The following is a 53911-nucleotide window of genomic DNA, read 5'->3' as shown; positions in this document are numbered from 1 at the left end:
TGCATGTCTGTACCTGAGGTTTTGCTTCAGCTGCTGCCAGAGCTGCACTTTGCTTGGCCTGCCAGTACCTGATGAGTCCTTCAGTTTGACAGGTCCATTCAAAACACCATTAGAACATTGTGGGAACGTTTCCTGCTAGTTGAGATGCAAAATCAAAATCAAAAACATTCATGGATTTAAATGCTTCAGGTTGACGTGCTGAATGCCTGGAAAAGTGACGGTATGCTGGTACTTAAATAGTCCAAAGAACAAGCTTTGAAATAGGACGCAAGTTAAAACTTAAACCAGGCAAGTCTAACTGCAGTCAGGTTTATTTAAACCAGGTTTATGACAGCAGGGCTGGTTTACTGTGCAGTATGCTCATTAAAACACAGCTGCAGCATTTTCATTTGGTTTTCTTTTATTAAAAACTCAAAATTACAATTTGTGTCTGTAAGCATGTGGTTAAATCAGTATTTCAAAGTCTTATTCAAATGTTTCTTTTTTCCCTTTACAGCACAAAAATCCATCCAAGTGTCCCGAATGTACCCGCGCTAACAACAAGCCCTTAAATAGTGTTCTTCAGGTGTACACGCTGAATCGTATTCCTCTCATTTTTGGCAATAGTAAATCCCACCAAATAAAAAGTACCGCTACTTAGCTACCATTGATGCATGTCTGTACCAAAGGCAACATCAGCAAAAATTCAGATCTGTACAGGAAAACATTATTTGGCAAAAGAAAAAAAAAACTGCAGTCAACCCGCCGCATTTTCCTTTTTCCTTCGATAAACAGCTCAAAAATATTGCCAGGTTTCAACATCTTGACACTCACGTACCACATGATAAAAAAAGATTAAGTGAAAATGAGATGTAAATAAAGATACTTTGATTTTGTACAACTTCCATCATAATAATAATCATCATTGTCACAAATTTCAGTAATAAATTAACAAAAAAAAGGATTCAATCATTGCACTTCATGTCGCAACAGAAACAAAGAGGGGAAATGAAACATCTGACTCACTCACACACACATGAACAAGTGCACTATGAATCCGTTATATCCTTAAAAAAAAAGCATATAGAAAGAAAGAAAAGACGTTTGAGTAAAATCCCACCTCGATGTCTTAAACGTATCCGAGAGGAGTAAAATTACCTGAAAGTGAGAGTGGAAAATGTTTTTGTAAACCCTCTGGTGCTGCCCTTTTGTATTGCTCATATATTTCAGAAGAATATTTCACGATAGATACCGACGTCCTCCGGATCCTCTTTGTGTCGAGTCCCCACAACAAATAACCGAATGGATCTCAGAGTTTATTTGGCTGATGGCGACGTGGGTTTTAATAAAGATTTGTGCCTGGAAAAAAAGTCGGAAAGAGGAAAAAAAAGAGAAAAAAAAACAAGAACAATCGCAGACTCTGAGTGACTGCATTTGAACGCACCAAAGCAACGTTTAAAAGAAAAAAGCGAATTTCGCCTTTAATGTTTCCGTAGAGCGAGGAAAGCTTCTGTGGATTTGTCCAGAGTGGAGCGGAGGGGAAGGCTTCACATGGCGGTTTGTAAACGATCTGAGCGTGGATGTGTGTTAAAGTATAAAGTCGTGTGTAAACCTTTACACGCGTGTGGGAGGAAAAAAACAAAAAAAAGAGAATTCAAGTTGTCAGTGAGCAGGTGAGTGCCGACATGCGGTAAAAGTCTCGGCGCTGGCTGCTGTGTTGGTGGAGGTGGTTGGAGGTGGTGGCACAGTCTTCGTCTCTCTCCGTCTAGCTGCCCTCCAGCAGCTTGGCCAGTGCGTCCCGCAGCTCGTTCAGCTCAAAGATTTTGCTGTCCAGCAGCTCCAGCAGGGAGCGCAGGCTTTTGCGAAAGGCTTCCTGCTCCAGCTGGCTGCTCTCCAGACGCTGCTCCAGATCAGTCAGGTGGGCCTCCAGCGTCTGGTTTCTCACCTCCGTCTCCTGATAGAAACGACACACAACGCTTTTTAAAAACGCACATTTTTAGCTTCATATTTGTAATTTGGGACTCCACTGAAAATCCTTGTTTAGTTTAAACAAGCCCTTTATGAAGCCTTCGTGACCCATTCGCATTTTTTTTTGTCTTTGCTGGTTAGCAGCACTGGTAATATTTTTTAACTCGGGCTTCAACCAATGCAGTATGGACGTTTTATTAATGAACTTCATGTTGGATTTTCTAAAAATGTTGGATGCCCTTCCTGACACAAGCCTCCCCTTTTATCGGGTACTAGGAGTACACTGGCCACAGATACGCAGTCCATTACATTATACAGATTGATCATATTTAACATCAAAGCCTTCTTTGAGCAGTCTTGAAGGAACGGGGTCTACAAACAGAGGAAGTACTTACTGAAGTTACCTCGGATCAATCAGAAAGAAAGAGCTTAAATAAATATCAGTAGTTTTGAAAGTTTCTGTACATAATAATACATCTGTGGGGTGGCTATAAATAATTGTTTTCTCCAATGGTTAAAATTTCATTTGTGAAGACATTCATGAAGTCATTAAGGTTAAAGGAATATATCGCTACAGTGCTGAAGAGAAACCAAAGGTTGTTCTTATTTCCTTCAATCAGTGAGGGATAATAAGACGTTCTAGCTTCACAGAGGGCCGTTTTATAGAGCAACAAACTTTCGAGTTATCTGCTTTTATGTCACATGTTTGTGACATGGACTGGAGTATGTCTGATTAGAGGCTTTCTTCCTCAGAGGAGCTACAGTATCCAGAATCATACACAGTGAGGCTGTAACACTAAACAGGTAATGGCATTATCACTTGTGGCCAGATAATGCCATTAAGCGGCACCAAAAGACAACACCACCACCCACACAGCCAAGGGGCTTGCAGACGTAGAGTTGCAACTGCCTGTATCAAAAAACCTGTCAATCACTGTGGCCACACCCCTAACTCCAACATCTGGATGCACTGCAAATTAATCTCTACCAGGCTATAAGCATTCTTTCTAATGCTGTAAAGTTAGCCATGATACTTTATGAGGACTGACTTAAGTGGCCAATGGAGGAAGTGCAGTTTTTGGCACTTCTGTGCGCCAGTTGGTTAAAAAATACGGTTTTGTAAAAAGATAGCAACCGCCAAAAGACGCTGAAATACTGGTCCACAATCCATGTTTTACATATACGGTGAATTTTTGAAATATTTATACTAAATACAGTCTGAAACAAGCTCCTCCTTCGTTAAAAGTTCACTTCACCCCTCACCTGGTTTCCAAAGACAGAATCACATTTGTAACTGTTTTATTAACATCTGTTACTGTGTGGTCAAGCAGTTTTCACAAAAATTAATATAATGCACAAATTGATTGATTTTATTATATTTGTTGATGTTATTATGAGGAAAAGACAAGTCTGCAACCCATCTGGCACCACTTCCTGGACTTGGGATGGTCATAGATGGAGTCCTTTTTTTGCTCTTTCTTACTCACTATTTACAGACTGCATTAATCTTTATGCAACACATGATCATTGAGCAATACTCACCTGTAGCCTCTGTGTGAGGGAATCTCTTTGGGACCTAAACTCATTGGCACTCTCCACCTCTGCTTTAAGTCTCTCCAACTCCTGCAAGCATGATCAGAAAGAGTGTACAGCTCAGAACAGATGGTAAACGCACCAATCAAAGTCCAGGCATGCAAAATCCACGACTTCAACCCAGTAGGACGAACAAGCACTCCTTGTACCTCCTCTTTAGCCTTCAAAGCCAACTCCAACTCTTCTATTGTTCGGTTGAGTTCAGTCTTTTGAGATTTAATCCCCGTCGTTTGGCCGCTCACGCACTCCAGCTCCGTCACCTGCAATCCAAAAAGGAAAAGAAAAAGCATTCAGACGTGGTAAAATGGGATCACGCAGTGAGTACTTTCCTGTGTGCAGGGACAGAGTGATACCCGTTTGTGTAGCCTCTCAGCTTCTTCCTGATAGGCTGCCAGCTGCTGCTTCCACTGTTTGACATTGGCTGTAGATTCAAGAAGAGCCGCCGTCAGTTTGGCATTGTTCCCCTTCAGCGCCGCAAGCTCTGCCTCCCAGTGCTTATTAATGCTGGATGAACTGAAAATGGACAAAGGAGGAAAGGGAATAACTGGAAAAAGGTGAAAAACGCCCTTCAGAATGTTCTTAAGCCCACAGTGACTTTCAACAGCATTTGGTGTAATTATTACTATACACGAGGTGTGTACATGCGTGCTTATTTTCAGCTTCGTGTTATTCTAAAAGGAAATCTATGAGAGAAAAGATGGTGGCTGTCCCGTCCCAAAGAGCCAATCAAAGGCTGGACCAGGACTGTGCGCTGATGTACAAGTGCAGTATTTCTCAGCTTGCTGTGACCATAATACAAATTAACAAGGCATCTGTGGAGTGCTCCGGTGGGATGAGCAAAGATGCTGATCATGTGGGAATTTCAGGCAAAAACAGCTAAATGTAATAAAATAATAATAATAATTCTTTGACAGCTGATTCTGTTTGGTTACCATGAAAATTCATCTTCTTTCATTTACACAGAGGCTTCAAAAATAAAGAATAAATCTTCCCACTCAAGTGTGCGTGTTGTGAAAAAAGGTGCCCTACAAAACCAACAGAATATTTCTCTCTGTGCACCCTAGAGCTGACCACCATGAATAATTCTTTGTGTTTCAGGCTTCCAGACTGTTTAATATGAATGAAGACCCAGCTGAACTAAAATAAAGTGCTGAAAAGTGATGTTACACGCTACTAAACAAGAAGTGCGACTGTTTCTGCGATCCAGTGAACTTTGGTTTACCTGTGTGAGAAGGGCAGTGCATTCTGGGAAGGCTCTGCTCTGGCTTCGGGGTGCTGAGGTGTATCTGGTGTAACTCTGTCATTGTCTGTACCGTTGATGCTCTCTGAGGTCAAAGGTGACTGCAGATCACCTGGGGCTGACTCCTGATTTGGCACATTTGTGAAAGTGAAAGAAACAAAAGAAAACAAACAAAAAAAATGTCACTTCAACACTTTGAGAAATTGATGCTGAGAGTTAAGACTGAAAGAGTGACACCACACACATCTGTAAGCTAAATAAGAAGCTACGACAAGTTAGCTTAGCTTAGGGGGCGGAAGGTGATGGAAACAGGAAGGGGGATACAAAGACGCCAGTTTGTGTCAACACTCGGGGAAGACTCGGAAAAGGTGCTGTCAGATCTGAGACAACAAAGTAATTTTTCTTCCATTTGTCTTTACCTTCTTTATAACAGGTTTGTTGACTGACAACACATTCCTTTTTACGGTGCCACCCTGAGGACGAATCGTTTGGGAGAGCAAAAGGAGGCAAAACAGGCCACACAAGGTGTTAGCTTAGTGGCTACAGCAGCATAACGTGGACATGATGCCGAGAACAACACAAAAAAGCAAAACACGGCAAACACAGCAGCGATTTCCACAGTTAGGGCTCTCCAAGTAGAATGGTAGCATTTAAATATTAGCAAATACAATGTGTAATATCTCAAGAAAGAAACTTCTCATTCACCTCATAGAGATACCTAAGAATTGATAGCTTTGCATGATTCACAATAATACTTAATCATCTTATCTTATACAGACCCTTTGTGCAGCCCCTAAGTTCACCCTGTGTCAAAAAAAGGTGTTTGTGCACCCTTTTAGTCAACTATCTTCTGATTGGCTGCCCCTTGTAAGCAGGTTTAAACAGTAGATGCTCTGTGCCCACAGCTCACACAGGTGACCATATTAGAGATATATACTTTAAAACAGCAGTCTTTAGCAGATTCAGATCTGAGTCTAAGTCTAAGTCTTCTTCTTATAGTGTTTTGAGTTTGGATGAGGAGGTACGTGTCAAGTTTAACATTTCATTGTAAAGCACGGTGATCAGCCCTATATTGGTTGGACTAAGTTGTAGGAGAGTTTCTAATAGTGTAGGCCCTGGTAGAGGGCTTGAGTCTGAAATCTGGGAACGAATAACGTGCCTGGCTTGCAAGTATCTGAAAAAGTGTGATGGTGGTAGACTGTATTAAAATGTACCATCTTAAGAAAAAACAAGCTCACTTTGACTTCGACGACAACACGTCTCAAAGAAAGTTGTGATGGGCACAAAAAACTACTGCAAAAATTAAGGGTACTCAAAAGAAACAGCTGGAGGAACATGTTGTAACAAATTAATTTACTAGTAACAGTAATGTGACTGAGTACAAAGAGATCCTCTTAGAGAGGCCACTTTCACTTCGTTCTTGAGTTATTGTATTCACAAACTGACAAAGTGAAGTAGGTTTACAGATCTCAAAAAGCAACACTTCACACCACAATCTAAAGAAACTCAGGTTTTCTGGACCCCAACTAACCACGGTGCGAGCCATTATCCACAAATGGAGAAAACTTCGAACAGTAGTGAACCTTTCCAAGGTTCCAGTCTACCAAAGTTTCCTCTGAAAGCGCACTGACAACTCATCCAGGAGAACAACCTCTAAAAATCTGCAGGCCTCACTTGCCTCAGTTTAGGTCAGTATTCATGAGTTAAGTATTCAATTCAATTCAATTCAATTTTATTTATATAGCGCCAAATCACAACAAAAGTCGCCTCAAGGCGCTTCATAGATACAGAGAAAAACCCAACAATCATATGACCCCCTATGAGCAAGCACTTTGGCGACAGTGGGAAGGAAAAACTCCCTTTTAACAGGAAGAAACCTCCAGCAGAACCAGGCTCAGGGAGGGGCGGGGCCATCTGCTGCAACCGGTTGGGGTGAGAGAAGGAAGACAGGATAAAGACATGCTGTGGAAGAGAGACAGAGGTTAATAACAGATATGATTGAATGCAGAGAGGTCTGTTAATACATAGTGAGCGAGAAAGGTGACTGGAAAGGAAAAACTCAATGCATCATGGGAATCCCCCGGCAGCCTACGTCTATTGCAGCATAACTAAGGGAGGATTCAGGGTCACCTGGTCCAGCCCTAACTATATGCTTTAGCAAAAAGGAAAGTTTTAAGCCTAATCTTGAAAGTAGAGATAGTGTCTGTCTCCTGAATCCAAACTGGAAGCTGGTTCCACAGAAGAGGGGCCTGAAAACTGAAGGCTCTCCCTCCCATTCTACTTTTAAATACTCTAGGAACAACAAGTAGGCCTGCAGAGCGAGAGCAAAGTGCTCTAATAGGGTGATATGGTACTACAAGGTCATTAGAGCTCTGGGTAGCTCCCCAACTGGGTCTAGACTGGGTCTAGAGAGTATTTTAAATTCAGGGAATTTAAAATAGAAAGTAGCTCGTCCACAGAAGGACTGGTAGCTCCCCTTACGATAAGGGTTCAGATCGCGCGAACAGGTGTGAAATGTGTGTGTTTAGTTAGTTAGTTTGTTTGCTTGTTTAAATCAATTTTAAATCATGCTTTTTATTTGTTTTTGTTTCTAATGTCTCTGTAAAGCACTTTGAATCACCTTGTTGTTGAATTGTGCTATACAAATAAATTTGCCTTGCCTTGCCTTAAGATAAGATGGGGCCTGATTATTTAAGACCTTGTATGTGAGGAGCAGGATTTTGAATTCAATTCTGGATTTAACAGGAAGCCAATGAAGGGAAGCCAAAACAGGAGAAATATGCTCTCTCTTTCTAGTCCCTGTCAGTACTCTTGCTGCAGCATTTTGGATTAGCTGAAGGCTTTTCAGTGAGTTTTTTGGACATCCTGATAATAATGAATTACAGTAGTCCAGCCTGGAAGTAATAAATGCATGAACTAGTTTTTCAGCGTCACTCTGAGACAGGATATTTCTAATTTTAGAGATGTTGCGCAAATGGAAGAACGCAGTCTTACATATTTGTTTAATATGTGCGTTGAAGGACATATCCTGGTCAAAAATGACTCCAAGGTTCCTCACCGCGTTACTGGAGGCCAAGGTAATGCCATCCAGAGTAAGAATCTGGTTAGATACCATATTTCTAAGATTTTCAGGGCCGAGTACAATAACCTCAGTTTTTTCTGAATTAAGAAGCAGAAAGTTAGCGGCCATCCAGGTCTTTATGTCTTTAAGACATTCCTGCAGTTTAACTAATTGGGGTGTGTTATCTGGCTTCATGGACAGATAGAGCTGCGTGTCATCAGCATAGCAGTGAAAATGTATGCTATGTCTTCTAATGATACTGCCTAAGGGAAGCATATATAATGTAAACAGAATTGGTCCTAGCACTGAACCCTGTGGAACTCCATAATTAACCTCAGTGTGTGAAGAGGACTCTCCATTTACATGAACAAATTGGAGTCTATTAGATAGATGTGATACAAACCACTGCAGTGCAGTACCTGTAATACCTACAGCATGTTCTAATCGCTCTAATAGAATATTATGGTCAACAGTATCAAACGCTGCACTAAGGTCTAGCAGGACAAGCACAGAGATGAGTCCACTGTCAGAGGCCAGAAGAAGATCATTTGTAACCTTCACTAAAGCTGTTTCTGTGCTGTGATGAGCTCTGAAACCTGACTGAAACTCTTCAAATAAACCATTCCTCTGCAGATGATCTGTTAGCTGTTTGACAACTACTCTTTCAAGGATGTTTGATATGAAAGGAAGTAGAGCAGGGCGATATGGCCAAAAATATTTATCACGATATATATTTGAAAATTTGCGATAACGATATAACCGACGATATAATTGATGCGAGACAAAATACAACTCCACAACATTACTAGCGCAAAAAGACAACCTTCCATTTATTTTCACTTAAACAAGAAGCTGGTTTTTATGTACATTAAAGCTTTATAAAAATGTAACAGTGCAAATGCAAATTCCTTGCTGAAAGTTTAACCAAAAGGCATTTCCAGTAGAAATGGGCTGACACATCCTGAGCATAACCATGTATAATATCCACTGAAGTTAAAAAGAGGTGCTTTGCAACATTAAACTGCAGTGTGCAGTACGTATTTTTCGGACCATAAGGTGCACAGGATTATAAGGCACATTAAGCGAAACAAAGCAGTCAGATAAATCAAACTTTATTAAACTCATTCTTCTTGCTTCCTCCACTTCTGTACCATTGATTCATTAATGTTGAATTCTCTGGCAGCTGCTCTATTCCCATGTTGTTGCAGTATATTAATGACTAACCTCGTATTGTGGATGGATTATCTCAGTTGTTCTCCTGACTGAAGTTTGGTCCGTTTACAGCATCCTGCCATGCGATTGCATTTGTCTCTAACCATGAAGAACCTTCACGTTAACTTTTATAAGTGGAAAAGTGTTAGTGTTCGTCCTCCAGCTTCACTGTTTATGTTATGCTAACATAGCTGTGTCGCTAGCGATCACGTAGCACATCATTATATACCAGCTAGCCCAACTTCAGTAACCCTACAAACGTCACTGCTGTTTAGTTTCCTGTCTTCATTTATGTTGGAAGTGATAGCAGAGCTGTACGTTTGATTTTTTTCAGAAATCTCTGTCAGAACATGCAATATCATGCTTAGGTAACTAGCGAAACTAGCGAGCTAACTTCCGCTAGCTTCCTGGTAACTTCTAACTCCGTTAAATGTAATAACTTTTGTTTTCATGGATGCCTGGAAGTTAAACTTTATAGTTACACCTGGTAAAGCAGCAATGCTGATCGTTTTATTAAAGATGAAAGAATTTAGACAGTTTTTAACTCTAAGTGATGCTGCAGTGTTGTTTGACCTGAAGCATACGGAGTTTAGGACCCAGATTACTCCCAGATTTAAGAGCATCTTAGTCCGACAAATACGACAATAACGACGGCCCGCTTGCATGTTCTGCAAAAAAATGTGCTTTGTTGTGTATCTGACGGACAAACACCAAACCAGTTCCACATCACGGAAGTTGCACCATTTTTACAAACCAATTCTGGTTCATCTGTTTCACTCAACAATCGGCCATGTGCGTATGAAAACAAAGGCACTGCGCATGCGCGTTTTACTCCCATTCTATCGCGATATTTCATTTTCCTATCGTTGCCTAACATTATACCGGTATTACCGTGAACGGTATAATATGGCCCAGCCCTAAAAGGAAGGTTGGAGATTGGCCTATAATTAGCTAAGACTGCTGGGTCTAGAGATGGCTTTTTGAGTAAAGGTTTAACTACAGCTAGCTTGAATGCCTGTGGTACATAGCCGATCATTAGAGATAGGTTGATCATATTTAAGATCGAAGAATTAATTAATGGCAGGACTTCTTTGAGCAGTTTTGTAGGAATGGGGTCTAAAAGACACGTTGATGGTTTGGAGGAAGTAATTATTGAAGTTAACTCAGAAAGATCAATTGGAGAAAAAGAGTCTAACTTAACATCAATGGTACTTAGAGTAGCTGTAGATAATATTACATCTGTGGGATGATTACTGGTAATTTTTTCTCTAATGATAAAAATTTTATTTGTGAAGAAGTTCATGAAGTCATTACTCGTTAACGTTAAAGGGATGGTTGGCTCACAAGAGCTCTGACTTTTTGTCAGCCTGGCTACAGTGCTGAAGAGAAACCTGGGGTTGTTCTTATTTTCTTCAATCAGTGATGAATAGTAAGATGTTCTGGCTTTGCGGAGGGCTTTCTTATAAAGCAGCAAACTATTTCTCCAGGCTAAATGATGATCCTCTAAATTTGTGACACGCCATTTCTTCTCCAGATTACGAGTCATCTGCTTTAGGCTACGTGTTTGAGAATTATACCACAGAGTCAGGTACTTCTGATTAGAGACCTTAGTTTTCACAGGAGCTACAGTATCCAGAGTCGTACATAGTGAGGAGGTGAAATTATTAACAAGATAATCGACCTCTGTAGAGTAGCGTTCAGATAGCTGCTCTGCTCTATGTTGGTACAGGGCATTGAAGATGATAACAGTGGGTGGATTATATTCTTAAACTTAGTTACAGCGCTTTCAGAAAGACATCTACTTTGATAAAGTCTACTCTCCACTGCTGTGTAATCAATTATTGTAAATGTAAATGTTATCAGGAAATGATCAGACAGGAGAGGGTTTTCAGAAAACACTGTTAAATGTTCAGTTTCTGTGCCATATGTTAACACAAGATCTAGAGTGTGATTAAAGTGGTGGGTGGGTTCTTTTACATTTTGAGAGAAACCAATTGAGTCTAATAACAGACTAAATGCCATGTTGAGGCTGTCATTCTTAGCATCTACATGGATGTTAAAATCACCCACAATAATTATTTTATCTGAGCTCAGAACTAAATTAGATATAAAGTCTGAGAAATCAGACAGAAGCTCTGTGTAAGGCCCAGGTGGACGATAGATGATAACAAGTAAGACTGATTTCTGAGTTTCACAGCTGGGGTGAAACTCAGAAACCAGTCACATTTTTCCATTACTGTAGTTGTTGATGACAATCTTTTTGGGGTTTTTTTTTTAAACAGTCTCTGTCTGTATAAGACAGAGACTGGCAAAAATGGCATCCACTGAGAAAACCACTGCTGACCAAAAGAACACAAGAGCTCATCTCACATTTGCAACAAACATCTTGGGACTTTTGTAAAAATATTCTGTGGACTGATGAGACAAAAGTTGAACTTGATGGTAGGTTTGAGTCCCGTTACATCTGCTGTAAAACTCACGACATTTCATAAAAAGATCATACCAACTGTCAAACATGGTGGTGGTAGTGTGATAGTCTGGGGCTTCTTTGCTGCTTTAGGACCTGGGACGCCAAAACGTATGGAACAACAATTTCTAATGTCTACTGAGAAAATCATGAAGGAGAATTTTCATTTTCAATTTACAATCTGAAACAAACCAGCAAGTCCACCTCAAATGAAGGTTTTCTTTCAGTATCCAGCTCAAAATCCAAATTTAAATCTGATTAAAATGCTTTGGCATGACCTTGAACAGGCTAAGAAGAAAAACAAAAACCAATGGAGCTACATTAATACAATGTTTCAAAGAAGAGTGGGCTAAAATTCCTCCACAGTCACGTGAAAGACTCATTGCCAGTTATTGCTGCCAGGAGTGGCACAAGTTATTCCATTGAGGGGGCAGGTATGTGTGGATACCTCTTTTCTCTTGGTAAATAAAATCATCATTTAAAAACTGCAGTTTGTATTTACTCGTGTTAGCTTTGTCTATATTCTCTAATATTTCAGTTCCCAGATGGTTACAAACTGTCGTTAACAGAAGAGAAGATGCTACATAGTGACAAACACGGCCCTGTTCCAACTTCTTTGAGATGTGTTTCTGCTGTCAAAAATCAACATGAGCCAGCATTTTTCTTAAAATTGCAGATTTTTTCAGTTTAAACACTCATGTTATATAATGAAGGAAATATGGGATTATAAGATTTGCAAATTCTTGCATTGTGTTTTTACACTTTGCACAGTGTCTCAACAGTTGGGTTTGTATTACAACAAGTTGCCAGCACTTCTGCATCACCTGTGGTGGTGGTACTAGGTCTGAGGCAGCGGTAGTGTTTTTAATGTCTGTTACCTGAGAGGGCGTGCTGGTGAGCTCCATCTTCTCCTGAGACTTCTCCTTGGCTAACCGTGCCGCCTCCTTGAACTCTGCAAACTTCTCTGCAAACTGAAGTAACAGAAACAACTGATACTACAGCACGGCTGGCAACTGAGCAGCAAGCTCTGGTTTCTGATAGGGCATCGGCAGTTTCTCACCTTAACCAGGTGGCTCTCTGATGAGAAGCCGAGGCCGTAGACAGTGTTGGCTCGGCTGTCCGCCCACTGGCCAAACTTTTGCGATGTCTTGGTGAACGTCATGTTGGGGGTGATGGTGCTGTTTATAATGGCCTGTTGGGGACAAGTTGCACATGACAGAACGTCATAATCAAATGTACACATGAACAGCTTATTCAAGACAAAGAGAGTTTAGAGCTAAAGAAAAGAAATCACTGTCAGCTCAAGGTCAGCATGCTTGCTTTTCTTGAGCTTTATGCAGTTGGAAATGACTCCATCAGACTGTCAAAACCTGATCGAAGTGCACAAGCCTGGTGGTCAGGGATGGCCGCACGCAGACCAAAAGAGTGACATGAGCCCACTACAGCAGGAGGGGTCCGGGGCAGTGTGGAGTGGCCTACCATCATGGGGCAGAAGCCATGTGTACCCTCCAATGTGTTGTGACCACTACTTTGTAAGTGCACATGAACAAACAGAGGAAAACAGGATGGACACTGAATTTAAAGAGCGGTTCTGTGAGGAGGTGCATGGGTATCTCCGTCTGTACATGTGGTCTTTAAAACAATATAAAAACAATAAAATTTGCACTAGTTCTTGGATGGAATCTGCCCAAGTAGTGGAGTAAGTAAGGCTGGATCATTCTAGACTGCTCATGGTTCATGGGAATTTTTAGATTTAAAAAAAGTAACTTTTATGAGTGCAGTTTTGTATTGATTTTTCTTTTTTTTTTGACTCCTTCACCAAACACCCAAGATAAACCTCCAAAAAAAGTCTGACCTGGTAGAAAAAACTGCTGATTTACCAAATATATATGTATGTTTCTCATTAGTTATACACTTACAGTAACACATAACAGTGGTTTCTAAAAGTTAACAGAAGGGAAGAGCAGAAACAAACATTCATGGTTTTCAAAATAAGCATTTGAACACAGCGGGTAGGCAAATGTCAACAATTTGCAAGTGGCTGTTTTTAGCTTGTGATATCAATTTCATGAACCACTTGGGGGCAGCAGAAACTACTGACATAAAATCTACTTTTTAATTGATCTTGCAAACAGTTGCCCATTTACACAATCAGCAGCAGTGAGGGAGAAACATTATGAGTAATTATGACTGTGTTTGTTGAGCTGTTAAAAGCTCAGCAGCTAGCAGCTGGAGCAGGTTGCATGTCGGACAGTTTTTTTCCTGTTGTTGAAAACATCTGCCTGCTTTTGCTGCTGCTGAGTAAACCAAAATAGTCGTGGTTCAGGGGGTTGGGAAGCTCATCTTGTAACCGGAAGGTTGCCGGTTCGATCTTGGTCATTGTATCCTTGGGCAAGACACTTCACCTACCGCCTACTGGTGATGGCCAGAGGGGCCGATGGCGCGATATGGCAGCCTCGCTTCTGTCAGTCTGTCCCAGGGCAGCTGTGGCTACAACTGTAGCTTGCCTCCACCAGTGTGTGAACGTGAGAGTGAATGAATCGTGGAATTGTAAAGCACTTTGAGGGTCTCGAAAAGCGCTATATAAATGCAATTATTATTATTAAATGTGCAACCAAGAAGCCAAAAAATGGATGAACTCACTATAAAGTTTTGAAAACTCTTATTATTAACAAACAGGTTATAACCACTTTTTGTGTATTTCTAGGATCCATGGGTGTACTAACATGTCAAACATGTCAAAAGTTTGCTCCCTCTGGAACTTTGCAAGTAACACCAGTCATTGTGTGTCTCTGCTGAGAATCCTTCTTGTTGTCTGTATAATAATGTCCTCCAAGCACCAGCCCACCCGACTGCTGCTATTTCCAGCACAGCACAGCTAACTTGCTGGTTCAACAACAGCACTGCTAGTCACCCATAGAGACTCTTGCATAACTATGCTAACTCCACCCCTGCACCTATCTCAAGACTAAAATAATCACTGCCACATAGATATGACGGGCCTGAGTTCAACTTCACTGCTCTAGGAGAGAGGCCCGGCTGAGGCACAGCAGTCACAAAGAATATGCACTGATGGAAAACCAGTGTTTCCAATTATTTATATGAATATATTTATATACAATTAAAACTTCAATTCAATTCAGTTTTATTTACATAGCCTCAAATCACAACACCAATCGCCTTAAGGTGCCTTACACTGTAAGGTAAAGACATGAAAAGTTATACAGAGAAAGCCCCAATAATCAAATTGCCCTGTATCAGTAAGCACTTGGCAGTGAGAAGGAAAAACTCCCTTTCAACAGGATGAAACCTCCAGCAGAGCCGGGTTCAGGGAAGGCCATCTTCACTGACTGGTTGAGGGTGAGGGAGACGGGACAAAAGACACGCTGCGGAAGAGTGCTTTACTTCCACTTTGGTGAAATCCAAAAAATTATTCTTGGGTGGTGGAATGTGTGGTGGACGAAAGCATTTCTACGATAAAAATACGTAATTGTTTGATAGCTGAACAAGTAATGTTACTATAGCAAAGCACGTAAAAGAAGTTCGATGAAATCAAAAGGATGTAGATAAACATGTAAACATAGGTTAAAACTGCAATCCTGTACCAGGTCGGGTTAAGAACTGGCTTTACTTGTACACACCTTGGATCCATCCAGACTGATGATTCGATATACATTCCTGGTGCTATCGAAGAAGTACGACACTGTGACGGCATGTTTACTCGTGGGAACCCAGTTCTTCTTGGTGTTCGGGTCTATCTGGAAGACGTGGGCCCGCGTACTGAAGATGGGCTGCTCTCTGCACAGAGAGAGGAAGAAACAGATGAGGATGTTTAAAAGTTTCAGATTAGGATGGCTTAAAGATGTGAACGATTCAATTAAACAGTAGTTTGGAAGAGGAAAAACAAGAGAAATACAGTCCGGATCAAAAGTTTAAGACCACTTGAAAAATGGCAAAAAAAATCATATTTTGCATGTTTAGATTGTAACAAGGTTCCAAGTAGAACTTCAACATGCAACAAGAAGAAATGGGACTGACACAAAAAATTTTTGAGCATGCAATTTATTGAAAACAACGCTTAAACTGAAAAAACTGATCAAAAGTTTAGGACCACACCTCCAAAATAAACCTGTAAACTCCCACAAAACAGAAATCACAGTTCCAAACATGAACTCAGTAATGAGTAGCTCCACCTTTATTGTTGATCACTCAAAATTCGTTGTGGCGTGCTTGATGCAAGCGTTTCCATGATGTGAGTGGGAACATTTCTCCAAGTGGTGAAGACGGCTGCACGAAGGGCATCTACTGCGTGGAACTGTTGTCCATTTTTGTAAATGCCCCTTGCCATCCATCCCCAAAGGTTCTCACTTGGATTTGCATCAGGGGAACATGTAGGATGATCCAAAAGAGTGATGTTATTCTCCTGGAAGAAGTCTCTTGACCTGCAGGCATTGTGTACTGTTGAAAAACCCAAGTCATTACCACACAGGCGAGGGCCCTCAGTCATGAGGGACACTCTTTGCAACATCTGGACATAGCCAGCGGCCGTTCGACGCTCCTGCACCTCCTGAAGCTCCATGGTTCCGTTGAAGGAAAAAGCACCCCAGAACATTATGGTGCCCCCTCCACTGTGGTGCATAGAAAACATCTCAGGTTGGATCTGTTTGTCATGTCAGTAACGTTGGAAACCATCAGGACCATCAAGGTCAAATATTTTCCTCATCAGAGAACAGAACTTTCTTCTGCCTTTCAATGTCCCATGTTTGGTACTCTGAAAGTGCAAAGTCCAAGCGGTCAGTTCTGCAGCGTTCAAGGAGATGAGGCCTTTGAAGACATTTTTTGTTTTTGAAGCCTTCCAGTCTCAGAAGCTGTCTGATGGTTATGGGCCTGCAGTCAGCACCAGTAATGGCCTTAATTTAGGTCGAGGATCGTCCAGTGTCTTGATGGACCGTCAATTGGATCCCCCAGCTCAGTACTGGTGAAATTTTGGGGGGTTTTTCCACTTGACTTTTTTGTTTCATAACCCTCAGGATCATTAAAGAAATTTCAAATAACTGTCTTACTGCGTCCCACCTCATCAGCGATGGCGCACTGCAAGAGATCCTGCTTTTGCAGTTCAACAACCCGACCACATTCAAAAAGGGAAAGTTGCAAAACATGCAAAATATTTTTTTTTGCCATGTTTCACGTGGTCTTAAACTTTTGATCGGGTTTGTATTTGGTCCTTAAAAAGTGTCAAAAATCCTAGTTTACTTTTCTCCCAAAGTGCCCTAGATCAGGAAAAAACAGTCAGACAGCAATGAAAAATATCTGAGACCAACACTGGTTGTGTACTGGTTGTGTACCTCTGTTCACTGACTGAAAGGAGTCCCTCCTGAATGATGGAGCTCTTCACTCTGCCTCTATCGGAGAGCACACAGACCCTTTGGAGGAAGCTAATTTCTGACAACTCATTCTTTCAGTCGCTTCCCAAAAGGTCACAGCCTAATACTGCACAAACCATCATTTAAAAAAAGGTGGTATAAAGCTGAAAGCAGACCTCCTTTGTCCACTGTGATAATGAGCTTTCATCCGTTATCCCCTAATATTCAGAGCAAACAGCAGCACAACAAAGACAAAAGAACAAAAAAAGACTTTTAAATATGTTGGCTTCTCTGCTCACCTGGTGTATTAGTCAGAAAACACTGTCCATGTGGGAGAAAGATTGCGAACAGATTTTTTTTTTTAAGCTATCTGATTACAGAATATTTACTATGAATATTATTAATAAAATACTAAAGAGGTGGTTTTACCTCCATGGACCAACTGGCAGGACATCAATTTTGACTTTTTATCCCCTGCTGCTTGTGTCATATCACAGGTCTTGGTGTAATTTCTTTATTTCATTCGGAACTGTTTACGAGCAGTAGCAGGAAATCCCATATTTGTCTCCATTACTATGGACTGCTCATCCGGATAAAAGGTTAATCCACATGTGGAGAACAGGCCCCTGTGTGTTCACAAGTTAATGTGACCCCATTCAAAAGCGGCATAAATGTCAGTTCCAAATTGTATCCGTCTACAGAGACATTTTGTAATCATCTGGTAGATACTGAGATATCTCACGGGATAATCCTAAACAATGATTTTTAAACAATGTTTTTCTCTAGTGGTCCACCCAGCTGTAGTGACTAAAGTGGTGCACCAACCTACCAACACTGCCAAAGCTAAAGCATACATGTAAACGGAAATATCCAACTCTGTCCTGTACTGCCACAGAAAGGAAGTCTCAAACAACATAATGAATCAGAAGACGCCATTTCTCATCCCCGCACATCCATAATTCACAGACCTACTCTGTTGTTGAACTAGCAGATGCTGAACAATGGACGAAGAAAAAAAGCCAGCAGCCATTCACACTGAGAGCAAGTGCGTAAGTGTGTCTACCGGCAAAGGTGAACATAATACAACTTATGCAATCAGCCACAATGTAGGGATTTAGATTACATTAATGTAACTGGAACAGTGGAATGCATGGGCATTTGACTGTGATATCAGTTGCATTATATATCAAGATAATCTGACACAGACCCAAACTGATGTAGACAAAATCATTAAGACATCTGCCAGTACAAAAATGTTCTAGAAAGCACATAAAAATGAAAGACCTTCAAAGATTTTGTAAAAATTAATAAAAAATATGGAAACGTTGAAAGCCATAATGCAGCATCCTTCATGTCATATTTCAGTCAAAGTCTGTGTGCCAAATCCTGCCCTTTGCAAAATTTAGTCCAGCTTAGATTTAACACTTTAATTAATCTGTGGTCTGCACAGCAATATGTGCTTATCCACACACCAACCCAGACAAGCCATAGCTAGCAAGACTTTTAGGCTTGCTTGACTAAATGGAGATTTGGATGACTGGTTGAGGCCTTGGACCTAAGATGTACACAGAAGATTAGGTGCAGCATGCATTTCACATTAGATAAATGCAGGTCCTTTAACTGCATGTATCTAGCCTCCGAGGCAGTTCTCTTTTAAATTAAGCTTGACACCCCCTTTTAAGATGAATCATTACGAGGTATACTTCACTTTTGCACTTTGCACATAACATCAAAATGTGAACAGCATTTCAAGTAAAGACTTAGTAGAAATTATAGAAGAGAAAAATGTTTTTCTTCTGTACAAATGAAACATGTTTTAGTCTCAGGGACCAGAAAATGATTTGTGCAGTCAACCACTATAACTGCGCTTGACTGTGGAGGCATCTTTTATTGTCCTTCTGAAACCTACTGTCTCTTTTTGAGTGTGTCGTTGATAAAAAATCAGACTGGAATTAAGCTTTTTTTTTAAGCAGCAAAAGAAGCAGAGACAAGTTAATTCTTCTTAAATAATAGAGGTAAACAATACAGCGGAGTATACACAGAAACCAAAAAACGCACATCTCTACATGACCAGGATGATCGGACGACCTCAGGACCCATCGGCAGCAAAGCTCTACAGCAAGCAAAAGCTGGTGATGCTGCTGAGCAACTTGTCGGAGATAGAAGGGATTAGACTTGTTAGAAAAACAGGCTTATCATTGGACTATCACGATCATGTGGGTCCAGATACTGAAGGAATCTTGGTATGCTTCCATATCCGTTCGTTAGGTGCAGATGTGGAGCTGATTGCTGCTGTTTGGCTGTCACTTTCATTTTAAGTGCCTCTTTCACACCAGCAGCACCCATCGCAGCCACAGCTCCACCTGACAAGCCAGAGTGACTTCTGACAGGAAAACTGACATGGTGTTATATTTTTGTTACTTTTTATGTGCAAGTGTGTGCAGGCTGGTCCTAACCAGCGGGGTGCACACTGAGATGAGGTGAACAAATGAAGCCAAAGGTGACCTGGAAGCACCTGTGCCAACATACAGAGATCAGCAGATACTGGATGACTTCCAAACATTGCTATGGATGAAAAGCTCCCAGGGTCTTGGATTAAAAACAAGCTTTGACTGTTCTGGTTGCAACTGGTCACAGTGATGAAGGAAATCCACAGGAAATAAAGAGCAGATATATTTAGAATATTTAAGGGACAGACATAAAGATGGAGACTGTACTCAACCTTGCAAAAATAACAAAAACATTTAATGTGAAAGCACAATTCCAGACTTTTATCTAGAAATACAATCTCAGCTTTTCTTAAAATAGATTTTCAACTCCAATCTGAAAATTATGACTGTTCTCGAAATGATCAACAGCTGGGACACTACGCGCAGACCAACTAATGCTGCTACAGCTAACAAAAGGTAAAGCTGACAGTGACATCTATATTTGTATTTATTTATTTATTGTCATTGTCAAGAACAATGAAATTGCGTTTGGGGCTTCCATACAACCCCAAAAAAAGAAGAAAATAATAAATACCCCTTAAAACCCAAGTGTACATATTTAACCCAGTGTGACTCCAATGCAATAAGACAATCCTTAGCAATAATGTTCGTAGAAATTCAGACAAAGACCTGAGAAACATGACAAAATACAACAATGCAACCCATTCAATATTATTGTACTGTGAGATATGATATCAGATATGATAGTTATCTATTTAAGAAAGAGGGGGGGGGGGGGGGGGGGGGGGCAGGAGGGGGAAGAGAATAAAGATATGATGCTTTGGTTACTGTATCTGAAACAGATAGTGTCATATCAACATGCAAAATGGGTATTACTTCCAGCGCGTACTGGATTAAGTCAGGGTTGACAGAGATCGACTTTCACGCTCTGGGCTACCAGACAAAACCAGACATGGTCCTGAGAGGACTGCAGCTTCAGTCTAGTTACAATTAGTCAAAAAGCTGCTCAAGTTAGACAACAGATCTAAATGCAGCTAGTAACTCTGTGTGTAGCTCAGTACTATAACAAGCTCTTTATTTCAACATGACTCCTTTAATGCAGTTCTGGTTCTGAGATGTCTATCTGCCAGGCTTTTAGGGAAAGTAGATATGATTCCTTGTCTGGCAGCTAAGTGTTCCATGACTCCTCTGAGCCCAGCTATTGTTCCCATCTCTGGGAATATCCTGTCACATCTCACTGTGTTAATTAAGATAGCAGAGCAGAGGCTTATTTAAACACTGACACAGTTAATGATGTAACGATGTGTACATGGGAGTCACACCGGCTTCATCAGCTCATGCAAGCTGGAAGTAAAGAACCATATAAATACACTAAAGGACATAAACTCATTAGAAGCGCTTACTGGATGAAAGTAAAGCTCTAGGAGAGACTGAATGCAACAGCACTCTTTGCTTTGGAGGTTACGTGCGAGTCAGAGTTCACAATAAAGACTTCCTCTGACATGATTTGGTTACAGCAGCTCTAACCTGATATCTACCAGGAGATGTTATCAATGAGATATTATGCAAAACAAGCAAGGTTTCGGACAAGATAATTAGAACAGCACAAACTGGCTCATGAATTTTTTTTAACTATTGTGAGCTGTTTTTTAAAGCTGTGTCAAGGCAAGCCAATTAAGCTAACATCACCTCTGACTGACTTTCTAATGTTTCAACTGGTGATGCAATATTTGGTTTGGCTATTGCGCCGATCCTGACTCAAAAACCTAGATCAGATGCTCCTGACAGATCAATTTAGTTTCATGTTGTTTGCAGCAAACTGGTGCACAGCTAATATACCAAGGAGGAAGGCAATGTGATTGTAAAGACAAGTGCAAATAAATAAGACAAATAAAACAGATCAAGCTGGATCAGTGCATCCCTAGTTTCATATAACAACAATAATCTGTGTAACAAAAAAGAAAATATTCACAAATATTTGCAGCTGCACTTCAAGCAATAGCACTGTGGCTGCCAACACAGATAATGTTTAGTACCAGCAGGATGCTAATTACACACTTTCAAAATAATTCACTGGTGATAAACTGTATCAGTGACATTCCCCTGTATTAAACTAAAATACAGAAAGATATCCTGAAACTATGATGGACTCTGTTAATCTAACTTGTAAGTAGCTACTCAGTTGAATGAATTGAGTAATCTGACAAATGTTATCCCATTTCTTTTAATGATTTTAAGGCAAATATATAGTCAAGTGGTTTTAAAATAGTTCTATAAGCCAATAGAAAAATGTGTAAGGTAACTATTGGAACTAGAGCACATAAAGGTATTATTCAGTTCAATCTCAACTCTTTTGTGCTTGGTTTTAAAGCCATAGTGTAAAGACTCTCACCGCTAGATCAAATGAATTCTGTTTTTTTAACTCTTCCCAATTTAAGCACATAATCCTAGCTAATGTGGCTGCTGTAAAACAAACACATAAAAAAGAAAGGTAAAGCTATTCAGACTGAAAATGAATTGAATGCAAAGCTAAAATGAATTTAAAAGCCATATATAATCAACGTTTGATTAATTCTTAAACAAGAATAAAAGGCATTGCTGGTCACTGTGTCAATGTCTCAATTAGCTGTGGCTTTTCAGGAGCTTGAAGTGGGTGCAGGTCATTAGTCTGACAGTGTGGCCTAGATCAAACTCTGCCCCGGTGCAGTGTGTCTCCATGAGAGCGTGGCGATTGTTAGCCCATAATCCCTTTTCACAATGAAACCTAGCGTTCGAGTCTCAATGACATGTACTTGCACGTGAATCTGAGTGCAGATGTCGTCAGATCAGCAGAAACATTCACAGCAGCAGAAGACACACACGAGCGCTGGTGTTTTCAATGGTGGCAAACAAAGATGTGGACTGTTTGTGACCGAAACAATGCTCAGATTAGTTTCCAATGACAAAGACTCTATTAGGACATGTCACAGTCACTCAGGACACTGAGGTTTGTTGATACCTGCCACATTTAATGACGTCTGGGGACTGATGCGAAACAATTTCCTTAATCGGTCACATATTTGGGATGCAACTAACGTTAACTTGAAGTGTCAACTAATCTGATTAATCTTAATAACTTCACCACTTCATCTGGCTATAAATAAAGTATCTATGAATATAACAAACAAACAGAACTATTCACATCTAAGAGCTTAAATCCAGCAAACTTCATTTTTTCTTGCCAATTGTTTTTGCACTAATACATAGTATGTGTAATTTAGTTTACAGCAAAAATAGTGCAAAAGAGTCATTATTAAAAAAAACATTTAAATTTTGTATATTTTCATGCAACCATTTATACACTGAACAAAAATATAAACGCAACACTATTGTTTTTGCTCCGATTCTCCATGGGATGGACGTAGAGACCTAAAATTCATTCCAGATACACAATATAACCATCCCTCCCAAACAGTGGTCACAAATCAGTCCAAATGTGTGGTAGTGGGCACATCTGCTATATTGAGATAATCCATCCCACCTCACAGGTGTGCCACATCAGGATGCTGATCTGACATCATGAGTAGTGCACAGGTGTACCTCAGACTGCCCACAACAAAAGGCCACCCTGGAATGTGCAGTTTTGTCTCACAGCAAAATGCCACAGATGCCACAAGCAATGAGGGAGCGTGCAATTGGCATGCTGACAGCAGGAATGTCAACCAGATCTGTCGCCCGTGCATTGAATGTTCATTTCTCAACCATAAGCCGTCTCCACAGGCGTTTCAGAGAATATGGCAGCACATCGAACCGGCCTCACAACCGCAGACCTCGTGTAACCACACCAGCCCAGGACCTCCACATCCAGCAGGTTCACCTCCAAGATCGTCTGAGACCAGCCACCCAGACAGCTGCTGGAACAATTGGTTTGCACAACCAAACAATTTCTGCACAAACTGTCAGAAACCGTCTCAGGGACGCTCAACTGCATGCCCGTCGTCCTCATCGGGGTCTTGACCTGACTCCAGCTCGTCGCCGTAACAGACTTGTGTGGGCAAATGCTCACATTCGATGGCGTCTGGCACGTTGGAGAGGTGTGCGCTTCACGGATGAATCATGGTTCACATTGTTCAGGGCAGATGGCAGCTGAGAATGTCCCAGTTCTTGCATGGCCAGCATACTCACCGGACATGTCACCCATTGAGCATGTTCGGGATGTGCTTGACCGGCGTATACGACAGCGTGTACCAGTTCCCACGAATATCCAACAACCTCGCACAGCCATTGAAGTGGAGTGGACCAACATTCCACAGGCCACAATTGACAATCTGATAGACTCCATGCGACGATGTGTTGCACTGCATGAGGCAAATGGTGGTCACACCAGATACTGACCGGTTCTGGGTCCCCAGACCCCCAATAGCACAAAAAACTGCACATTCCAGGGTGGCCTTTTGTTGTGGGCAGTCTGAGGTACACCTGTGCACTACTCATGATGTCAGATCAGCATCCTGATGTGGCACACCTGTGAGGTGGGATGGATTATCTCAATATAGCAGATGTGCCCACTACCACACATTTGGACTGATTTGTGACCACTGTTTGGGAGGGATGGTTATATTGTGTATCTGGAATGAATTTTAGGTCTCTACGTCCATCCCATGGGGAATGGGAGCAGTAACAAAGGTGTTGCGTTTATATTTTTGTTCAGTGTATATTAGCATTTCATTAATCCAGTCTGGCTTAAAATAATTATCAGAAAATGCTTGGAATCCACTACAGATGGGTGAAGTTTTTATGAGCAGCCAGTCAAATGAGTGCACATGCATGCTCTGTGTGTTTGTGTGTTTGTGTGTCTGTGTGCACGTGCGTAAGAAGGAAAAGTCCACAAGAATCAGCTGTGCAAAAAGAATATTTAATCTTCTGTTTGGGATTATTTGGGTTTTAAAACTGATAAAACTGGCAAGAAACTAAACAAAGCAATCGGATGCAGAGCGCCTTCGCCCGCAGCCAGGAAATGAATGAACAGGTGGGGATAACAGACGGTAGTAAATGAACAGGTACTAATCCATTAGATGGAGACTTCTTTACATTTACTCTCTGCCATGGTTTGTGAAGAAAAAAATAGTGCTGCTAAAGTGTGCATAACATGGCCAGCTCCTATTAGTGCTTATGTTTTACCGATATAGTATCTACCATGGTAGTTTTATTTTCTTTTTTACAGTCAACAGACTATTAAATAAGAAAATTAATCCCATTCCCGTCAAAAACAACAACTATCACTAATTCGGGTAATCACAAACTACCCAATCCTAACAACCCAAACAAAGGTGTTGGCTGATGTTTGGTTTGCTAGCTGATATCAGCCTATCAGCACATTGGGCCTCGATCACACAGCACTAGAGTCTGATCTGCGACTACTTGCCGTCCTCTGGTCAAAAGGCGGGAAAAAATGCGTATTTCCTAACTGATTGGTTTATATTTGGCTGCTGCTATATAAAATCGGTTGCAAAGAGGACTCTGGACGAAGGCCCTCTTTGTAATTGCATTGGTCATTAGCAGATTGCTGTGGTTGCTCATAGCAAGCATTGAAGTCTTGACTTATCTGCTAACACTCTCTCAGCTTTCGTGAAACATGAAAAAACAAACTGGAGGTTTGTCTTCGGAGTAAAAGTTGTGCCTCACAGGTCACAGATATAAGAGATGTATACAGTGGAAAAATTATTTGATCCCCCGCTGAACTTTGAAATGTCTTTTATTTTTATTAAGTCTCGAATTTTATGTTAGATTCATTTATTTCTTCTTTATAAATCGTAAATCATTTTTTACCTATCCTGTCTATACTATATATGAAGGACTATATCAAGAAGAATATTGAAAACAAATCTGACTACAAGCCAAAACTCCACTGAGTGAAAGCAATGACAGCTGCAGCCCGTGTTTGCTATGCACAGGAATAATAACTCCGCATTACTAACTTAGCTGTTACGTTGTCATGGCAACTGCCCATGTGGTCATGAGCTGTGAACATCCTCCAACTCCGTCGCTCCCTCTCCTTCCTACACGCTCTCTCGCCCAATCCGATCGCAGCATCCCTGTGGGTTAGCCCACTCGCAGAGGGAGGCAGCAGGAGCCTGGCAAGGCGAAGCCTCCAGTCCCAAACGCCCATATGCCGCTCACAGACCTCTAGTCTTTCAGCAGCCGACAAAAGAGAAAGAGCAAGCGTGGGACACTCGGCTCGCCTGACACTTTCAAACTATTTCTCATGACAATAACGAAGTCCTGTGTTTTTTCCACTGATGCTCTCTTTGTCTGAATGTAAGAAGTTCAGAAAGTCCGAGCCCTTCTGTAACGACTCTTCTTTGACACTGAAAATAACACAAGCTCATAGAGGAAGTGAAAGAAGTTATGAAAGACTGGCTTGTCTTGAGGAAACCCAACTGAAATCACAAAACAGCAGCTGAGAACATGTCAATTTATATACAAAAACATTTCATTAATCAGCCACAGCTCACAGCGCCAGCTTAAGACCCATAATATTCTGACCTATAATAATATTTAAAAAGATTCAGACACCCATTTGCTTTCACTTTTAAAAAAAATTAGGAATAAATGTGAAAAATAAACATTAAATTTTGCCTATTTCTTGTTGCTTATCTTCTGGTAAATACACCAACAGAGCCATCTACATAAAAAATTAGCAAATATCAGCCGATTTATTGCTGTAGCTCTGCATACGACGTCTTGTTTTTCCCCAGACACACTAATCTTCCCATAAACTTGTCAAATATTCCTATCCGAAAAAGCGCTTTTTAACAAATTGCTCAAATAAATCACTTTGATGGTTAATTGCTCATCAAAACATGTGCCTGTCTACTGAACTGTCATTTTAGTTCTACCTGAAAATAGCAGTTACTTTACACAGGAATGGGACAGATGGATGCAGGCACAAAGGTGCACCCAAAAGGCTCCAGCTGTTATCAGCACGAAGGCTTAAAAATATCAACATACAGGGAGTGCAGAATTATTAGGCAAATGAGTATTTTGTCCACATCATCCTCTTCATGCATGTTGTCCTACTCCAAGCTGTATAGGCTCGAAAGCCTACTACCAATTAAGCATATTAGGTGATGTGCATCTCTGTAATGAGAAGGGGTGTGGTCTAATGACATCAACACCCTATATCAGGTGTGCATAATTATTAGGCAACTTCCTTTCCTTTGGCAAAATGGGTCAAAAGAAGGACTTGACAGGCTCAGAAAAGTCAAAAATAGTGAGATATCTTGCAGAGGGATGCAGCAGTCTCAAAATTGCAAAGCTTCTGAAGCGTGATCATCGAACAATCAAGCGTTTCATTCAAAATAGTCAACAGAGTCGCAAGAAGCGTGTGGAAAAACCAAGGCGCAAAATAACTGCCCATGAATTGAGAAAAGTCAAGCGTGCAGCTGCCAAGATGCCACTTGCCACCAGTTTGGCCATATTTCAGAGCTGCAACATCACTGGAGTGCCCAAAAGCACAAGGTGTGCAATACTCAGAGACATGGCCAAGGTAAGAAAGGCTGAAAGACGACCACCACTGAACAAGACACACAAGCTGAAACGTCAAGACTGGGCCAAGAAATATCTCAAGACTGATTTTTCTAAGGTTTTATGGACTGATGAAATGAGAGTGAGTCTTGATGGGCCAGATGGATGGGCCCGTGGCTGGATTGGTGAAGGGCAGAGAGCTCCAGTCCGACTCAGACGCCAGCAAGGTGGAGGTGGAGTACTGGTTTGGGCTGGTATCATCAAAGATGAGCTTGTGGGGCCTTTTCGGGTTGAGGATGGAGTCAAGCTCAACTCCCAGCCCTACTGCCAGTTTCTGGAAGACACCTTCTTCAAGCAGTGGTACAGGAAGAAGTCTGCATCCTTCAAGAAAAACATGATTTTCATGCAGGACAATGCTCCATCACACGCGTCCAAGTACTCCACAGCGTGGCTGGCAAGAAAGGGTATAAAAGAAGAAAAACTAATGACAGGGCCTCCTTGTTCACCTGATCTGAACCCCATTGAGAACCTGTGGTCCATCATCAAATGTGAGATTTACAAGGAGGGAAAACAGTACACCTCTCTGAACAGTGTCTGGGAGGCTGTGGTTGCTGCTGCACGCAATGTTGATGGTGAACAGATCAAAACACTGACAGAATCCATGGATGGCAGGCTTTTGAGTGTCCTTGCAAAGAAAGGTGGCTATATTGGTCGCTGATTTGTTTTTGTTTTGTTTTTGAATGTCAGAAATGTATATTTGTGAATGTGGAGATGTTATATTGGTGTCACTGGTAAAAATAAATAATTGAAATGGGTATATATTTGTTTTTTGTTAAGTTGCCTAATAATTATGCACAGTAATAGTCACCTGCACACACAGATATCCCCCTAAAATAGCTAAAACTAAAAACAAACTAAAAACTACTTCCAAAAACATTCAGCTTTGGGTTTGGGTTCATTGAGAACATGGTTGTTGTTCAATAATAAAATTATTCCTCAAAAATACAACTTGCCTAATAATTCTGCACTCCCTGTATGTAATTTTTTTATTTATTTAAAAGCATTCAATTGGCATACATCAAAGAGGTTACCCGCATAAGGATAAAATACATGAATTGCACAGACTTCTACAATATCACAGACTCATTGTAATAACAGTATGGGAATAACTGTCTGAAGCTGCGCACCCATTTTTAAGCCAGTAAAAATAAAAACTTTGTAATTGTCATTTTAGGGATTTTATTGTGTTGTTGCTGGATGTACTATGCTTGCTGTTGTTTACTACAAAGTCCTAACTGAATTCCAGTGGTAGGGGTGTGTCACTGCTGCAACTTCAGATATGTTTCAGTTTCCACTGAAAAAACAAAAACATGCCAGTGACATTTGAACTGATCAACAACTGCACAAAGAGGACAGGAACAGGGAGAATTGCTAATTGAGACAGTGTAAACACATACTGTAGGACATACTCTCTTTTGACCGACTCAGAAATTGATTGTTGACTGGATTACAACCACTGGCCTTGAGAATTACAGAGGATGAGGAGGCAAGCCATTCACCAATCCCCTTCTCCTCCTTCCCAACTACAATATGACAACAAACCAATCACATTCTACATCATCTGGAGTGGGAACTAGGTCGCTTTTGATCAGGAGAATCACCACACATCTGCAGGCTCGGCCACATGTAAGCACCACAATGGAGCTGTGGTGATGGAGCCCCCCCCCCTTCCACATTTACTCATGGCAAAACATTAAATATGCTCTCCCTATCATCAGTAGCTTACTTCATCGCAGCCTCATCCTTATTGGCTTCTGTAAGCTGAAATGTCAGCGTATGGAGGCTTTAGGTGCACATAATGATGGGATAGTGGTTTACAGTAATTTTTTTCTATGTAAGAGGACAAGGGGGGTTAGCTAGCAGACTGGCAGCTGTGGGTGTTGAAATCTGCAACAACAAAGTGTGCCACACTCATGACATGGGGAGTGAGAAATACAACTTCCACTGAACCACCACTTTACATACCCCATTATAGCTGGATTCTGGTCTCTAAGTTGAGTCGAAAATGATCTTCTCAGCGGTCTCCTGAGAGCTGTGCGGACAGGCTAGCTGCAGCTTTGTTTTTGTTTTGTTTTTATCCGCTCTCCCTCTCAATTGAAAGCCGCTCTCTGCTTGTTTGTGTGAGCTCACAGCCCGGCGAAGCCCCACTCTCACTGTTCTCAGTCCGACATGGCTCGGCGTGTTGTTGTGCCCTCTGGGTGCATCATATTTTTGGCATAGGTGGTGGTTTCATCCGTGCGAACGTGTCGGTGCACGCATGATGACTGACAACACGCGCGCGCGCTGCTCTGGCTCTAGTAGCCGCCGCCGTTAGCTAAAAAACCCCACAACCAAACTCCACAGTAATGCAGGATTATGGAGCTCAACTCGGGCTATTAAAAAAAGAAGGAGAAAAAAACTGACAGCAGACGGATGGTGTGATTTATAACCACATTAGACTCGAAGGGATCGTGTTGCGCTTTTAAATTCAGAGTGAAATTATCGAAGGGGAAAAAATGTTAACGTGTTTTAGCAAATAAAACTGCCTATAGTCTCTAAATGTGACGTTAGCTGGCTATAAATGCTCCGTTGGCTGGTGTATAATCTGAATAGGGATGGCAGACGTTGGGATAAAAAAATTAACATTCACCCCTCAATTCCGACACTCATAAATCCCTCTTTAAGTCGCTGGCTCTTGATTGAAGTCCTCTGTGCCATTAAAATCCTCAAATCGGAGAAATATTAAAGAGTTTTACCGCCGCAAGTGAGACATTTAACGCCGCTCTGTGGTGACAGACATCTTCTTTCCAGACGGGGCTTCATCTCCGCTGCTTTTGGAGAGAACACAAAAAAGCCCTTGGAGTACACTCCGGGTTTTATCATCACGTCCTGCCCTCCTCCAAGAGGAAAAAAAAAATCAAAACAGCTTCACCGACGTCGATGTTCGCCACAAAATTTTCCTTCATTCACAAACGAGCAGATTTCTCCGTCTTGTTTTGTTTGCGTTGTTTCGCGTAAACTGGATCTGAGATGGTGGGAGAATAGGACTGATGCTCCTTCAGCTGCTGGTTCATCCTCTCTCATCATCAGCCCGTCTGCCCTCTGTTAGCCCCTCATCTCATTCATCAGCTCCGCTCCATCCGCCGCCTCTGCTCAGAGGGAAGCATTAACCAACGACGTCATCACGCTACGTTAACGCCTGCAGTTTTGACGTTATTGGCAGTATGTATGTCCTCACATCCGGTAGAGGGTAAAATAAACTGACGTAAATAAAAGAGGACAATAACAATAACGCAATGGTACTCAGAACATCTGAGTATTATTATATTATATCAGTAACAATAAAGAAAATATATTTTTGTATAATAAACACATTTTTTGTACTTTGATCAGATTTTAGGCACAAAGTCATTATTAGGCATTTAAATCTCACTAAATCCATTTGGGTTTCAACCTTGTCACAGACAAAATTATCATATGATCATTGTGATCATGATTTGAAATCATGCTGAAGTTCAGTTCAGTTTTATTTATATAGCACCAAATCCCAATTACAGTTGTCTCAAGTCCTTTATATTGTAAGGTAAAGACCTTAAAATAATACAGAGGAAATAGCGAAAACCCCAAGAATCATGATAAGTAGTAGTAAATTCTGGTGAGTATGTAATGATGAAATGTCCCATGGCTAAAGATCACTTATGAAACACGTAATTTTCACTCAAAAATACTCTGTTTCATTGCCAGAGCATGCCAAGAGAACTTTCATTAACATCGGTAATAGGGGCTTAACTTTGCATTATGGGGGTTGAAAATGGTGATGGGGTTGAAGGCACAATCAGCATTTCAGTATGATATGCATTCATGACATTAATGATATATGTTTTAAAATAACGGGAGTTTTCTTCTCTGGATCTTAGAGATAAAGTTTCTTTTATCATTTTTTCCTACAGGACCTGTAACAAACTAAGTATAACCTATGGTGCAATCGCTTATAGAGACACCTTTCAGCAGCCTAACATAAATGTCAAATTACTGGCCCAGTGTTTTGTGTTTATTGATTAATTTATATTCTTGGACTTTTCAGTTTTACTTCTTCCCGGTCTTGTTGTGTGTGATTACTGCCTCAAAATTTATATAATATTAAATTCACAGTTTGGCATGCCCACTGGAAAGTTTTATGATGCACAGGGTATGTCAGACTAGTTTACACTGGGGAACTTTTACCCAGATAGAACATGTTGACTAAACCCTCCCCAACTCCTTCACGCTTTCATTTCCCACATAGCATCTCTGACACTCTGTGTGACAGACACGAGCAGGTGGCTCAATCAAAATGAAAGAAAGGCAGATTTTAAAAACTTATTTGGCCAGTTACCACAAAAAATGCTCACTAGTGGGACAGAAAAGCATGACAAGTCTAACTTTTTAATCACAATTTTGGTTTTTACTATTTTTCATTGACATGTGATTTGTTGCACATGAAAAAAAAAAACAGCTTAAAGATTTTAAACAATCTTACCTCTAACTCGCTTACAGAGAGACTAATGATATCAGATACATGATGCCAAGAAAAAATTATTATTAGACCTGGCAAAAATAAATAAGACAGAGACACTGCCTTAATGTTCCTGCATTTTCACAGTTCAGATTATTTGCAACTGCTTAACCCAGATTAACTTGTTATCTGTATGTAGTGATTTCAAGAGTTCAACCATTGTGAACAGGAGACGAATTACTCTCCCTGCATGCTGCAAATGTTTCAGATGAAACAGTGGAAGGCAAGTTTTCTATTTCAAGATTATGCTGAGCATGAAAACCCGACTCGAGCACGCTCGCTCGCTTCGTATGTGATCAGCAGAGCAGCATCGAGTCGTGTTGAGAGGCTGAAGCAGATCCATACTGCTAACAATGGCTACAGCAATGGAGGATTTTGCACAGTCAGATGTTGACCCCGAGATGACTGTGTTGACATCTGAAGATATTACAGAACAAAACCTTGATGTTACTGATGAAGTGGAGACCCTTCAAAACAGGTGCTCTTTATGCTGCAGGTTAAAGTTTCATCTTAATGAGATTTGTTTTGCAATTTTGTTTTTGTTTTTTACCACAGACGAAAGTTTTTGATCATTTAGGAATTAGAGTCTGTGGTGAAACATTTATTTTACAGTAATAAAATATGCTGAATTTATGGAGGAAATGCCACATGTTCGTATGTTTGCACTGGTCAAGCAGAATGGGAAGTTCTGCAGGGTGAAATTTCTTTCTTTCTTCCTACTTAATGACACTTGTGTGACGTAAAAATGCTCATGGAGCACAACAAGCATCTTCAAAGGTTGATAGATGTGATGCTTTATGCAGTTCAGACTTTGGTGAATATAAGTTGAGACTCTTTCTCTCGCTTTAGGCGCAGTGCAAAAAGTATTAAAGCAAAAGAACACCTGCACAACTTAGAAGTTATTAGGACATATTTTGTATAGTTTTCCCTTAACCTCCCAATATTTTTGCGCTACTGTGCCTTCAGCTTACGCGAGGCTGTCCACGATGATAATGTCCGGCCTAAGATGCAGTGCCTAATGATGGACTCCTCCTTCTCCATGGTAACTATGCAAGGGGAGGACAGCGGAATCGCATGGGAGACGACCCCCAGTCGCTGCACCACACCATGGATGTCTGAAGCTGGACTCCCCTCTGTGGATCTCAGTGCAATACAGCCTGCAACACCTGGGTCTCATCCAGCAGGCAAAATCATTTTTGTCATGGATGAGGAGCTTATCTCAAGAAGGAAGACAACCAAGGATAGGGCAAGTGGGCCGAAAAGCAAAGCAGATAGAAAGCGAGAAGTCCTGGCAGAAAGCTCTGAGAACATCTCAGGGCGGCCAGAGTTAGTGGAAGTCTCTCAACCAAATTTGAAAAGTGACGGAGAAGGAGACCAAGACGAAACAACTGATCCTCAGGAAGACAAAGAGCAGCAGCTGTTCAGCTTAGTGTCAGAAGGCTCTGAAATCCTCAACATTGTTGTTCCCCAAAAACTGGCCACCGTGGATGAAGAAGTCAGCAAAGAAATGGTGGACAATCTTTCATACCTGGAGGAAAGTGTTGTTCCTAAAGCTAGTGAGGAGATCCATGAAAATGAGCTGCTGATCTCAGTAGAGACGGGCCCAACAATAGATTACCAAGCCAGCCCCCACCCTCCTGTGGATCTAGATTCCATGGATCCACCGGGAGCTCCCGTGGCCAGAATGCAAAGCAGAGCAGCAGCAGGAAATGTGGACTACTTTGAGGCATTCGCCCTGATTGATGCTCAAGCTCCAGGAGGTCCTGCTGTGGCTGCAGGAGGACAGGTGGAACCAGAGGCAAAGACTGCTACTGAGAGTCAGTACACTGAGAAACATGCACAGACTAAAGAAAGCACCAGCACCAAAGGTGCAGATGTTGACAAGTCAGACACAATCAGTCTGGTGGAACTTGCTAACGAGCTTTTAGATGAAGTCTTTTATGGCGGTACAGACGAATACTTTCTGAAAGGTCCAGGGGCAACAGATGGAGGCGGAGCAGCAGAAAGTGCACTATCTAGGCTTCCCTCAAAACAGAGTGGTTCGAATTTGTTTGGAAGCCAAGAAGATGTCCTCACACCAATCTTTCTACCCGAAGGGCCTCCGAAAATTATTGATCCCATTTTGCTGGAGGAACCCAAAGCCATGGCCTTTCTTTATACAGACCTTTACGAGGAAGCACTCGGCAGCCGGAAAAAAGAAGAAGACACTGAAAGTGTGACCTCGGAGAAGTCCTTCCACAGCAGGCATTCAGACCGAGAGGCCAGGGGATATTTAGAGAAATATGTCCTGATAGATGAGACTCCTGTTGTGGAGGGGGAACCAACAGATAAAGAAAAATGCCCAGAGGAAGGACCTCGGATAATGTCCGAGGATTTGTATGATCTTGATGTTTTTGTGACCAAACCTGAAAAAGGAGAGGTGCCTAACTCAGAAGAGGATATTACAGACTTCTTCAGGTCCAGCGCCAATTCTTCTCCGTGCGACATAGAGCCTTTCCCTCGACTTCTGGAAGAAGACGACACACAAACAGCAAAAAAGAGTAAATCCAAGACAGTAAGGAGTGTGTCTATAACAGTTGAAAAACCAACAGAAATCCCAGTCGATGAACTTAGCATCTCTTGCTTTGAGTTTCCCTCAGAGGAAGCAGACTGGACAAGTATAGATGATCATCCCGCAGCCTTGGAAGAGAGCAATGTCTGTGTTCGGGATTTGTGGAAAAAAGATTCAGAAATAGACAAGCCAGTCGCTCCTCCTAGGAGAAAAGTAGCATCCCCTCCTAAGACGTGTCTAGATCTAACGCCTCTGACTCCAATTGTGCAGGAAAACGAAGAGGCTGGAGGGAAGGAGCAAAGAGAGGAGGAGAAAGAGACGGCATCGCCGGCAGAGACTGCTGATGAAGGCGACGGAGATGGAGAAGAGAATGCGTTGGCTGTGGCCAAAACAGAAGCTGAAAGCGTACAGGACGGGAATGAAGTGACCACCAGAGATGAGAGAGATGGAAAGCCAACTGAAGGAGAAAACCCCAAACCAGAAGAAGGAGAAAGAAGCCAGACCGAAACAGTTACAAAACAAACTGAACTAGAGACAGATGTTAAGTCATCAGAAACAGATCCAACAGAGAATAATGCTGAGAAACAAGAAGATAGTTCGACAGTTTTTCCAACTGAGCAAGCCAAAAACAAAGGACAGTGTGTAATACTTTAGTGCGCTACAGTCTTTTTCAATAAACTTGGTATTAAGTGCTGTAACAGATCAATATCCATATTTGGGCTTAAAATGTCAGTAAATGTAAAGTGCATTAAATTAAGATAAATTCTTAAAGCTCAGATTTGCATATATAATCAAAGTCTTATCTAAAACCTTTGCCTTCAGATTGATCATATATCCTTTGTCTCTGCAGGTGAAGCCAAACTGTCTGCCAATAGCGCATGTGTCGGTGTCTGTACGGTGTCAGGGTGCATCTTCAGCTATAAATAAGCCCTTCTGGCCATTAACTCGACACCTTATCTAAACTGGGAGCCTGTGTTCCGCACAACCGCTTGTAAACATCCAAGACAGAGTCTGTGATCCGTGCAGATGAGCCTATTTACCTGTGGTTATTCCTGACAAATTATCCACCCTGCAAATCTTTGTTTAATCACGGATGTGCTTGGAACGTGAAACTTCTTGACAATGTGCATCTGTCGCTAAGCCAAATGGGGTGTGATGTTTAGCACCCTGTCAAAATAATCTGTAATTAAAGATCTTCATCAAATGTTATAAAATTTTGCAAATGCTTTTTAAAAAAATTATCATAAAAATGTTCAAAGGCATTTATAAAAGTTACGTATATTTCTCCTGCATCATCGAAGAGATATCTCCAACTTAACCAAACGTAGCTCGTTTTAGTCTGCTTTAGCACAGCTGTCTCAAAATGAACAAAATATTCCCCAATGTATGCACATAGAGAAACTTTTTGGGGTTGTTTGTTTTTTTTAATTTTTGCACTGTGGTGTACAGTATTCTGCATGTTTGCATTGCTTGCAGATACACTGTACAGTAGTTGCTTTACGTCTGAATCCAAGGTGCGTTCTGAAGCCTCAGCTGTGACCCTGTGTCGACTGACCTTCAAAGTCAAACTATAAACAAACTCACAGATATCCATTTTCAAATGGACAAACGATGTGTGAATAAAATGCATACGCAACTAAGTGTACATAACTATTTTGCTTCCGTGGGGCAAAAGCTGTGTTTCCAAGTATATTAAAGCGGCCTTACTTTTACATTAAATAGCCTTTGGCGACACCCAGCGTACTTTTTAAAATAACCCTTTTCCTCCACACCGACAGGTGGCAGCCCTGAGTTAATGACGTACTAACAACTTACAAGCAACTGTGTCGCAGAAATACAATAAATAGAACGGATGTGTCAGTGCATGTTGGTAACTTGAGTTTTTGAACAGCAAACAGCTAACTGACTGAAAATGAAAAACAAAACAACGACGAGTATAACAAAATGATTGCTGTTATATTTATGCCTATGAACTGATTATGAACATCTGTAATCATCCTGTGAAGGACAGCAAAAATTGTAATGAAACACAATTTCGACAATGAAAGTTTAAATAGCTGCTTCTTTTTTTTTTTAGCTCTTCAAACAATAATATATTATTTTTCTTTGTTGCATATGATGGCAAACTGAATATATACCGATTTATATACCAGTATATATATATTGTCCTTAGAGATTATAAAAGTATTCTGTTTCTGACATGATTGGCGTTTTTACCAATGATGCATGAAAGCAGTCTGGATTATATGCATACATACACATATTGAGAGTATATTTGAATCTTATGAGAAAGGGGGAAATGATGGGGTTATTATTTAGTCACACACAACTTCCAAACTAAATAGTTAACAGCTTATTGTGAAGCTCACTTTGCACCACTGATCTTGGATATGACAAAAAATAAATAAATAGATGTGACAAAATAAGGAACTAGTCTTAATTTTAGTATCTGTATCTGTATTGAGACCCCGGATGTCAAAAAGTTCTGTGTTAATTTCTGTTAGCATATACGGGAAATCATCTGGGCTAATATCATATATACCTGTGATAATGGCTAATACTGGTTATTAATATCGATCTAGCTTTAGTCTTTTTACTGGTTAACCTTGCAGTAGCAACAAGTGAAGTCGCCCCATAGATCATTACTCTTACCTTACTAACGAGGTAAGCGTAGCCAGAAAAGGTGTCTGTTATGATTATTAAACAAGTTATTTTAGCCATCCAACTCTAAATGTATATAACATACTACGCGATAGACGCATACCAAAGGAGATGGGAGGAAAAGAAAAAGAAGAGAAACACTTTGTATAAACGAATTCAGCCTCGGACTCTCCTGTAATAAACATTTCCTACCACCAGCAGTTATGTGCATTGTGTACTCATCTCTTTTCATCCATTGTAGAGGCGAGGTATATACCCGAAATATAAAGCGTACGCACTGTGAACTCTACGAAACACTTTTAATTACGCCGCCGTGTGCCTTCTCTCTCTAGTCGGTCTACTTCTACACCAGAAGACGGCGCAGTGTTTGGGTACTCGCACAGGTTAGCTTGTTGCTAACTCCACAATGGACTGCGCTCCCAGTCTGTGTCCCGCCGTCACTCAAGAGATACAAAACGCCCCAGAAATGTGCGACGGCTCCTCGATGGAGGACGGGTTGGTTGACGCTTTTGGGGATCTGGCTGCCCTTCCGGTGGAGGCTGGCGAGAGAAGACCGACATGTTTCCGTTGCCGGTGAGTTGAATTAAAGAGCAGCTCATGCTAGTAGTTAGCCGAGTTGGTTGATCCAGGCGGCGTATGAATGTTCCCGTCTCCTCGCGTAGCTGGCATGCTTTAATGAGGGAACAGATCCGTGTCGTTACAGAAAAGCTCAAGACCAGCTGAAACACACACAGATGGGGGCTATAGGCTGGGAAGTAACTGGGAAAACACAGCCTCACGTCTTCAACTTTCCTCCCATGTAGTCGCCCTCAGAAGGTGTGTCTATGTCCTTTTCTTCCACCACAACCTCTGGAGGTCTCCACATGTCTGTACGTAGTGCAGCATCCTGCAGAGGTGAGTCAAAAGTCATGTTTTAAGACCCAGAGTCCTTGATCTGTTTAAATGTAGCGTTTGTGAAGCTTCAAAAATACATCTATGTCTTTCAAAAGCCTCCAAAAGTCACTGTTATTGTTTATAAAAATCTGTTAGATTAAACTTTATGTTGTGTGGTAGTGTTAGCTGTATTGTTGTATGCATGTATTGCACATTGATTTGAGCCTCTATGGGTTATTTTTTGCCTAGCAAGTTGATCTTGCATGAGTTTCACTTTGAGACCTGGCTGACAAAAATAGGATATAAGTAATAAACTATTATAAGATAAGATAACCTTTATTAGTCCTACGCGTGGGGAAATTTGTTTTGTTACAGCAGTGGACAGTGCAAAGTTACATAGAAAAATTAGAGAAAAAACACTGGAATAATATATCTATGAGATACAGTACACAATAGAGTAGAATAAAATAAATTAAAAATAAAATGCTATATACAATCGTATAAAATAGAATACAAATGCTATATACAATAATATATTATAGGACATGGGTTTAATTGAATCAGCAGAAAAGCTGATAAAGTAACAAAGAGAGAGGGAATTTTACACTAAGATGACTGTAACTGTTTAAGATTGATTTGGTTTAAAAATGCTGATGAATATTTAAGCAAAATAAACACCCAAAAGTATTAATTGTAGAGACAAACATTATGGACTATAATAATCTTACTATCAAAACAAACAGTGACATTAGTTGCACTTTGCACTAAAACGGAAAATTCCCAGTTAAGTTACCTCGCTAATCTAAAATCCTGCATGATGGTACAGATGTCCACTCTGCTGGAAAAACTGTTTCCTGTAAAATAAATAATAATAATAATAATGATGGCAAACATATACATTGATGCCTGTATCAGCTGATACAACCATAGCTTATTTTATTAATCAAACTATCTGAAAGAACAATTTCTACATCGCACCATTTCCACGCATGTTTTGCTGACTTATTTCCATTAAAGGCAAGTTTTGATATTGACCCATATCCAGAAAGATGCATACATGTACATCTGCACCAGACCAAGACTGATATTGTGTTGAGAGTTAGTGGATGAATAAGAAGAACATCAGTGTCTCATTTCTCAGTGTATCACCCTGACATCGCCATCGGGTGTGTTTGAATGCTTTGGAATCAGATTACTGTCTTGCTCCTGACAGTGGACTCTATAATGTGCGGCTTTCATGACAGTAATGAACACACATTTTATAAAAGGTTAACATGAGAGACTAAAGGTTTCGATCTCTTGCAGGAGAGCCGAGTACTCCGCACAGTTCCTCTACTTGCTGCTTGCTTGCCACAAGGAAAATGCAATGTCATAGTTGGAAGGAGATTTAATGAGGAAAAGTAAGTATGCGTTAATTGAGCGTAGTTAAATATGTGTTATATTTAAATTTTTATTTTCTGCCTTCATTTATTTTCTGTGCAGGCACCCGGAGCTGGCTGCGGTGTGCCGGGACAGCAGAACGCTGATTCTGTACCCAGGACCTAAATCGGAGAACCTTGAGGAGTTGGTGCAATACCAAGAAGTGGGCACTGCGAAATATAATGTCATCATCATAGACGGCACATGGAGCCAAGCCAAAAACATGTTCCTCAAAAACAGCCTTTTCCACCTGCCCAAGCAGGTGCGCATATTAAAGGACGTTGTAGAGAATATAAACTCTGTTCTCTCAGTTGCTAAGCCTTTTTTCTTTCTAGGGTCTTAAAGCCTGAATTGGGTGGAAAATTTGGATTTGTGTGTCCAACTGACACAGAACTATAACATGCAGGTGTGCACAAACATGATTAGTCAATACAACGCCACAAACACACAAATCAGTTGATCCAGGTAGAGTGAGGGAAAACGTAAACAAGTAAATGAAACACAGAAGTCCGAAAGGGGGGAAAAATGAGCTCATATATCTGATATCAGATAAATCTGTGTCATAAATTCTGTGTCAGTCCGCCTCTAAGTTGAATGTGTGTAATGTTGACAACCAACATTAGAAGATGTTCCAGCTCTGATCACGTGTTTATGGACAAACCATAACTTTGAAACTTCACACCTGTCAGAGATGAACGCTGAAAGCCCTAAATGAAAAACTGCCAGTGTGGTGCATTCCTTAAGAATTACAGCTTTCATAAAATTCATTGCTTTTCATACATCAACATTGTGATTACTGATCACTTCTGCTTTGGTTTACCAGGTGCAGCTCAATAGGACTTTATCAAGTCAATACGTGATCCGCACACAACCTTCCAACATCTGTCTGTCTACTCTGGAATGTGCCGCTGTCGCTCTGTCGATCCTGGAGCGGAATGATGAGATCCAAGAGGTAAAATACCAAAACGGTTATATAGTAGTATAATAAATATCTAAAATCTGTAGTATACAGAATCATAATTATTTTTACATCTAATATTTGCATTACTTTTAACTCTGTGTTTAGTCTCTACCAACTGCTGAGATAAATATCTAGATTTTAATGCTAAATGCTTGACTGTGTTCAGCAGATCATTGCTAAATGGACATTTCCGCTCTTTAGAATAAAATGAGTTTTTTGCTGCTGCCTTCTTAAAACAAGGGTGATGAGTGGGTAGGCTAAATGAAAAGGGTAAAAGGATGGTAAAATGAAGCTTGGAGATAAGAGTGCGTGAGAAGCTGGGCAGTAATTCTTTGTAGGTTCATTATCATGAATCATGTCAAAACACAGAGCATGGTGTTCTTTATCGCGTTCTCCTTCCATTCCCATCTGTGCGTGTGCAGGTTCTGCTCAAGCCCCTGAAAGCACTCTGCTCCTTCCAGCTTCAGCACGGCGCTCAGATCCATCATAGCAAGGAACATCTGCTGAAGAACGGCATGTACGACAAGCCCATGCCAAAGAACAAGCGCAAGATAAAGAGGATGGAGAAACTCCTCAGTGACCACAGCATCTGCCCCAGATGAGGGCATGTCAGAGCAGAGAGGACAGGCCCTGTCAGCTCTGCTTCTCCTGCTGTTTGCACTGTGTCGGACTGTGCGATCAGAGTACAAGGATGGAAACGATGAGACATAAGGGGACTTTTTTCCTTTTTGGTTTTTTGTAAAAACACTTGTATATGCTGATAAATATAATTTATGTATTTGTCATTAATTGTAAGTAAATTACTGACAAATAAATGTTGTACTTGAAGCATCAGAGTTAAGAATAAATTAGGTTTCTTACTTTGTTTACATCACAATAGCTTGAATTTTTTAGAAACGTGTGGTGGTTCTGTTGTGATTGGATTCACGTGGCTATACAGCAGGTCACATGTGGAAGGACTGATTCCACTGATATTTTTAATAAGCAAAATTTCAATTTCCACAAAAAATAATAAAATAAACAGAAAGCAACACAAAACCTACCAAAGACAAATAACACACTGGTAAGAAGAGTGACAACTGAAACTTGCACTATACTGTATAAATGTATAGCTTTATAAATGGTGTTTGGAGGCTTGCCAATAATGTTTGTTGGATGTTACAAAAAGCTGTTTAAGTATTGCAGTTTTTCAATGCCACAAACTATCAATAAAATGGAAAACAAATCTCATTTTAGGAATATGTGTAGAATTTTTCTTTTGTTTACACCAAATTCTGGTCCTACTATCTGAATGTCGCAGCAGATATCCCATGTGCTTCAGGGTTCAACATGTTGTGAATTCAGAGACGCTCTTCTGCATACCTTGCTTGTACTCTGGTTATTTGGTTTACTGCTATCCTCCAATCAGCTCAAAGCAGTCTGGCTGTTCTTCTCTTTATTCATTACTTTTCTCTCCAGGGCATACCTCCACCTCTCTAGGTTATCTTCCACATGCTCTCTACTCTCACTACAGTTCAGCGTCCTCTGCAAACATCATAGTCCATGCCAAGTCCTACCAAACCCCATCTGTGAACTTGTCCATCACCACTGCAAACAAGAGGGGAGTCGGAGGCGAGCCCTGATGTAACTCTTCCCTTCCCACCGGAAACCCATCTGTCATTCATACTGCACACCTCACCACTGTCTCATTGTCCTCGCATGTCCTGCACCACCCTCTGCCACCCTCTATACCCCACTGCTGCTCACTGATTGTCACCTCTTTTCTTAACCTAGCTTAAACAACTTCTTCCCATTTGTTTGTAGTATGGCTCATCAGCTTTATCCATCTGTGTATACATAATTTAAATTGTAATATATTGCATGTCCTAATATTTGCCTCTCAAATGTAGAAAAGAGGAGAAATCCAAAACTTAAATATACATTCTCAGATACACGTTTCCCAAAGTGTAGTTACTTTACACAAAAGAGAATATAAAAAACAGCGGGATTGAATGAAGTTATTAAAAGTCGCACAGGTTTTTACATATTTTATTGATTAGAGATCTACTTGTAATGCATATATTATAGAAGAAAAGAAACATTTACACGTGCTTTTACATGTTTTCGTGTAATAATTATGCGCGTTTTGTCATCTAATTTACACTTTATTATTTTATTTATTTTGTAACCTGTCTAGAAGTTGCCTTTGGACTGAACTACTGCGCATGCGGGACTCGCGTCGGCCTCCAGTTGCTCCGCCATCTTTGTCGGCTGCCCATTGTTCACTCTTGAGCTAACAACGGCGATAAACCAGTTCGCAATAAAATAACTTGACAGTGTCACCGGCAGCTGCCCGCGACAGTCGTGGATTTGCACTCGGGGTTGCGACTTGTTTTCGGCCAGCAACTGAAACAGAATGGACGATGACCAGCCCAAAACCCTGTAAGTGTATGCCTTTATCGTTAGCTAAACGCTTGTGTTCGTCACGTAATGCTCAGCGGCAGTTTCCAGGGCTGACTCCGGTCTCGAAGCGGTTGTTTCTTTAGGACAGGCACATTGGAGGCTCCCGTCTATATAATAACAGTTGAATGTCTTGTGTAAGCTTTTGTTAAACGTAGCATAACAACGCGTTTATAACATCTAAACACATGGTAACGGTCTTTCTCTGGTATAGTCGACACATTGGTTAATGCTAGCCTGCTAGCTAGTTCCAGAAAAATCTCAAATTAACGCGTCCGTTCACGTTTCTTGCTGAGAATAAGACGGCGTGAAAGTTGAATTGTTTCTAAAATAAATAACTGTTGGTATGCTTAGTGAACGACACTTTAAGTAGTAACTTGGGGAGACTCGCTAAATGTACCAGAGACTTCTCTATAGCGCTGTTAAGTGTTGCAATAAGCAGAAGGACATTAAACTAGCTGGCTTTTCAATGGAGTTCGACGTGCCATCACCCTGATAGAGTCACCATTGTATAGGCCAGGAAACTGTACATATATGTATATGCGTTTGATGCTTTAAGTGTTAACATGGTGTCAGCCAATGTTGATTTGATTATGAAAACGGGTTTTTATTACCTTGGGGAAGATTAATTCTATTTAAAACAGTTCTATTTAAAAGACATGGTTGATATTTCTTTATTTAAACCTCTCCCTACTCTTTGGCTGACATTTAAATGCTCTAATTACAGAATCATTAAGCATAAATAGCGTTCAAATTTGCATTTAATGGAGCCTTACAAGTGGACTAGTAGTGGTGTCTGGTGCTGATATTGTTTTGTTTATTTTTTTTATTGTTTTAATCTGTAAGTCGTCATCTTAAATTCAAACCCTTTTATCAGCTCAGTAAGTATGATATATTTTTAGAGATTAAACCATCTTCCAGTGTGTAAAAAGCTTTAAATTGATCCTTGTTGGGCTTCAGCGTTAATCCAAGATATCATACCAAAAAAAACACCAGTATTTTGAAGTGTATTTGATATGGAATGCTTTCATAGTAGAGAAATTTAATTTCATAACAATTACTTGTCATTTTAGCTTGTGGCAATATTTTAACTGAATATTTATCCCAACACAGAATGTAATCAGTGATTGTATTTTATCGAAACATGATCATGTCAGCTGCTTTGCCATCTTATGGAAACATGTACCGCCTTGTTATTTTTATCTTTTCCAAGAAATTACAAGAAAGCAATCACCTCCACCTGTCTGAAATTTTCTAGACCGTACCCAAAGGAGGGGTATACGATAATGCATATGTCCTATACAGTTGGATTGGATGAATGCGTGGTATGTGGTTGTGATTTGCTGAGTTGTTCTGGTCTAGGAATTACACATGTAATGGTCCAGCGAATTCACATCTATCAAGTTGTTATGATGCGTCTGGCCTCCTGCACAGTCTACCCAGAAACCTCCCTTATTTAAAACGAAACAAAGTATTTCCAGTAATGAGGGTGAGGCTGATATGAATGTGCTAAAAATGGGAAACAACAACTTCTTACAGTGTCCTGACGTGATGCTTCAAACATTTTCTGGAGTTAGGTTAAAAATGGATTAGGAAAGATGTTTCCCTGGGCTAATTTTTTAACAATGGTAAACTTTTAGAGAAGGGAAACCCTGTTGCCCTGTTAGAGCATCTGCACCAGCCATCGATGGCTACTTTGAAAAACTAGCCAGCACTGACTGTCTCCCGTCTGTTGTTTGTTTTTGTGCATCTAGGTATGTGGGAAATCTGTCCCGGGATGTGACCGAGGCACTCATCTTGGAGTTGTTTGGCCAAATCGGACCCTGCAAAAGCTGCAAAATGATAGTAGATGTGAGTTTTTATTTTATTTTATTTATTTATTTATTTTTCCGTAACTCTTTTTCTTCTCATTTTCTTTTCAGCCCTTGCAATCTGGTTTAGCTACTTGCTTGACTCTTGTAATGTTCATCCTTTTTTTTTTCTCCATTTTGCATTGGTGTTGCATCCTCCCAATTTAATGCTTAACAATGACGTCACCATAATTATTCAAGCTTTCATATTGCTCACAGTAACATAACTTATGTGTTTCCTCTCCAACCCAGACAGCAGGTCACGATCCGTACTGCTTTGTGGAGTTTTATGAGCATAGACATGCCACTGCCACAATCGCAGCCATGAATGGTCGGAAAATTCTGGGTAAGGTAAGCTATCGTATCTCCTGGGTGAGTCAACTAGGTCAAGGCTGGGTGGGCACAATTTGAAATGAAGCGTGTGGAGAAACTTGTATCTTGTTAAACCTTATCACACTGCCCTGTTCCTGCTCCACTTCACTTAATTTGTTTAATTCCCCTGTGCAAACCATTCTTCTGTGCACAGTCTGAAATGACCAGGGTGAGAACACTAAGCACTGATCTGTGTAATCTTACTGTTGTGAACTTTATGAATCCTAAAAATATGTAGTCTTGGTTCTCAACAGTGTGAGCTTTTGGTTTTGTGTGTTTGCTGCTCTGTTGGTTGTGTGGAATTAACTCAAATCAGTAGCTGCACATCAAGAAGTGACTGCAAATCATGCAAACCAAAGAAATTAGATGCAAAAATGACTTAATGGCATATTCTTTTCACTGTGGTAGATTAACAGCGGTAGAGTATTTTGAGATTCTCAGAAAGTTAAATAATATTTAATTCGATATTTTGTTGATACAGACATCAAAGATATGACCTTTTTGTTAATTTGTTTTTAGTAATTTTACCAGTTGGGTTATTAATTTGTTTAAATAAATAATTTATTTTTTATTTCAATTATTTTTTACAGATGAAATGAAAATGAATGAAAAATGAGAAAATCTATCAATCAAATTTTAGTGGGACAACAGTTGATGTGTCAATTATGTTCTAGAGCTGCCACCTATTGTTTGTTCAGACCAAACAGATGTTTTCCTGACTTTACTCACACGAATAAAGTGTCCAACTTTTCACTGTCAGCTAGATGCAGTTGACAGAAACATATTTCAGACCTCACCAGGAAGTAGAGTCACTTCTCTTACTTTACTTCAAGTCCTGTTCTCTCTCTCTCTCTCTCTCTCTCTCTCTCTCGCTCTCTCTCTCGCTCTCTCTCTCTCTCACTCTGACTCAAATTGTGTTGTGACTTTAAGCTTATCCCCCATTTCTGCTAATTAGTGTAATCAGGAGAAACAACAGCTGATACTTTGGTGATGGAGCATAAAGCAAAGTTGGTGCCAGAGTTTATAAATTTTGTAACTAATGTCTTTGCCTTTGTTTGACACAAATATGTAGCTTCCACAATGTTTATATTTATCTTTACTTCACATTTGGTCTGAACACACTGTTGGGTGAAGTTTTCATTCTAGTTCAAGGCCAGTAACAATTTAATTGAACGCCATAGTTACGGCTCATGTATAGAATGGAAGCGCTAGAATTTTAACCTTAGACTAGAAAATCACAAAAAGGAAGAAAGTGCATAAATGTGGTCACTGAAGCTTTAAATACAGTGTTTTATTTATTTATTTATTTTTCAGCTGTTTTGAATTATTACAGAACTCCTGAAGTCCCATAACATTAAGTGTGTCTCGTATATACAAGGTACAGAAATTCCTGGCTAATAAATACATTTATTTATGTATTTATTTTATTTTAACGAAAACTTTTTTTAAAATTTTATATTATTTTTCGTAAACGTCACCATATGGTATTTCAGGGGCTCTGTAGGTTACAGTACAGTGTCTGACATAGAAAGTGAAATCCAGTATGTGAGTGGGTATAAACACAGTGCTGCCTTTTACTGTCATTTCATGCTCCATGCTGTGCCTGTTTTTAAATGCCGATGTTCCTTAAGTGAGTTTCCATCTGTGTATGAATTAATTTACCGTGGCCCTGCTGTGTAATCATGTAACATTCTCTGATCTCATTTGATTGATGCTCTTCTGTCCCCCTACATCTTTACTGCTGTGTGTTCTTTTGCAAACTTATTTCCACATAGAATCCACATAAGAGCTACTTCCAAGAAAAATACATTCAGTTGAAAATATTTTATCCTCAACAGGTATTGAAGGACCATTTGAGGAGTATAACAAGTTCGTAAAAATCACTTGTTTGTAAGTCCCTTGTTATTTGGACCTTACTTCCTACAGTTTTGCTCCAAATTTTTACTAGACTGAGAGTGAAATGTTCCTGATTATGAAGGTGAAATCTTGATATCCCTCTGTGTACGCCACTGTATTTTTACTGTGTATTAATTACTGCAAAGGTGTATAAAATTAAATGGCAATGGATAAATCAGTTTGTGTTGGTGCTTTAAGAACCCAAATGTGACATACAGAGATCATCTTATTTATATAAAAAAAGTTCTCAATCACAAAATGTGGCCTAAGTAAAAGTGGTGTGTGAAAAAGCCTCTAATCACAGAAAAACAACCTTCCTTCCTTCCACAAGCGCGCTACATGTCTCACCTTTGTCCTCTTCCTCGCTTTCTGCATCTTTCTCTCTTGCAGGAAGTCAAGGTCAACTGGGCTACTACACCAACCAGTCAAAAGAAAGACACAAGCAGTGAGTAAAACTGGTGATGTGGTTGCACAGTATTCTCTGGGGTCGTCTTAGCTTTTTAAACAGGGAACATTGGTCAATAAATAAATGAATTTTGTGTTTTACTGTGTTATGTTTATTTTTCTTTGTTTTTTTTAAGGTCACTTCCATGTCTTTGTTGGAGATCTAAGTCCTGAAATCACCACAGATGACATAAAAGCAGCTTTTGCTCCATTTGGAAAAATATCGTAAGTGTGTTCTTGTGATATTTAGTTTCTGGAAATTTGTGAGCTGAAAACAGCACAATCGAGAATGTGCTAGTAACCAGTGCTTCTGTGTCACCCAGTCTGACTTCCACTGGTTTGTGAAATGAATTAATAGATATGGTGTAAAGGCCATTGTAGGTATTAGCAAACACTACCTTAATAGTTGGTAAACTCGCACTAATCTAACCAGATCTGCTGGTGCTTTCATAAGGAGGAAAGCATCATGGAAATATGCTGGAATTTATTGCTGAAAATGTGAGGCCCATTCCTCAGTAGTTCTAGTGCTGGACCATCACTTGATACATTTTTATTTTTGGAAACCATATGAATCAGGGAAGGTGAACACTGGTTGGCTCTGACTCTTGTAGGAAAATGATTTAATGTGCTGCAAATGCTAGCTTTACATGGTCAATATTTGGTAATATTCGGTTAAAATATATTCTTTATAGGTCTCAGTCTTTCAAGCTGCTTGTTTTGACCGAGTTTCATTTGTTTGCAGGGACTGTCGGGTGGTGAAAGACATGGCCACAGGTAAATCTAAAGGCTATGGCTTTGTCTCCTTCTTCAACAAGTGGGTAAGTGTGTAAATTATGACCGTGTTAGAGGAGTCAGAAACAGGTTCTGATTTTTCACTTAAGTCAGAGACAGGATTTCCATATTGTATTTGATAATGTTTACAAATGTCTTGTTTTTTTCTTCTGTGCTTGCTTTGTGTAATCAGGATGCAGAGAACGCCATTCAGCAGATGGGAGGACAGTGGTTGGGAGGGAGGCAGATCAGGACTAACTGGGCTACAAGGAAGCCTGCTCCAAAAACTACAAGTGAAAGTGAGTGAGAATGAAGATTTGGGAGATTTTCTTTTCTCTTTCCCTTCTTTTTTCTCTTGAAGTAAATCCTCTTGTGCATCTCTGGACTGCTTTTCAATATAGCTGCTATTTTTATATCGCTCCCTAAAGCCCCTTTCTCACTGCTTGCACTTACCTGTGTCACCACCTCAGACATCAGTTTCTATTCTAACCAGAAACATGTTTCTTATGGAGAAACACTAGTCTCCAGCTCCAAACCAGCAGTTTTCAGCTGAAGAGTTCAGTTGTGCGTGCGTGTGTCAGACCAAACAGACCATGTGTGTGGTTTTGTATGATATTGTGTCGTGTCCCCGCACTACATACGTCCGCTGTGCTTCTGTTTTTGTTTTTTAATGGTTGGTAAAAGCTTGTACTTTTATTACCACCACCTACTTCTGGTTGTAGCTCATTACATAATAATAGGCAGTGTGTAAATATAGTTTGATAACTTCTTGAATGCATGATCGTCCCTTAGTTCCTGCTTGCAGATGCAACCTGAAAATAGGAGTCAGGGAAGCCGTGCGGACATGCACAAGAAGGTAATAAGAAGAGCACTCATAGTGGGTGTGCCAGTGCCAGTGAGAGGCATTCCGCAAATAGAAGTGCTCTTGTAAAACTGCCCATAGCTTATTGATAAAGCAACACTTGACTTGTCTAAATATGGGAAACAATAAATATTTGCATGATATTGAAACGGCATCTGTATTTTTTTTATTTTATTTACTACTACTATTTTTTAACAAGGGTTGGGGGAGGGGTATTCTGGTGCGAACAGTGCAAAGATACTCCAGGTCTTATTTACTGCTCAATAGGAATCATGTCTGTTTTTGGTTCTTTGGTTTGTTTGTTTTTTAATTAAAGTTGCTGCTAAGCATATTTTTCAACAGTCCCTTAAAAAAAAAAAAAAAAAAAAAAAGGTAAAACCCGAGAATATAAAAGTTCTAAATGTTCAGATTTGTTTCTTCTGTGTTTGGCTAATAAAAAAAAGTTGGAGCAGGTTTGTGTTCTGTTTCAAAATGAATATAAATGCACTAGCACTATAAACTAGCCCAAAGCAAATATGCTGCAAGAAAACATTTTGATAACGAAGCTAATTAAAAAAGAAACCTTGTCTTTCTCTTTTCTCATTTTAGCAACCAATACCAAGCAGCTATCTTTTGATGAGGTGGTGAACCAGTCAAGCCCCAGCAACTGCACAGTCTACTGCGGAGGAGTGACAACAGGACTCACAGGTGAGTCACAGTTTACCTCTGTGCTGCAGGGCTGCAAGCACTGCCTACACATTCAACATTAAAACTGTTTTTCCTGTTCATAGAACAAATTATGAGACAGACCTTCTCACCTTTTGGGCAAATAATGGAAATCAGAGTTTTCCCGGAGAAAGGCTATTCATTTGTGAGGCAAGTTGTCTTGTTGTTATGCTTTCTAAGTCTAAATTGTCAAACACACCTAGGTTTAGGGTGTCTTAATATTATCCAATCTAATGCCTGCGCTTTTTCCTATTTCTTTTTTTGTGCAGGTTCAACTCCCATGAGGCCGCAGCTCATGCTATTGTCTCTGTCAATGGCACTTCCATAGAGGGCTATGTTGTTAAGTGTTACTGGGGTAAAGAAACTACAGACATGGTCCAGGGTCCCATACAGCAGGTACAGATGGCACAGGTATGAACCTTTAAGATTTTATTCTGAACGTATTACAGATCGACTACAATGACACCCACTCATTCAAATGAGAGACTGACTGTACTTGTGAGTGATTTTGATGCAATGTGATAGTCTGCCTCCTAAAATATAACTCTGCATGTCAGCAGAACACAGTGAGCTTCGCAGCGCAGCCCTACAGTCAGTGGGGCCAGTGGTACAGTAACACACAGCAGATTGGCCAGTATGTGCCCAATGGGTGGCAGGTGCCGAGCTACAGCGTCTATGGACAGACCTGGGATCAGCAGGGCTACAAGTAAGTACCAAAGATGATTACAGTCAAAAGAAGTGAGCAGTTTGTTCACCTCAGCTTTGTTTCTTTTCTGTGTCAGGGGCTGTTATTTACATTACAGTGAATTAAACATTTTTCATGTTGTCTTGATACTTTAGAATTTCTACCAGCCTTTACAATGCACAGTGCACGTTGAAGCCTAGGTAACAGTAGGCTGCTTAAGACAGAAGTAAAGTTAAAGACAGTGAGAAATATGGATGTTGTCACCCACTGGTTTGTGACGTCCTGTTATGAAGCCTCAGGCTCCAGCTGCTGAGCAGTTCTGTCGTTGCCATCTTGGTATTTTAAATCAAAAATGACAAACAAGGGACGGATTAGACATTGCTACACAATGCGAGTGTAGTTTCACAAGTTGTTAGCTAGTTAACATGCATGCTGGGTAATTGTCCTTTCTGAAACTTGGAATTACCAAAATCGACTTAGGGTTTTATTCTGCATGAGCAGAAATAAGTGACTGAATCCACAAACCCATCAGGAAAGTACTTACAGAGGTCTGGACAGAGGTCTGGACAGGGGCTGTTTTCCCCTTTTAGGCTTTTATACGACCACAAGTGTTTTTGCTGCAGCAGCATCTCCTGCTAAAAATAATGCAACTTTAAGGCTCATTCACTCTTCTGACCTGGAAGCTACATCCATATTTTATACTGTGTATTAGTGTAGTCCCTCACTCATAAAAGGCTGATGGAGTATTGTCGTCTGACTTTAGTCTGTCTTTGTTTTTCTTGGCTACATGCAGAGCAGTGCAAGTCCACATTTAATTCAATTCAGATACTGTTAAAGTATTGAAAAATGCTGGCATAAGAATAACTTGTATTCCTTTTAATAACCCATGTTGGAATTCATACATTGAAATCCCTGCATCTGATGGAATCTGAACAGCTCAAATTATGTGCAAAGGAAGTTCTAATTGAAACTAGAAATGAGTAAAGCTTTAAAGCTGTTTTCTGCTGATATGGAGCACCAGTCTGATACCAGCAGCTAGTAAATGCATCAAAAATAAGCTGTAGTCTGTGCTTTAACCCTCAGATTTATGCTATAGTTGCATTTACTAGGCTTAGTGGTAGCAGTGACAGCTGTCAGTATTAATTAATTAATTAATTAATTTTAAATGTGTAAGACAGCAGCAGGATCAACATATAATTTGCTACCTTATTTCCTGCTTGGAACTAGTGGTCTACTATTAGAATAATAACCAATACCCAAACTAGTGATATGAGGATTGGGCTGATATCTGATCAGTGCATCTTTACTCTGGTTCATGTCTTACTTGGCTGCATTTGTTTTTACCCCTTAGCCATAAAAGGTTGATTTGCTATTGTCGTCACCCCGCTGGCTGGGTGGGTGGGCGGGCGACTTGGACACCTAAGTTTGTGAATGCGATAACTCAAGAAGGCAGTCACCTAAGCTTTTGGAATTGATACCATAGATGCATCTACTAAAAATCTTTGATGAGTTAGAACCTCAGTGACCTTGACCTCAAGGTCAAAATTTTGAATTTGATTTTGAAGTTGATATCATAGGTGTTTCTGCTAGGAGGCTGAGGGGTAGCATAAGCAGTTGTCAGTATTTTGCATTTTTTCTAATTGTTCTGTTTTTGTGTGCTGTTGCAGTCATTTACATGCTGGTGCTGGATGGACAGGTGTGGGTGCCATGAGCAATGGAGGCATGGTGGAGGCTGGGCAAGGAGTCAACGGGACTGTGCTAACCAACCAGGCTGGCATGGGTACTGCTGGCTATCACACTCACTGATCACAGCGTCCGTCTCCCTCTAAGCCTCTGAGGCCACAAGGATGATACTCTGCTGGGGAAGGAGTGCAGTAGAAGTGCTCTGTCTGTCACCTCACCAAATTACTTTGTTAGTGAAGCTGGTACGCCATTTTATCAACCATACAAGCCCCAAACTTCACTCACCGCCCAAATGTGCAAGTGTAAAGATAATTAGTCACACTTTAACACAGTTAAAGCTATCGCTAATGCACCTTGCATGCCTGGGCCCATTTTATTGTTTGGTGTACTACTGGCCAAATGTAAATTCTCCTACGATATTTTGAGCTCAGCCACAGTTTAGTTTAAAAGGAACCTTTTTCTTGAATTAGATTTCTATTCAAACAGCTGCTTTAATGTTTGTTTTCAGCCCCCAAGAGCCAAAGAGCAAGGGCAGGATTTTATACCAATATTCAACGATCGTCCAGGGCGAAAGAGGTGACGAACTCAATAGTTGGCACAATTGCTACAAGCTACAAGATGTGTCTTGAATAAGGGTATGGGGTTTTGTTTTGTGGTTTTTTTTTAGTTTTCTTTCAGTTGGAGAATCAATGTCACTGTCCGTCTGTCCAGTTGCTAAAGTAAAACACAAGTCCGAGCGAGTTCTCAGGGTGTTGTCAAGTCATTCTGTGAAATGTAGGATATCACTGAGTAGAAGGAGCCAGCAGGTTGAGGGAAGGATGCGGATGCAAACAAAAAAAAGAACAACAACAAAAAAATCAAAGTAAATTTGAGCGCTACTTCACTTGTTATCCCGGACAGGACTGGGCAGAGAATCCCATCTGCGGATTAAGAAATGTGTGTGTGTGCTTACGTGTGTGCATGAACTGATGCTTTTACACACAAGACAATACCCTGGTCATCTTCCCCTGAAACTGAAAGGACTATGCCATCTTTTCTTTTTTCCCCTTTTTTGCTACAAATCTAATAGATGAACTGCCATTTCTTTTTTCTTTTTTTTCTTTTTCTTTTTGTTGAGCAAATTTAAAATGCTGTTATTGTAAAAAGAGCTTTTGCCTTTTTGTGTTTCATTTCGGGACTCTTGTCTTATAAAGAAATGTTGAAGTGACACCATTTAATCATGTGAATCGCAAAATCTTCTGTTTTCTTTCTAAAACATGAAGTGGCTGTCAACTGTCAACTTTTATTTTTTAAATTAGATGATCTCCAATAAAATGCAGGGATTACTGCCACTTCTATCTTACTTATAGGCAGACAAATATTGCACAAATACTTAAGTTGTCACAAAATTTGAAACATTAGAGGGTTTTTTTGTTTGTTTTGTTTTGCATTCCAGTTTATTTGTGATTTCATTTGGAAGTCTGTTTTATGTAAATAACAAAACAGTCTGTTCAACTGTACTGAATCTGTATAAAGACAACATGATGATTAAGGAAGTGTGCTTGCTCTCCTGGTTGGGGAAGTGGATTCCATAAATGAGTAGCAACAATGACTAGGACGTGTTGGGAGGCGGTGCAGCATTTCAATCTTTCACGTGCTTGGTGGACACGCTGGAAAAGCCTTTAACCTTATAGTTCTTAACTTATTTTGTTTTCCCCCCACCTGACAGTTTGTTTTTGGGTACAGAAGCAACTTCTTAAGGATTAGATTTTGTTTACTGTGACCCCAGTCATTTAAACACAATCGGAAAAAAAAACCTTGCTGTGCTGCCTTATCAGTGACCTACCTTTCATTAAACCGAAAATCATCACAGTAGGCAGTGCCTAAGAATGATTCCAACCCAAAGCAAGTTCTGTTAAAGCTCCAGTAACATGCTTTGTGATTTTAATTAAATTTTTTTGGTCTGTTGTCCCATTAAAGTGCTGATACTTAAAACAGATCACATTTATGCTGTTGGCGTCTATGCTATACAGCAGGTGGAGCCTGAGATGGAGAACATTATTTGTAGTCTTGTTACAACTTGCTGCCGGAGAGGCAACGCAGTGCATGCAGATGTGGTCAGGACAACCAAGTTCAAGATCAAAATAAGCCTCAGAATGAAGGGAAAATGGTGATTTTAAGTGATTTTGAACATGCCCTCATTGTGGGAGATGAGTGGATCTGAGAATATCAGAAACTGCTGAACTACTGGGGATTTTCTCACACAACCACTGCTAGTGTTTACAGAGAAGGGTCTGAGAAGGAATCTGGTACTCAGGGAGTGGCAG

At 40.4% G+C, this 53911-nt stretch overlaps 4 protein-coding genes across 5 annotated transcripts; 3 read left to right on the top strand and 1 right to left on the bottom strand.

The window, feature by feature from the left end:
* Positions 1-398: 398 nt before the first annotated feature.
* Positions 399-30025, bottom strand: homer1 (homer scaffold protein 1). Its single transcript, XM_085359997.1, has 9 exons — positions 28865-30025; positions 15162-15318; positions 12581-12712; positions 12399-12491; positions 4763-4905; positions 3894-4053; positions 3690-3800; positions 3490-3570; positions 399-1933 (listed from the first exon to the last, which is right to left on the bottom strand). The coding sequence occupies exons 1-9, from the start codon at positions 28867-28869 to the stop codon at positions 1745-1747; spliced, it is 1071 nt and encodes a 356-aa protein (XP_085216123.1). The 5' UTR covers positions 28870-30025; the 3' UTR covers positions 399-1744.
* Positions 30026-31544: 1519 nt separating this feature from the next.
* Positions 31545-34863, top strand: LOC146629298 (uncharacterized). Its single transcript, XM_085359995.1, has 2 exons — positions 31545-31911; positions 32400-34863. The coding sequence occupies exons 1-2, from the start codon at positions 31787-31789 to the stop codon at positions 34636-34638; spliced, it is 2364 nt and encodes a 787-aa protein (XP_085216121.1). The 5' UTR covers positions 31545-31786; the 3' UTR covers positions 34639-34863.
* Positions 34864-36991: 2128 nt separating this feature from the next.
* On the top strand, positions 36992-40608 carry dtwd2 (DTW motif tRNA-uridine aminocarboxypropyltransferase 2). The gene is made up of 6 exons (XM_085359996.1): positions 36992-37218; positions 37449-37539; positions 38824-38918; positions 39001-39199; positions 39761-39889; positions 40321-40608. Exons 1-6 carry the CDS (start codon positions 37052-37054, stop codon positions 40498-40500), a joined length of 861 nt encoding a protein of 286 aa, XP_085216122.1. The 5' UTR covers positions 36992-37051; the 3' UTR covers positions 40501-40608.
* Positions 40609-42131: 1523 nt separating this feature from the next.
* LOC146629296 (cytotoxic granule associated RNA binding protein TIA1-like) lies at positions 42132-53627 on the top strand. 2 transcript variants are annotated; one of them, XM_085358479.1, is made up of 12 exons: positions 42132-42319; positions 44092-44188; positions 44440-44538; positions 46846-46900; positions 47037-47124; positions 47642-47717; positions 47864-47969; positions 49121-49219; positions 49303-49387; positions 49507-49648; positions 49798-49943; positions 51590-53627. In XM_085358479.1, exons 1-12 carry the CDS (start codon positions 42294-42296, stop codon positions 51726-51728), a joined length of 1158 nt encoding a protein of 385 aa, XP_085214605.1. In that variant the 5' UTR covers positions 42132-42293; the 3' UTR covers positions 51729-53627. The 2 variants fall into 2 exon arrangements, with proteins under 2 accessions (XP_085214605.1, XP_085214604.1); XM_085358478.1 differs by having other exon boundaries at positions 49795-49943.
* Positions 53628-53911: the final 284 nt, after the last annotated feature.

The sequence above is a fragment of the Diplotaxodon limnothrissa genome, linkage group LG7 (genome assembly GCF_057381915.1).
Source record: "Diplotaxodon limnothrissa isolate DT_005_m linkage group LG7, D_limnothrissa_male_GT1.1, whole genome shotgun sequence".
Taxonomy (NCBI): domain Eukaryota; kingdom Metazoa; phylum Chordata; class Actinopteri; order Cichliformes; family Cichlidae; genus Diplotaxodon; species Diplotaxodon limnothrissa.
Note: the sequence above shows the minus strand (reverse complement) of the source record. Positions and strands in the feature narration are given on the sequence as shown.

Excerpts from the sequence above, each read along its gene's own strand:
- homer1 (XM_085359997.1), bottom strand. Across the intron at positions 3,801-3,893 it reads CTGAGAGGCTACACAAACGG|GTGACGGAGCTGGAGTGCGT; the intron begins GTATCACTCTGT and ends TTTGGATTGCAG. Across the intron at positions 3,571-3,689 it reads CTTTGAAGGCTAAAGAGGAG|GAGTTGGAGAGACTTAAAGC; the intron begins GTACAAGGAGTG and ends TCATGCTTGCAG.
- LOC146629298 (XM_085359995.1), top strand. The coding sequence starts at position 31,787 with ATGGCTACAGCAATGGAGGATTTTGCACAGTCAGATGTTGACCCCGAG. Across the intron at positions 31,912-32,399 it reads GTGGAGACCCTTCAAAACAG|CTTACGCGAGGCTGTCCACG; the intron begins GTGCTCTTTATG and ends CTGTGCCTTCAG.
- dtwd2 (XM_085359996.1), top strand. The coding sequence starts at position 37,052 with ATGGACTGCGCTCCCAGTCTGTGTCCCGCCGTCACTCAAGAGATACAA. Across the intron at positions 39,200-39,760 it reads TTTTCCACCTGCCCAAGCAG|GTGCAGCTCAATAGGACTTT; the intron begins GTGCGCATATTA and ends TTGGTTTACCAG. Across the intron at positions 39,890-40,320 it reads GGAATGATGAGATCCAAGAG|GTTCTGCTCAAGCCCCTGAA; the intron begins GTAAAATACCAA and ends GTGCGTGTGCAG.
- LOC146629296 (XM_085358478.1), top strand. The coding sequence starts at position 42,294 with ATGGACGATGACCAGCCCAAAACCCT. Across the intron at positions 46,901-47,036 it reads TCAAAAGAAAGACACAAGCA|GTCACTTCCATGTCTTTGTT; the intron begins GTGAGTAAAACT and ends GTTTTTTTTAAG. Across the intron at positions 49,388-49,506 it reads AAAGGCTATTCATTTGTGAG|GTTCAACTCCCATGAGGCCG; the intron begins GCAAGTTGTCTT and ends TTTTTTGTGCAG.